Consider the following 72,089-nt stretch of genomic DNA (forward strand, 5'->3'; position numbering starts at 1 on the left):
TTTCAAATTATGTATATAGCCCTAATTAACAACCTTTGACGCAACTGTAGCGCAGCGTCCACGTGTTACATTTTTTGCTGCCAATAGAAAATGGCCCCTTTTAAAGATGCTTTTTCCCAATTATTCAGAATTCTGCATGTTCGTATTCTTCGTAGTAGTATGATTCGTGGTGTTTATTTTGAAGCCTTTTTGCTTACCAAAAATGAATAAATAAATAATATGATACAAATTGTCTCAGTGTCATGTGCTTTGAATAACATTTCTAGATTTTTTGGTAAAATTATTATTTCAGAGAAACTTATCAATACATGCAAACTACAGGACTTCCCTTCGATATTCCATAGAGGTCGCGACTTCAATCTCGGTCCAGAGTCTCAGTCCAAAAGGTGTTTATAAGTAATCACTAAATCATACATACAGTATCTGAAAACCTTGGTTTATTTGGTCGTGTTATTTGTTAGTTTAAGCCTACTGTACTTTAGAGATCATTTGGAACACAAATCAGAATACCCTTCGGTTATGAAAGACCAGAGATCCCTTAATGGAACCATAACTTCCAAGTGTTACTATTAAAAAAGGGTGATTAAACTGACATTAAGAGACTAACTGTGGTGGTGCTCTCAAGGACCAGTAATGGAGACCTTTTTTCGTTTATGAAAAATAACCTTAAGGTAGCATAACAACCAGTTAAAACAATTACTTGTTAACAGAGCTAAAACAGAGCTATTCTACTGTAATCGTTACAATCTGAACCGCAGCAGTTGCCATATATCATAAGTAGTCTTTCGTTGAAAATAAAAGGTAATCCCTTTTGTACGCAGGCGTCATGAATTAAGTTACTCGTCCATCACTTGGAGGAGGGGTTTTCTGCTTATAAAGTACGAAGAAAAAATTAGTTTAACCTAATCCGTTGGATAGGTGTCGGTAACCACATCTCTTTTATCCTTAGTATCTAAAACAACGGTCTCTCTCTTAAAGTTCAGTGTTTTATATACTTGTTGATTTCCTTTCCGAGTTTTTTTTTTCAACTTTTGTAATCACCATGGACAGCACCTTTGATAACCTGGACGCAGTTGGTTTTCTGAAAATCTGGCAGCACTTTGACGCTGATGGTAAGGTCTTGTTTTATTAGAAATCATTTTCAGAAAGTAACCATTTATGGATATTGAGTTTATCCGTATTTTTTATTCGTTTTTAGACAAAGACGTCCATACAATGTTTTGTGTTTAGGTCAAATAACAGATACAGCTTTAGAAACTAATGCATGTGAAGTGAATGTACAGTATATATTTATTTAAAAATCTCTGGTACAAAACGCTCCAAACCTTGACGTATCTCAAACGTTATTTATGCTTACAAACACTACTTATCATAACAGAAGTAGTTGTTCTGTTTAGCATGTCTGCTTTTAAATGAAACCCAATTTATAGCATATTTTTTCATGTTATTTTAATTGATCCGAAACACTACTTTTCAAAAGTCATATTTAAACGCATCACTGCTTGTACTGATTTCGTTCGTGTAAAAATACTAACTGCTGTTTGTTACGTTCATAGATAACGGCTATATTGAGGGAAAAGAACTCGATGAATTTTTTCGCTATATGATGAAACAACTAGGTGCCGGGGTAAGTTCCGTAACTTCAGTCGTTTGATCCTCAACACTTTTTTGAGTCAAAGAATCAAATAGTTCCAGAAAAGGCGTTTCATTGATGTCCCCTTGGTTATAAGTGTGAAGAGCGAGTGGGATGTCATTTTTCAGACAACAAATCAGGATAAAGTGTAATAATTGTTTTGAGGCAAGGATGGGAGAGCGATTTCCTTCACCTTAGTCAAGCTAATGCCTAAACTATAATTCTTGTTACATTTCGTCTTTTATGATTTATGATTTTAATTTTAACTGAGTAGAAAATATATATTTTGCAATAAGCAAACTGTTCTTCTCAAAACACTGTGATGTGTCTTATTTATAGTGTCCAATGGTTGAGCTCTATAGTTCAAGCACTGAAAATGTTCAACAGAATAGAAAAAAATTAAATAGTACAATACTGAGCTAGTATATTGTCTTTATGATTCTAGCAATCATAATCCATACAATTAGAACTATTTTGATCTTGGTTGTGAACTAATCAGAAAAGGTCATTTTCATGCTTTTTTAGTTTGCAAATTTGACCACTTTTGCAAACAAAGCTGTAACCTTTGCAAAAGAGTTTACATTCCCTTCTCAGAATGGCTGCAGATAGCTTTCAAACCTTAAGGCAACAGAGCATAGCTTCAGAAAGTTCTTCTCTTGGCAGTACCCCAGCATTTGTGATTTTCACTTTTAATGTCCCAACTGATTTTAAAATGGGATTTGCAAGGACCAACATATATTTTGAAATGAATCATTTATTACAATTTTATGATTTAGAATGTGAAATGGGAGCTTGTCTCATCCAGCTAACTGTTTAATGCTTAGTTCAGTGCTAGAAAGAGCTATACAAAGCATGTGATCCACACTTTTTACAACACAATATCTTCATATTCCTTGGCACACCTGAGACCTTTCCACATTGCTGCCTCACAGCACTGGGACCCTGGGTTTGATTCCTGGAGTGCTATCTTCTTGGGGTTTCTATGTTCTCCAGGGTTCTGTTTAAATAGTTTTACTGTGGGTGCTCCAGTTTCCTCCACAGTCAAAGACATATTGGTAGGTAAATTGGAGTTTGGGATAGCTTGCGCTGATGTGAGTGTGTGAATGTGTGTGTTCGTCTGTCCCCTGCAATTGATTGGCATCCCGTCCAAGGTGTGTCCTGCCTTGCGCCCTTTGCTTGCCAGGATAGGCTCCAGCTCCCCTGTGACCTTGAATTGGATAAAGCAGTTAGGAAATGGATGGATATTAATTCTCTTAAGTCTAAAGTAAAATATATATATATATATTTTAGTTTCCTATAGTATTAAAGGCCACCAATATTTTGTATCCTTATCATTTTTCATCTCTTGTATGGGCTAAAAGCAATGGATCATTCAAAAGTGGGGGAGTATGACAACAAAAACCCAGAGCAGTAGCAAAAGATGTAAATGTGAGAGTTCTGGACCCCATTTAAATGCCAGTTCCAATTCTGTCATGCAATACAGGATTGTAGTGCCCTTTGAAGCCAGAGAGCAAACATCTGTAAACACAAACACCTGCAGCTCACTTACTTCTTCTACTTTATATTTCAGCCTAAACCTACTGTAGACACATTTCTTCTGATAGTAACAACATTTCGCATATTGACAAATGGGGAGATTCTAAGATCATCATAAAGGGCTCTTATAGAGTGTACACTTTTTTTTACAGCCCCCTTTCTGATTTGAAAGCACATATTTTCCAAGAGGAGAGAAGAAGGCTGTATTTTCAGCTGCAGGGAACATGATAATGCATTTCACAATTCAATTATGTTGTTCTGGTGTGTTCCAAATTAAGGATTTCCTGTTTTCCTGCTGAATTTATCACACACCAAAGATTCACAGAACTGTTTGAACATTTCTATGAAATGTTAAATACAATTTATATGTAATATTCAAATAAAATTCATGTCACAGTTTTCCATTTTTATAAAAGAAAACTCTCCAGCTGATTTAGATAATACATTCAAGTATCACCAGTGAAGCTCTTTTCATGAATAGTGCTTCACTGTACTTAACTACAGCATAAGAGAGCCAATTTAATGGCTGCTAAAAATAGCTGCAATTGTGTTATACACAATGTGTCTAAATAATGCATTTAAAAAGTGTGTAAGGTTTGCTATGCTTGCAGACGTTTGCTTCAACAGCATCCCTTTCATTGCCTGTTAAAGTTCTCACTATGAGAAGATTATTCCTCAAGATTTCATCACCTTCATCTTGTTTCACAAATTTAAAATAAAATGCATTGCCCAATTTTTATTTTATATTGCATCACTGTAAAAACTAATCCTTCTTTACCTTCTCAACACTAACGTCTTATATAATAAAACCCATGCTCCTGGTATTTTGATTTACAGTGCATTTTAATCACTTATGAAGTCATAAATCCCCTCACAACAGTTTGCCACAGAGCACTTTACAGAATTATACTGCAGGCATATTCATAACAAAATGTCAGTCTTAATAAAACTTGTCTGGGGGATGTGGGATTTTGAGATTTAACAGTAAGTCTCACAAACCTGGAGCTGCATCAAGCTTGGTAGGAAATTCATTTATTTTATTATATTGCTGAGTAAACTGGTTAGTCTTCTACTTATTGACTTTTGCTTGTAATTATACCTTGTGTAGCCTAGTTAAAATGTGGATGTTTTAGACTGACAAGTGGGAATAGTGTAATTTAATAAATATGGCCTTTTGTCCATTGTCTGCCGGGTTAGACTTCCGGTCTACTGCAAATCCATGTAGTACTTAGCAATTATTGAAAACGGATAGATGGATATCAGCATACACAAAGGTTAATGCACTAAAATCAGGATGGAAGCTTAATGGTGCAGATTCCAGATGTGCTGTAAGTCTTTTATGTGTATGACACTATAATATGCAGTACAAGTGACCTAACCTATTAAGCCTATTTTAATCATTACATTTTTGGAACAAAAGTCTTCAAAACATCATGTGAAAATGTATTTCATAAAACTTTAAAACAAATTAATGTTCACATTCATATCACTTTCATAGCCACTTATCCAATTCAGGGTACGGTGGCCCAGAGTCTATCTTAGGAAACATTAGACACAAGGTGGGATACACCCTGAACCCTAGTCCACTGCAGAATGCTCATATTAATCTTTCAAATACAATTCTAAAGCTGAACACCATGTTTCTAAGTGTTTCACATACCGTTCAAAATGGAGCAGGATTTCACTGAGACTGTCTGCATTATTCCTATTGTTTTTCCTGAAAATAAACAATGAAAAAGCCTGTGTTTTCCCCCATGCAGTATTAACGAGAAGGCAGAGTAGCCTATTGCCATAATGCATTTCTGAGAAATGTAGCATTGTCATGCCAACAGGAAATTGATTAGTTGATAAAGCTCATTAGGACAATTCTTACTTTAATAAAAAATATGTAGTTAGTAATGAGTGTCCAACACAAATGTTATCTTTGATGTCTTGTACAGAATGTATTCTAAAACTATACAACATCTGTTAAAAACGTTGTTCCATGCTGATTACACAAAGCATTTTTTGGAAAAATGCAGTCACACCTGTTAAAACATGGATGTTGCTCTTTTTATTCCCTTCTTTTAAGGCACACTTGTAGCTTTAGTGTTATATACAGTATTTAGTAGCTTATTTTCTTATTGAAGCTAAAGACCTTCTAGAGCACTGTTTTTTGAAGGAGTCAGTCGATTATTCATTAAGAGTATATTCATTAGGAAGTGAAACATGATGGCCTAATTCTATGGATAGAGACCATATCACACAACAATGTTGTGTATTTTTACATATAATTTCCATTTCAGTTTATCAAACAATAAATTAATGAAAGATGTGGAACAGTAATGCATGTTCCTGAGGATATTAATGCAGGCATTACCCTTTTTGGCCTTTCTCAGGAATTGTAACCTGTTTTTTACCTCTTAGTTTTTTTTATTTTGAAAACTTACTTGCAAACTGCACAAGGTTTGTCAAGGAGCAGTCCAAAGGAAGTTCATATCATACTGGAATATAGCACCTTGCAAATTCAGATGATTCCTATGGGTTTCCCATTTCATGAAAGTACAAAATAATACATGCCACTTTTTTAAACAATATTTTTTTCAATACATTAATGTTGAAACTGATGACTTCTAAGGGTAATATAGATTTCAGTAAATATCAGCAAAACTCAGATAAAAAAACAAAATGTTGTATGTGTATGCAGAAGTATTAACACCCATGAACCCAATGTGTGGTGGAAGTACTTTTGACAGCAGTTGCTGTTAATTGTTTTTAGAAAGTCTATCAAATGTGCAAACATATACGGTGCACTGTCTGCCTATTTGTTTTGGCAGATGTGCTGAAGCTCTTTCAGGTTGCTTGGGGATCCCTTATGCACAGCAGTTTTCAAATCTTTCCACGGTATCAATAGGATGTAAGGCAATAGGATTTAACTGGGATTCTCAAGGACATTCAATTTCTAATTCTTACGTCACTAATATTGTGTTGGCCTTGTGCTTCGGGTCATTGTCCTGCTGAAAAGTGAATTTTTGTTCTAGTTGTAGGCCTTTTATCTAGGTCCTCATAAACTTCTCAGTCCGTGCTAATGAGAAGCAGAAATACAGCATACCATAATGCTGTTACCACCATGTTTGACAGTATGGATGGCTTCAGATGTAATACTTTGTATTTACACCAAAATGTTAGGATTTTGTCTTTCCTGACCACAAAGCTTTTTGGCAGGTTGGTAGTAAGTGCTTTGTGAAATGTTTGTGTTGTTCCATTCAAACCCCTTTTCTGCAGTGAGCATGATGTTGTTGACCCGTGGACATATTCTCCCATTCAGCCACTGTGCTCTGTAACTCTTGACCTACTCTGAAAAATTTGTGGCTTTTGAAGGTAATTGTGTGCACTTAATTTAGATTTGTCACAGCAAAGGGTATGAATATTTATGTAATTATGACTTTTCAATTCTTTTGTTTTTCACTGAATGTGTGGAGTAGATTGTGTTCATAACAAATATTGCACTTTTTAAAGCAACAAAATATGAAAACTGTGTAAGGGTCTGAATGTGGATGGTCTACTTTGTCAAAGTACTCAATGTAAACACTCTTCACTTTGGCATTTTGAAAACATACAGAACTTCATATGGTTGATCAACATAAGCCTCAGGAGTTACACAGATTTTTAATGAAATAGCTGAACAAAATCCCAGATTTTCCCAATTGTGTAAATGACATTATAAAATTTGGAAACATTTTAAAAAGAGAATCTATTTATGAATAAAATGTACTGTATATCCCATTTAAATAGCTTAAGGAACAGGTAGGCTCATGAACAGAATCACGTAGCTGACGAAAAAAAGTAGACATGATTGAAATCTGGTTCATATGAAGCAATAATTTTTCATCACAAAATAGTAATATGACATTATTGAAGGTTGTGTTCTTCAGTTTCCAACAGGGAATAATAGAATAATTGTGTTGGCAGCATCTTGATTAGGGTTCTGATGTGAACGAAATTTGGTTTTAAAGATTCACCTTCTGTTCTCTATAATGAAAATAAACCATAAATGTGGCTTGTTTTTAGCATTTATTCCGCAGCATCGTCCTTATGGTCTTGAGTCTTTCTTATTACAGAATAACATGGATATTGACCAAATAAATAATCATTCATTAGCATCTGCTACACTACACTACACTACACTACACTTGAAAGCAAAAAGATCCATTTTTATTGGATTTAAGATAATACATGTGTGTCAATATTTGTAATGTCTTTATACTGTAGAACCATCACGAGAATAGTGGCTTAGGAGAGATCCTTGGGTTGCCATTAACAGGGGTAATCAGAAGCACAGTGTCATGAATGGTATAGAGGAGAATGACAATATGGAGATAACACAGATAATCTTTCCATTCAATTAAAACATTATGATATGAGCAGCACATCCATCCATCCATTACCTAACCACTTTATTCAATACTGGGTTGCTCACCTAACCACTTTATTCAATACTGGGTTGCAGGGGAGCCTGAGCCTATCTCAGCAAGAAACAAGCACAAGGCAGGATACACGCTATACAGGATGCCAGTCCATCTCCAGGCACACACAGATACAAACATCCACACACTCACACCAGGGCAAATTTTTACTGAAAGCTAATGAACTTACCAGTATGTCTTGGGACTGTAGAGGAAACTGGGGTACCCAGAGGAAACCCACTCAAACACAGGAAGAACATACAAACTCCATGCTGATATCACCTCAGGTCTGGAATTGAGCCCAGGGCCACAAACAACGATGCTAAACCATTATGCCACCGTAAGATAATCTGTAAAATAAAAAAAAAAACTGAAAATTGATTTCATGCCTGATTTATTAACTGCACATTTTATTTCAAACAACAAGTTAAAAAATCCTTTGTGCTGACGTTTTCTTATTCTGGTTAAAACCTAAGTAAATAAGAACAAGAGTGTAAAATTATATTCAAGTGTTACTTAAGAATAAGTATTTTGTGTAGTGCTATTTAAAATTGAATATACTGTACAGTACAAGGTCTATTATGTGCTTGGTAAATAACCAGACTGAAGATACTTAAGCTATTTTTCAAAGCTACTGTATAAGCTGCTTATCAAAGGTTTTATATGCACAGTTAGTCAAAATACTTCTTGAACTAAAATTTTGTTTTTCACTATTTGAGTATGAATGTATTGTACATCTGCCCCTTTAAATTTTTATAGCTAGTGGTATACATTCAAACATTTTCTGTACAACAGCATACAAACAAGTTATAAGAGTGGCTATTTGTTTTTCAATAATAATAAGTTCATTAATAATAGTTTATTTACATTGTCATCAGGAACCATTGTTAAATAAGTCTTTGAACTTTTTTCATAGATTAGTCTATGAACTTTTACATAGTTGCTTAAGATTTAAATTGTCAACAGAAGCAAACAAAAACATCAGTCAATTACAGGTTTACATGGAAGTGGTTTGTAGTTGTCCTTTGGTTGGGCCAGAAAATAGTATATTTTCAAGTGGTAATCACATTTTGAGTACCTAGTTCTTGTCAAAAACAGAATCAGAATAAATAAAATAACAGACATAGTAAAGCCAGTAGTATGGATTGAAACAACAATTGAAAACAACAGACTCTTCTCAATGTCCTTGTGTACTTGTTTAGCTGATTTCTTTCTTTCTGCTCTTTTGAAGAATAAAATAACAGAAGAGAAGGTCCAGCGATTAAAAGAGAGATTTATGTCAGCCTATGATGCTACTGCTGATGGACGCCTACAGATCCAAGAGGTATAGTTGATTGCATTCATTCCTGAGACTTTTTGAGTTTGCATGATATACAATATACTGTAGTTACTTCGCATGGCATCAATCATACTGTAAATACACTGTAATACTGTTCATGCAAGAGCTGTAGTGTTACTTAGACATCTTTTTAAGGATCTGCTTAAAATTGAAAGCAAAATTTCAGCATCATAATGTAACTATTTATAATAAAGAACAGATAGAGGCTGAAAAGTACAAAAAAATTGTCTTCCATCAAGTGTGATGCCTCCAAAGGAAAATGTTTATTCTTTCTACTTTACTTTTCAATATGAAATTAATCTCTACATATTTTTACTTATGAAAAATACTTTGGTGATTATGTTGACACGTCTTCTACATCTTCAAATCATTGTGAGGAAGCAATTAAAAAGGCAGCAAAATGCTAGAATATATTGATAAAAACATAAAATTGAAATCTAGGCATTTTTGTATAATGCACTCTTTTAGAATGCTCTGGAATCAGTCAAAATATACAGTAACTAGCAACCCGGTTCATTATAGGTCTTTAGACAATATCTTAAATTGATAGGCTTTTTAGTCTTGAACATAGAAGATTAGGAGGAGCCTTAATACAAGTATTTAAAATCCTCAAGAGCATTGACAACTCAGTTCAAAGCTCTTGAGGCCAGCAGAAGTCTTCATAATGAACCGTCAAATATAAACAAGAGGGCACAAGTGAAATCTATGTTGGAGGTGTATTTAAAACTAAGAACAGGGGGTGATCTTCCCCAAGACATGCGAGAATATGGACCAAACTTTCCAGATATGTTGTTGAAGCCAATAACCTGACTTCTTTCAAAAAATGGTTGGATAAGACTTTGGGATCAATTAACTACTAACTAACAATGAGCTACAGTACATGAGTCAAATATCCTCCTCTTGTTTGTACAGTAACTTTTTGTGTGCATAATTCCCAAATTTCAACCTCTAAAGGGATTAACTGACAAGGTGAAGTACAGAAGGTCTCTTTCAAGTGCTGGAAACACTTTGGTTACAATGAAGGCCAGCTAGGATTCCTGCATCCTATACATTCTACAGACATATCATGAATGGCACAACAGACAGACGATGTACTGTACCACCAGGAATATCTGTGGCTGTGCTGGTGGATTAAGGATGCAGCACAAAGAGACCTCTAATCTTTCTCTAAACATCATCAGCATCAAACATTTTCATAATGATATGCCTGCAGTGATCCTCAATAATAGATCCATTATGGAGATTTTTAAAATTTGGACAGGAGTCATACATGGTTGTGTCATCACTCACATTGTATTGTATTTTCAGTATTTCCGAGCTCTATGCTTCATTTGATAAAGTTGGATTAAGTAAATAAATATAGACTCAAATAATTAACATTTCTTTTTGTGGTATGTATTCCTGGATTAAATTGAATTCTACTTAGTCTCTATAGAGTAGTAGATAAGTGTTGTTTACACCAGTGGTACACCAGTAGGCCACTGATGAGAGGGGGAACATGTATCTTCCAGTGAAGGGAAGACTGTCTTAAGGCAATATTTTAAATTGATAGGCTTTTTAGTATTGAACAGATTCCCTGTCAGTTGAAGGGTGAGCCCAGTTGAGTGTGTCAGGTGTGCCAGGGGTTCCAGGGAATGAAAGGAAGAAAAATGGAGAACTAAGAAGAGTTTGACAGGAATTTGTCTGTATGTCCCGTGGATTAAAGGATTGAAGAACTGTTCCACAGGAGAAGGAGAACTGAAGATCTTTAGCTAGATCTAAAGACCACCCAAACACGCACATGTAACCTGATGACATACTGGCACATGTGGCACATGTTTGTGGTCTGGGAGTCGACATTCCCACAGACTGTATGTACCTTGACAGAAATGAATCTTTAAGTAATGGTCAACTTATTTACAGATGCACATGAGAAGATGAGAGCAGAAGATTCTTCCAGTAACCACCAAAAGCACATTAGAACCATTGGTTTGGATCGGATAAAGCTTTGTTTTTTGCTTTATTACTGCATAAAATAAAATTCATAGAATATATTTACAGTATAAAATAGTTGTTTTTTGTGGCACATTTGGAAGATTTTAGAAAGTTTACAATAGAAAAGTTTAGAATATGCTATCATAATGCATTCCTTATTCATAACAGAAAATCAAGAAAGAAATCTGTTGGTTCAGAATATTTATGTGATTATGTCAGGAGAATGTTTGTCAAAAGACACAACCTATAAGCAAGGGAGAGTCCTTGAGGCCTTTTGTTCCCTCTGGTTGTTGAATTTTATTTGAAGTAAAGAGCAACACTGTTTTGTGTAAGAGGAGACCTATGTGTAGGAGTTTAGAATTGATCAAACAAGTTCATGTGTAAGCTAATGATCTTGACTGAAGCAAAATAATGGAGCACCTCACATAGTTATGAGTATCTTGAGATGATTTTTGAAAAATGTATAGAAGTGCACAAATTTCAAAGCACAAATCCCTGAATCACAGCAAGACAAGGTTTAAATGGTCGTTACATTCTAAGACTATTAAATTTTAGTTGTTCTATTCTTAAAACCTTTGTTAATTTTATCAATTGTTCATGTTTGTGCATGAATGAGGAAGCAAGCAAAGTTTGAAAACGCATATTGATCTCAATTGCTGTTACTCAAACAGATTATGTTGTGTATCTTTCTGTTTGATTGAGCCTGTGTTTTTATTTAATGCTTCTAACACATTACTTATTTCATACAGTGCCTTGCGAAAGTATTCGGCCCCCTTGAACTTTTCAACCTTTTGCCACATTTCAGGCTTCAAACATAAAGATATAAATTTTTTATTTTATGTGAAGAATCACCAACAAGTGGGACACAATTGTGAAGTGGAACGAAATCTATTGGATTTTTGAAACTTTTTTAACTAATAAAAAAAATGAAAAGTGGGGCGTGCAAAATTATTCGGCCCCCTTGCGTTAATACTTTGTAGAGCCACCTTTTGCTGCGATTACAGCTGCAAGTCGCTTGGGGTATGTCTCTATCAGTTTTGCACATCGAGAGACTGAAATTCTTGCCCATTCTTCCTTGCAAAACAGCTCGAGCTCAGTGAGGTTGGATGGAGAGCGTTTGTGAACAGCAGTTTTCAGCTCTTTCCACAGATTCTCGATTGGATTCAGGTCTGGACTTTGACTTGGCCATTCAAACACCTGGATACGTTTATTTGTGAACCATTCCTTTGTAGATTTTGCTGTATGTTTGGGATCATTGTCTTGTTGGAAGATAAATCTCCGTCCCAGTTTCAGGTCTTTTGCAGACTCCAACAGGTTTTCATCCAGAATGGTCCTGTATTTGGCTGCATCCATCTTCCCCTCAATTTTAACCATCTTCCCTGTCCCTGCTGAAGAAAAGCAGGCCCAAACCATGATGCTGCCACCACCATGTTTGACAGTGGGGATGGTGTGTTGAGGGTGATGAGCTGTGTTGCTTTTACGCCAAACATATCGTTTTGCATTGTGGCCAAAAAGTTCGATTTTGGTTTCATCTGACCAGAGCACCTTCTTCCACATGTTTGGGGTGTCTCCCAGGTGGCTTGTGGCAAACTTTAGACGAGACTTTTTATGGATATCTTTGAGAAATGGCTTTCTTCTTGCCACTCTTCCATAAAGGCCAGATTTGTGCAGTGTAAGACTGATTGTTGTCCTATGGACAGACTCTCCCACCTCAGCTGTAGTTCTCTGCAGTTCATCCAGAGTGATCATGGGCCTCTTGGCTGCATCTCTGATCAGTCTTCTCCTTGTCTGAGCTGAAAGTTTAGAGGGACGGCCAGGTCTTGGTAGATTTGCAGTGGTCTGATACTCCTTCCATTTCAAGATGATCGCTTGCACAGTGCTCCTTGGGATGTTTGAAGCTTGGGAAATCTTTTTGTATCCAAATCCGGCTTTAAACTTCTCCACAACAGTATTACGGACCTGCCTGGTGTGTTCCTTGGTCTTCATGATGCTCTCTGCGCTTTCAACAGAACCTTGAGACTATCACAGAGCAGGTGCATTTATACAGAGACTTGATTACACACAGGTGGATTCTATTTATCACCATCAGTCATTTAGGACAACATTGGATCATTCAGAGATCCTCGCTGAACTTCTGGAGTGAGTTTGCTGCACTGAAAGTAAAGGGGCCGAATAATTTTGCACGCCCCACTTTTCATTTTTTTATTAGTTAAAAAAGTTTCAAAAATCCAATAGATTTCGTTCCACTTCACAATTGTGTCCCACTTGTTGGTGATTCTTCTCATAAAATAAAAAATTTATATCTTTATGTTTGAAGCCTGAAATGTGGCAAAAGGTTGAAAAGTTCAAGGGGGCCGAATACTTTCGCAAGGCACTGTATATTGAGTATTTTTCATGTGTTCACTAAGGATGAACAATTTCTTCCTTAGGTACTAGAAGAACAAAGTTCTGTATTTAAACATTAGTACCATAGAAGAGGCAGAAGTATTTTGGTGACTAGAAGCACTGAAGATTAATAAATCCTCAAGTCGTGATGGTATCTTAGCAGATGTACTCAAGGAAACAAAAGATGTTATTCAGACGCCATTGACACAACACTTCCATCAGTAACTCAAAACAAGAAAATCACTGGTGTAGTCCACATAATAATTCCTTTTACTTATATAGCGCTTTTCTGGACACTCCACTCAAAGCGCTATACAGGTAATGTGGACTCCCCTCCACAACCACCAATGTGCAGCATCCACCTGGCAGCCATAGTGCACCAGAACACTTACCACACATCAGCTATCAGTGGGGAGGAGAGCAGAGTAATGAAGCCAATTCATAGATGGGGATTAATAGGAGGCCATGATTGGTAAGGGCCACTGGGAAAGGACGCCGGGGTTACACCCCTACTCTTTTTGAGAAACACCCTGGGATTTTTAATGACCACAGAGAGTCAGGACCTCGGTTTTATGTCTTATCCGAAGGATGGTGCCCTTTTACAGTATAGTGTCCCCATCACTATACTGGGGCATTAGGGCCCACATAGACTGCAGGGTTAGCGCCCCCTGCTGGCCCCACTAACACCTCTTCCAGCAGCAACCTTAGTTTTTCCCAGAAGGACTCCCATCCAGGTACTGACCAGGCTCACACCTGCTTACCTTCAGTGAGTTACCAGTTGTGAGTTGCAGGGTGATATGGCTGCTGGCGATTCTACACATTTGTAGAATGGGTGACTAAAAATGAACCACGTGCAGTAAATGCAAACCAAAATGCTGGGCTTCTATTTCATGTAAAGTTATGGAAACAATTGTTAAAACTAAATTAAAGGATCATCTATATGGAATTGAGATACTAGTGAACAGTCAACATGAATTTAGAAAAGCTAGACCCTGCCAACATAAACCAACTTATTTATTGAACAAGCAACTACATAATGTATTCACAGAAAGCATATGATATGGTGTATTTAGATTTTCAGAAAGCCTTTGATTAAGGTTCTCATTAATGATACATTCTCAAATTACAGGCAGTAGATATCCAGGGAGACCTGTGTTTGGATTGAGAACTGATTAATAATACAAAGCAGAGTACAGATAAAGGATGAATGCTCAGATTATATTGAATGCTTATTGAGCTCAATTGCTGTTACTCAAATAGATTATGTTGTGTGGCTTTCTATTTGATTGAGCCTGTTTTTTTTTTTATTTAACACTTCTAATACAGTACTTATTTCATATATTGTGGAAAACAGCAGCAGAGTTGTGTTTGTGTTCTAGCCCATTGAGTGTAACAGAAACTGTCACTATTGAAAACCAAGGTTTTCTTTTGAATAATTTTCAATGCCAGTGATGTGACTTCTAATACACTTGCAAATAACCAGAAGAGAAAATACAGAATTCAGAGGCATTGGGAACTAATAACAGCAATGACCTAAGAATTAAAATACATAATCTCACTTTTACATGTGGCCCTTTTGAAGGTCTTTTAATTAAAAAGGATTTACTTTGTTGAACACTGACATATCTGTCTGTTGTACACTGTGTATATTAAATTTACTTTGAAATTAAATTTATATACATATCATACTCTACACATTCAAAGCAAAAAACAAAAATAGATAAAAGCTTTCAAAACAACTCAGATATAAAGTTGTATAAAGGCACAGATCAAAAGAATTGTTTTAAAAAAGTTGAAAATGCTTTGTGAACAGTGAAACTGAACATTAAGAATGGAAGGTGTATTGTACCACCCAGGAACTGACTAGATAAAAGTGTTCCTCCAAACTGAAGTGCTGGGCAAGGAGATAAATGTTGAGGGAAGATGCTTTAAAGATTAAGTGACTTAGTAAGAGCTACTGAGTTCAGTGCCTGAGATGGGAGAAAATGTCCAGCAATATTCCAGTCCCTCAACAAAGTAGATCTACAGTATATGGTCTTTCTCAGGGACCCAACAGAGTAGGATTCCTCTGCCAGCTGCAGGATTTGAACCAGCAACCTCCAAGCCACAAGTGCAGAGCCTTAGCCACAGAGCCACCGCTCCAGCCTTGGGTGAACTTCTTTCACCCATAAAAGTTTTCATTTGAGCATTCAAGCCTATACATTTTAATTAACATTCACTTTTAAAAATGTGCATATATATATTTTAATTCAATAAAATGGAAGGGATGAAAACGTTTAAAAGGCACTGTATTTATTGTTAGTTATGCCTTGTACTTTCAAACCACCAGCAAGCATTGTAAGGCTGTAAATCTCAGTTCCCATATTTTCACAGTTAAATCTAATAATGCACTTAGAATAATCAGTTCACAAAAGCACAGGCTGGGCTGTAATTTTGCAGTGTTGTTTTTCAGAATGCTAATAAAATTGTGGGTTAACATTATCATGGGCATACTCTTTGACAATGCACAATACCTTGAACTAACAGCAGAGCTGCACTTTGCTGAAACATAAATAAAGATACTTGTGGGCCAGAATTTAATTGTCTTGGCAGCCAAGGAAAGGTTAAAAGATAAAGTTAGCCCTTTATCTCTGTATTGGCGCCTTGATGCTGCTGTTGTGCCAGCTTGCTATTTTATTGCACTGCTGTCAAGTAAGACCCTACTGAGGCAGGTAGAGCATTTGAGCAACATTGATAAGTCATATACAGTATAACCACATCAAACACCATGAATCCGATCGTCACAGGGATCTCTGTCACTCCGATGAAGCAAGCTTTTAAGAATAACTGAACTAAAACGGGCTGAAAAACAGGTGCAGTATTTGGGGGATAGAGAGTATTTAAATCTAATAACTTTAGAACCTTCTAGGACAGCATGAAGAGAATGACAGGACTGTCCTCATGCAGGAATCCAATAGTGATTGATGAACTTCTGTTTTCAAATGGACTGAATGTGCTGTTCACCGGGTGTAATAATACAGATACCCCTGATAAATGCTTTAATATATTAAAGTTAGTTTCACTTAACAGTTCAGACAGGGTTATCATTAATGCAGACCAAGTTATGAATACCTTTCAGTGCACAAAAGTTTGCAAGGCAACTAGCTCTGATAATATAAAGGCATTTATTTTGAAATTAGCTGCAGTGTGGCAACCAACTTTCCAGATCTCAGTAGACACGCATACTATTCCTGTACTATGGAAAACCTCCCTTATTATACCCCTCCTAAAGAAAACCTGTCAAATAGAACAATTTTAGATGAACTGCTATTGCGTCAGTTACAGTATGAAGAAATAATGGGAGAGGATTTTGGTTTAGAATCTCAGTAAATGCTAAGCTAGATGCATTTCTGTTTGCTTATGTCACAGTACAGATACAGTAGTTACCCTCACTAACCTTATTTCAAAGCATACTGTATAAACAAATGAAAATCATATGCTAGAGTACTTTTCCATCAAAATCAGACCTGGTATTTTATTATAAAAAATCATCTAATTATAATTGCAGGTATAATTTGGTATAATTACAGCAGGTTAAAGGCAATAATATACCTTTACCAAAATAATAACTTACTGTGGAGTACCCCAGGGAAATAAGGTCACCAGCGCTCTTCATTGTCTATACCAATCATTTAGTTGCTTGTGGTCCAATCCAATTCCTAATCAAATTTTCTGATGATTCCACCTTAGTGATTAACAATAATCATTCAGTTCTGTCATGTAAAGTGTACTGCAGTATGACATACAGTAACCATCAGTCTTTCTGTACAACACAAATCTAAGATATCTATACTCTAACAAAATGATTAATTCTTTTAGCCCATATTCCATAAGTGAGTTTACAATGAAAGGGTAATGGTTCAAGGGTAAGTGCAATCAGTGGATTATGTTCAGAAGTGAAGGGGTAATGTGGAATTATATGGACTTAGTGTAATGCTACAGGGTTCTTGCATAGTTTAGTGGATTCCTGTAGGGGTGGTGTGAAATGAATATGTATGGATAGATGTCTGTTATTTAGTATTATATTTATGTGTAATGTTTACTTATATTTGTTGGTATGTTTTGTACATTTCTGTGTGTAAATCATAGCTGCTTTGATATAAGAATTTATGCAAAGCATCATATTGTAAGATAGGTTAGTAATGAGCAGGAAGGGGAGAATTCCAGCCTGCATTTGCTTGGTAGCAGCTGAGCGACTGATTGGTCTGATGGTCTCATCCAGCCACTTCTTTTGGGATTTGAGGTTACATGCTTCAGCAATATACTGTATGCCTGAGTAGCTTGTTATGGACTGCCACAGTCCTTTCTGTAGAGAAGTATCTCCTGTTTTCTCTTGGTCTTAAATGCACCCTAAATTTCCATTCACATTGTCTGGTTTGGGTTTTACTGAAGATCAACATCTCTGTTCAGATCAAACCAATCAGTGGAGGACATTTTTAAACCACAAATGTACAGTACTTTGTCAGTCTTTTCAGGCCGATTCCAAACAAGCACCATCTTTTCTAACAAGTCAACAATTGTTTGCAATAATTTTTAAAGGTTGATTTAAGATTGAGTTCTAATGGAATTGTCAGTTTTCAGTGTTTGCTCTCTGGTGATGATCATTGAGAGTACTGCATATTGCAAAAATCTAATAAGAGAAAAATAAGATACTAAGAAAAAATATTTAGTAACTTAATTACATATGTTCTGTAGAACTTTCACAGAACCATGAAGTTCTATGTGTCTTGTATGATGAACATTACCAATGTGATTTAAATGCATGCTTCCAAAAGAGAAAGGCAAAATGTTAGAATGCAGTTAATTCATTTAATAAGAATTTAAAATATTATTTGAAATACAGTATTACGAACTATAATTAGTATTTTTAATCTGGGAGACCCACTGGTTGTATAAAACAAACATGTAGTGATATCTGCATGGAAGCACAAACCTTTAATAGAGCCTTTCAAATGCAACAGTCACTGAAACGTCTTCTCTTTGTCATATTTAGTTGGCCAATATGATGCTCCCTGAAGATGAGAACTTCCTACTGCTCTTCCGCAGAGAGACTCCACTGGACAACAGCGTGGAGTTCATGCAGGTACTGTAGGAGCCTAGTACTTGTAAAGCAAAGATGCGTTCTCAGTGGTTAGATAACTGGGGACCCACATCTCTGTTAGCTATTAAAAGTGCCTGATATGCATCTCAGAGAAATACTGTAAGTTCTTTTGATTATAAAAAAATGCAGTATACTGTATGTAATCTTACTAGTTTGTGAGTATACTGTATCACTGTGAGTTGACTAACAAGGATGTTGAGAGAGACAAAACTGGATAATGTACAGAAGATTTGAATGAAGCCTTAGGATGCTGCTACACCTTTAAGAACAATGTTTTTTTTTACTGCAACATTTTCAGTATATATTTACCTCCTTTCTCCAGTATTGCCCTCAAAATGGACCACATCTGGGAAAATATATGGGCTATGCCCTGGGAAAAACTCAGATTGCTGCTGAAAGAGGTGTTAGTGGGGCGCTCACCCTGTGGTCTGTATGGGTCCTTATGCCCCAGTATAGTGATGGGGACACTATACTGTAAGAAGGCACCAGCCTTTGGATGAGATGTAAAACCGAGGTCCTGACTCTGTGGTTGTTAAAAATCCCAGGGCGTTTTTCCGATAAGAGTAGGGGTGTCCTGGCCAAAATTTCCATTGGCCCTTACCAATCATGGCCTCCTAATAATGATTTGGCTTCATTCCTCTGTTCTCCTCCTCTGTGGCTGCCATTGCATCATCCAAGTGGATGCTGCACATTGGTGGTGGTGGAGAGGAGTCCCATTGCCTATAAAGTGCTTTGAGTGGAGTGTCCAGAAAAGCACTATAATTGTAAGCAATTTATTATTCTCTTGTTCCGTTTAAATATAGTTATGTTTTTCCATGTTAAACTCTCTCCAGATCTGGCGCAAATATGATGCTGATAGCAGTGGATTTATTTCAGCCGTAGAGCTTAAGGTAGAGTATGAATTTATTCTTAATTTCGTTAGGTATGTTGAATTTTGAATGTGTCAGTTTCATTTTTTCAGTTGCGTGTATGTCAGTTTCATTTTTATAACTTTTCTTCAGATGTATTCAGATGTCTGATTGGATAGTTCAATACAGTACAATAAAGTTGTCTCATCAGAACAGACTAAAATTTTCAGCTTCTGATGTACTGTAACTGCTGTTGGCAATATATGCAGTACTTTTATATCTACTCATCCACCTCCTCAAAAAGACTGCTTTAAACAGAAGCACAGAATGAAGCACAATAAATAGACTAGAAATACTTCACATCTTTATGACTGAATGACAGTACCATTCAAAGTGAAGGTCAGATACATACAAAACTGCCATATTAATATGAGTTACATTTCAAGAATCCCACTTGTTTAAAATATGGTCAGACAAAGAAAATGACTAAAGTAGAAGAACAGACAACTGATAAAGATGTCATTCATTTGTGCTCTTAACCTTGTGGATTTTATGGAATGTCTATTATACAGTATATGTGTCCTTGCACCTGTTCCAAAACAGTACATACCATGATGCAGATTTTGGTATATGTGTTTAAATTAAACTAAAATCCATTCATAACTGCTGGAATGTAAAAATTGACATCCATCCAACACCTTATGGCAAGCTGGAATTCAAGCCTTGGTTGAATAAGTTGAGTGACTATTTTTTTAATGTAATTTGCATACACTATAAAAATTATAAGCAGTGATACAAAATGCAATTATGGAGGTATAAAAGATGTACTGAGCAAAGGCTTTTTAGCAGGGTATAACCAAATGATTAAATGAATGCAACCAGATGCAAAGTAACCAGTACAAGATATAGAAATTGCTACACACAAGGTTAACAATTATAATACAATGCACCTGCATAGCAAACATTTTGCAAAAACACAAAGTGAATAAAAGATTCTTCAGACCGTAGTGTAACCCCTGTGATTGTCACATGCTTTTCATCCATTACCTTTTATCCTTGAAAGCAGTCCAGCAGGCTCTTTAGATCTCTTTAAATCTCACGGTTTCAGGAACCACAAGATACAAGGCCTGGCCACTGGAAAGATATACATGTACTGTACTTAGATACTGTACACACAGTGGTTCTGCATGAACTCCTGAAAGAAAACTGTTGAACTGAACACTTGAAACGTACAGGATATAAAATGAAAGAGTCCAATTTCTCTCCTCCATTAAAGTTTTTTGCAGTGGATGAAGTATTCAGTATTTCAGCCTCATACCTCCATAGAAGGGAGCTTGTGTTATTGTGGCTGCATCAAGTCTGAGGCACTGTGTAAATTGCTGGCATCCAGCTCCAGTCCTGAAGGGCTGTAGTCCAGCAGGCTTTATATTTCTCTTTAAAACCACAGGTCCTGAGAGCAAGTAAAACCTTCAACTGCCACCTAAATGAACTAATTTTCTTCAAAAGTCCATTTAAACTAAAACCTGAAACAGGACTCAAGTTGGGAACACCGCGTTTAGGGGTGAACAAATGACATCTGTCATAGTAGGAATTGAGCAATTTTTTTCTTACCGTTTTTGTCTGTGTTTTGTAGATGGATTTAAGCACATCTTTTTTTTTAGTACTTCCAGGAGGCAAAAAGTTTACACACAAGCATTTTAGCACCTAGCTAAAGTACACAAAATCTAAACTGTTGAAAATGTCCTGTATTTTACTGCCTTCATCATTTTTTGCTGTCAAATTAGTGTCACGCTAAGAAATGGCTTGAACCAAACCTCAAAGGGGCTACAGTATGTAAACATTAGCTCAACGTTATTATACAGTATGTTTTCTAATTTACTTTATGTGCCACAGTATGTCGTAAACACTAAGGCCATTGAAGATTAAAAACAAAGCTTTGTTTTCTGTCAACATAATATTCTCATCCCTATTTAAAGACATCTATAAATCTATTATAAATAATTAATATAATATGACATAGACACATTATCCACAAGAATAAAATGTGACTGTTTAGATTCAGTATATGCAAAGATGTTCAGTATGTGCAAATACAGTACAATGAATGCAATATCTTCTGTACAGTATATAGAATAGTTCCTAGGGCCCAACCCATAGAGAAGAAATCTTTTGCCATGACCACAGGCCAGTTACTGTACACAGTATGTGCAATTAAATGCCACATCCGTAGCCAACTTGTTCTTCAGGACTGCTATGAGTTAAACGCTGCTGAGACATACTGTATGGTGGTACAATGTTTTTTTTCAGGATGGTAGTTGGTCCTTTTTTTCAGCCCAAATCATATAGATTTTAAGTAAAACTGTTACGCTAAAGCATGCAGCATACTTATTGGCCAAACCGCCACACTCATTTCACAGTGATCTGTTTGCATTAACCACTAACAAGGAGAAAAATATCTCCCTTGTTTTTTCTCTCCACAACAGAGCTTCCTGAAGGACCTGTTTCAGAAACACAAGAAGGTCATTTCCCCTGAGAAACTGGATGAATACACAGATGCAATGGTAATTGAGTCCTGTTATTATATCTCTGATTTATCTGTGAAACATTCTCTTTAATACTCTATATCAATCTGTTAAATGGCTGAAGTAATTTACTTAATGCAGATCTCACTCACCAACAGAGTAGTCTTTCTGTGCCATAAATTTAAAATGTTTTCATGGTACATTTTCAGACACTTGATTGACAGTAATTATGAGTGTTTGCTTCAGTGTTTACTTCTAAATTCAATTAAATGTACCAGAGAAAAAGTTGTATATTATTTTATTCAATGTATTGCTTTCAAATTCTTGTAATTAAAAATAGAAATTTGATTAAAAGTTTATAATAAACAAATCTGTAGTACACTGGCAGCATTAAAGAATGTTACCAACTTCTAGTGCGTTGTATTAGGGATTAGCACTGCTCTCTTGGAAGTGTGGATCTCTCCTTCTCTTTGGAAGCTGTGTTGATGGATCTGGCTCACAGAAATGCAATGTTTGCATTAATAATTTCCTTTCATCATTAATGGCAGGTAACATGGAGTTTACTTATCCCTGATAAGGACGACTACAATTATAAAATTATCATTTCAGAAGCTTGGTCAGAATGGGTTTTGAAACTTTGGCTTCAAATAGATTTTACATAATTCCACACAAATCTCTTTCGAAGTGTGCTGCTGCTGACATTTCTTGTCATTTAGTGCTCCATGCAATTAAGTATTTAGTGCCTCATGAAAATGACAGTCTAAAGATTTTCACCAACAGATACAATAATAGCAGTGTGGAATTGATCAGATAATTGCAATAATGAACTGATCTGTTTTTTTACCTATTTTATTTGCATTCAGGAACTGTATTTGTCCTCAGATGGAGTGTACATTTAAAGGGAAAATTAGTTCAAGTAGGTAGCCGTGTCAGCATGTGTAGGTTGCAAAGGTACAAGTAAAGGTTTATTCCATGTTGAAAAGAGAAGAAATAACGTTTCAGCTATGGAGCCTTCTTCGGGTGTGGGTTCTTCACACCTGAAGAAGGCTCCACAGCTAAAACGTTGTGGTTCTTTTCTACTCTTTTCAGCATGGAATAAACATTTACTTGTTCCTTTAAAGGGGAAATTGTTTTTTAAAATAAAAGCACTTTATTAAAATACACACTTCACAAAATAAAGCAATAACATCACTATCAAAATAGATGTACTGTACAGTATGGTTCCCTGACCTAGTCCTGTAATAATTACAGTACTGTTTATGCCACTACAGTGTCCTCTGACAATCTGTTCCAGTGCAGAAATATTCAGCATCACTTTGTTATTCCTGTGTATTCTGCACTTCAGCTTGCTTCTGCAATGTCAAACTGTACAGTAGGTCTTGGTTGTATGTATTGTGCACAGCATTTTTTCTATAGCAGAGATCTCAAGCCGGGAATGTGTAGAGCCCCAGTCCTGTTATTTCTATCAGCCTAAAGATGTTTCTAAAGATTGGGAACACCTGTAAATTAATGATCAATTTAGCACTTTCATTTAATCTGTTCAAAATGAGAACTGCATTTCATGAAGGATGAAAGGTGCACAGATTGTGATCCTAAATTATATCTAAATGACTTAATTTAACAAATCACTAACTTATTTGGTCATGGTGAAATCATTCCATGTCTTTAGACATGGGTAAATTAATGGTGAATTAATGGGTAAATTAATGGTAATGGAAATCTATAACAATAGATTTGGCTTCTCCAGAAACAAGATTGGAGAATGCTACTTAAAAAAACCCAATTGAAGTTGCCAAAGAAATGTTTCTTTATATGTGTTATGCATGATTCATAATGTGCCTTTTCACATGAGCTGGATAAGTAAATGTTATAGTAGTCTTGTGCTATCACTGATAATAACACCTCTTGCATCTTTAAAAATGCTGACTTTCATTACCCCACCTGTGAACTACAATTAGTGTCTCATCATTTAAAATAAAAGGTCAAACAGAATTGGATTCTTGTGGAACTCTATAAAATGAGTACATAGTATAACAGGCTTGAAGACAAAGTTACTGTGGTACACTACTGTATGTGAACAGATACACACTGCTCAATCATATCTCTGTACTACCGCATAAATAATCTCCAGCTTGAATTTCCTTGCAATTTTTAATATCAGAATGTGAAATCAGAAATTCTTTCCTTCAGAACAGAAATTAATAAAGCAGTAAAAAATCCCCTTTAATATTTGTTTTAAAAATATACACAAATATGTATATGAAGAATAGTATTTAGTGGTGTTTTTCACTTACATATAACTTGTTTTACAGCCGTCATATGCCATAGTCAGAATATGTACCATAGTGTGTAGTGTACGTTCCCAATAGGCAAAACCCTACTTTCTTCTACCATACTTTTAATAAATGCTTGAATCCTGTATGTTACTATCTTAGTTAAGCCATGAGAAGTACAGCTGTAACTAATTACAGTCAAATATTTATGACTTTACTAACCTTAGCCATTTCTTTTAAGAAGTGCAGTATAATTTTGGTCCTTGTTAATAACTTATTATATATTCTGATTTATACCATGATTCTATTTTCTGGTTCAAAGATTCCAAATATTTCTCATAGTTAAGTCTTTCTTCATCTTTTTTTATTTCAGATGAATATATTTGACAAAAATAAAGATGGACGTCTGGACTTAAATGATTTAGCAAGGTATTGACGAATTTCAAACATACAGTATAACATACATAAGCTATTAGTTTATCTCAAGTTAATATTGCTGTTCAGCTCAATCTTACTGTAGTTACTTTTTTTGCTGTCAAATCTGAGACTTAAGTGTTGTCTTCTACTGTTCTGTTGAAGAGACACATTAAGACCATTTGAATTTACTTATACAAAACTGTTTGGAAATAATATTCTAAGTATCTGTATTTTAGACTTGGATTCAAATTCAGCATTTTCCAAGAAATGCTGGTATTATGGTTTGCTTCGGTACAGTTCATATGAAAAACCCCTTAAGACATGGTTTTGTGAAATTGAACCCAAACCTGCTTATATTTTACTAGAAGATCCCAAAAGTCAAGTCAATTTTGTCTGTTTTTTTAATATTTCTGAATGGTCCTTGTGTTTAAACATATATTTAGAATTTACAAAATATGAAATATCATGTAAGTCTTCTAAACCAATTAACAGGAGATACAAAATTAGTAAATTGGCATCTGGTGTTTTCTAATCATTTATCTTTTCTATCTCCTTAAAGAATCCTGGCTCTGCAGGAAAACTTCCTCCTACAATTTAAGATGGATGTGAGTGTTCTCCTTCCTCCTCATCAGACCTTTATTATTGTTTTACTTCAATGTGCATTAAATATTTCCTTAACATTCCTTGCATTTACATTTCAGGCTTGCAGTCAGGAAGATAGAAAAAGGGATTTTGAAAAGATATTTGCTCACTATGATGTTGTAAGTATATATTATATTATGTAATGTCTCTATGTCATTTATACAACATTCCTAATAAAAAAGAACTTCCATTAAAAACCATTTTCAAATGATTAACAAATACAAGTCTATCTGAAACATTCTGTGATATGAAGAAAATTGGGATCTACCATAAGACAAGCTATCCAACCTTTAATTAAATCAGCTAGTTTATTATATACAGTATAAGACATCTATTCAGGCTATTTTTCCTGTTCATAAACATTGCACATCTAACTTAAACCTGTAATATATAATTTGGTAAAATTTAAGACCTGTTGTTCTAGTGTTGCACTTCAAGATACAAAGTGGATTTAATTTCACTTTATACATATAACCCATGTCATAAAGCACAACATTTGAATTGAGAATAAATATATATATTTTAAGTCAATAAATATAGTTATAGTCAGGTTTGGTATCTGTAGAATTTTAATATTTCAACATTAAATGTAGAGTTCTTCATTTACCTACTAAAACAATAATGTTCTCCTTTTTGAATAAGTATAAAATGAAACCTTGAATTAAAGTTCAGAAGACTAATTATACAAAATGTTGCCCAGTAATGTAATGGTTCTCTCAAACATATATTTTCAATCTGGGGTGCAATCATTTGTACCTAACCCGTACACTCTATCAGTGCTGAGTGCCCTTCAGTCACACAAATTATATTACTTTGAATAGTTGAACAATGTTAAATGCATTTGTTACCTTTTTACACATACTCAACTCCCTAAGCTGAATTTATTTGCCTTTTTAGCTTAATGAATTTATGACTAAATGGTTATATTCATTAAAATATTGCTTTAATAAAAAAAAACAATAAATAACTGTTCTTATTTGAATATCAAACCTACCTCAAAGTATGCATAGTTTTATTTTTTTTAATTGTGAATATTCATGAAGTGATATTGATAATAAATGTATATAAATGAATCAAGAAGGCAGAAAGTCATCTGTTTATTTCCCTAAAGGCCAAAAATCAACCGAATTGGTTATATTTTTGCAGAACCACTCTTTACTCAATGCAAATAAAGAGACAGACTTTGTCTTGATGAAGAAAGCATACAAAGCCAGCATGTGCACAATTTTTTTTCTTCTCAGGCTCAAACGTTTTTCATGCTCTTAAGGTAACGTTTTCCATTTTCAAATCTATTCAGTAATAAAGTAAAAGCCTAAATCGAAATACTTCCAATACGGTTTTGGGTTTTGTTTGCTTGAAAAACTGTCTTTGTGATTTTTTTATGCTTACAGGAATGCCCACAATTAAACATCACCATAATGATGCTTTATTTTAACTAAACACTTTTTAAAAACATACAGTACAAATTTCAATGCACTGATTTAGTATGGCACTTATTTGCGACAACCTTTATTACTCATAAAAGGCCCAGTTCTGTAGTTTAGAGGTTTTCACTTGTGTGCAAATGTTTTGCCACTGTTACACAAACCAGTTACCTGTATCAACACCTTTCCAATATCAATATTCCCTCTTATTGAGAATCACATTTAAGAAGCTCACAGCAGCTCACTTTGATAAGCTAAATCTGATAAAAATGATAAACAAAGTCATGAAAGGAAATCCCACATGCACTCCAGAAAGACAAATCCCCCATCACTATTATGTTTAATTGTTACATCTAGAAAAATAGGTACCTAAGCTGAAAAGACTGAAGACTTTAGTATTCCGGCATCTCAGTGTTTTAGCAAAATAACATTATATTAGCTTGTTTTATTTATTCATGTTCATTCACTAAGTGTTTGCGTGAAGTCTACATGCATTAGCAATCACAGCCCGCAATGTGGGCTCTTCTGATGAAAGTGATCTCCACTTTTACTCAATTCTTCCCTCTAAACAATTATGAATCTCACAATAATTGCTGTAATTATTCATTTCAATATTGTTTTTATCCAAAACCACAAACATTTTTTATCCATCTATATAGCTAGATATTTCACTGCAGCAATGTGAATCAATTACCTTTTGTAAGGATACAACAGCAGTGCCTCACCTGGGATACAAACTCAGAAGCTTTAAACTCTGTTGTAAGATTAGTTATAACCATCACCTAATGATACTGCTTCAGAATATTACTCAGAATATTTGCTTAATCTCAATGTAGCACTACCTTTTTATATTAACTAGTAGGGTAGGTAGATCCTGGAAGTAATTACTGTATATGACTGGTATGATTTCTTCATCACAAACTAAGTGATTTATTTTGTTACAGAGTAAGACAGGAGCATTAGAAGGGCCAGAAGTTGATGGTTTTGTCAAAGACATGATGGAATTAGTTAAGGTATGTTTAAAGATGTTAATTTCATTCTGTGTTTTGTTAATTTTACAATCAATAAAATATCATTGTTTCACATACAGTTGGTGTCTAAAGCCCTGATTAAATCAAAGTTCGAATGACCCTTCTAAAGCAAACAAAAAATATTCCTTTTGTTTAAAAAGAGGCTTCTTTCTTCTCACTTTAAATAATCCTTTCTTGGGTGACTTGAAGGTGGGTCAGAGTTTGATTTCATTCTGCCCTAAAATGTGAAACATTTCAGTTAATCATAAATGGAAAATTTGAATGTTTCAAAAATAAAATCAGTCTTTGTTATAAGTACTAGTTTATATTTTATACTCTGACTCTTATTTTATATTCTTTTCTTCACAGCCTAGCATCAGTGGTATTGACTTGGACAAGTTCCGCCAAATTCTGCTGCATCATTGTGATGTGAACAAAGATGGTAAAATTCAGAAGAACGAACTAGCGCTATGTCTGGGATTGAAAGTAAACCCCTAATTTACTAATGAGCAAGAAGCAATACTATTGTGATTAGCCTGCAAAGCAATGATAAGCTATAACATGAGCTTTGGACCTATTGGCATGATGTAGCTTTTAGATTCTGAAGAGTATTGCATTAGGAGTGGAAGCTGGAGTATGTGATGGTATATGAACAACCAGTATGCACTCTTCTATTCATTGCACAAATGCTTGTGGATTGTGTCATTGTGGGTATGTACTGTAATATTGTTGCTGATATTTATGTCTTGAATTCCCATAGTAGTAATTCAGTAGCAGAACAAAAGGATGCTTATATGGTCGGTACAGGTAAACCAATTGCTTCTATATTGTGGTTGGCAAAGTATTGTCAACAGTGAGAGAAAGGCAACACTGATTAAACGTGAACTTTCTTTTTTTAATACTACAAACATTAGATTTATGAATGTTGTGATATTTCTTGTGCTTTGCTTCTGCTTGATTGTAGCATTTTGCATGCAAAACCAACCAAGTGTTTTCTATCTTGACAATCAAATAAACCATATTAGTGATGAAACTTTGTGGATTCTATTTTGTTCTAGATCTTAAAAGCTTCCTAAAATTTTATAATTTTAATTCTAACAGAGGGGTATTTTTCAGTTCTCTTCATTTTGGAAGCCCTCAAGAGAGTGAAACGTGCTACAATCTGAATCCCTTTCCCCAAACATATGCTTTTGCAGAAAACATCACAATTCTTGCAAAAACTCATTTCCATATAATGTTGTTACGATTAATGAGCATTTTCAGTGCTCGATTGCTAAAGGATAAAGATGTTTAATGACAAGAAGGTTTTGGTGACTAATTTGGAAATAACTTTTTAGTATGGCCATTACAATTCTAACAGCTCGTTGGCAGTCCTTGCTTTACTTATACTGTAGCAACTTGTACAGTACAATAACATCTAATTTTCCTCCTCAGTGGCCCGCAAAGGGACAAATGTTTACATTTATTACTAAATCACTTTGCTGTAGCTTCCATTCTTATTTTTTGTTATATCTGTAATGAAGAAAAATAAATCTTCATCTCATGAACTCTAGCACAGTCTGCACGCATTGTTACCCACATACTGTACATATTTATACAGTACTTAACTGTTCCGCATCATCACTACTAATTATTGTATTTTTATAGACATTTCATGTCTTCTATTTACTGTATGTCATTGTAGTGTTATCCATATATTATTTTCACCATTTGAAAACACTGAAAACACTGTCTCTCAATCATGGAAGACATGATGATTCCCTTATCTTTAGGGGGACACACTAAAGGTTAAGATTAAAAACTGTGCCCCCCAGTTCTATGAAACTAAAATAAACATCTCCTGCAGACACTGTGATTCTAATAAATATGATCCAACAGTGCACACTAAACAATCTATTGTTTGGAATTAATTAAAATTTATATCAAACCTAGAGACAGTGCTACAGTGTTTCTCAGAGTTACACCAGATGACCAGTGGGTTAGCATTTCTCTTGACGTCTAAAGTCTAGGATTTGAACTTGGTTACAAGTATTAATATAAGACCTTTCTCTTACAGAGATAAAAAAAGTAAAAAAGTAAAAAAGTTCCTGCCAGCTAAATTTAAATGCAATCTTTCATTCAAGCCTGTCACTTGTTTTTGTAACTGAATACTATTTAATTGATTGACGGCATTCCTCAAAATCCCTGTGGCAGTCAAATTATCACCTAAGCTACTATTTAGGTGGAGGTAAAATCTCAGATAATGAACCAATATGAAAGTTAAACCTCATCCACTTAAGACAACAGTGCCAAGGCAATGATGTATTCATCATGCAAGTAAATGCACAGAAAAACAGTAGTTTCATACAGAAATATTGCCTAAAAAATATAAAGTTTCACTGTTAAAAGTTGAAAGACACTGTTCTACTATGCAACAATTATAATACAGTGAAACAATTGAATGTTTATGCAAGTTGTACAAGGGAGGCGCTGGTTATGATAAGAAACCGCTGTGTTTGGAGTCTGTTCAATATTGAGGGATATTCGTAGTCACTTTACATATTTAGGATTCATGCTAGTTGTAAACATGGTTTACATACAATGAATCTTTAATTTTGCTAGCTCATTATGCACTACTTCAGGAAGAATAGCTTTTGTAGTGATGCACTATGAGCTTTTTTTATTTCCTTTATGAAAACAAAACGTTGTGGGCACACCCATCTAGCCACATAAGGACAAATGCCAGCTGGCACAGGAGAAAAAAAGCTGTGAATTCCAAATCATGGACGTTTTCATCAGAGACATTGGGATTCTGCAAGGCAGCATCATGAACAAAAAAGTGTGTTTCATTACTGTATTGCCTGGAAACCTTACGCACTAAGTGCATAACTGAGTCAACAAGGTAAAGGAAATGAGTTGTCAGAAATACTTGCCCTGTAAAATCTACTGTACAATGAGCAAAGGCAAACATTACTAATAGGTAAGCAAAGTGTTTGGGAGTATTTTTAGAGTCATTATGATGTTCCATTTTCTAAGCACTTTATATAGGCTGCATCCTGTTGCCCTCTTTAAAAGAGTTGAGTTTTGCTGTGTGTTTTTTATCCTCTGTGTTCTTCATGTAATCAGTGTACTCTATTTAAGCAGCTGCTAACAGGCAAACAGCGACAAAAAGCTACAGTGAAGAGGCTTACATCACATAAGCATCTGACTTTACCTGTCCTGTGTTTATTAACTAAGCCGGCTGTTTTAGACAACAATGTGTGAAAATACTATATGCCTATGGGTGGCACTCTTGGGATAAGGGTTATGAATTTAGAGGCCCCTGCCTGCTTTTTTTGGACTATTAGATTTATTTCAAGTGCAGCAATACTCAGGAGGGTTTCGCTGCTGCCCTTTAGAAAGGGAACACCATACGGCCAGGTCTACTTTTCACAAAAGCTTCCAAATGTTTGGATTTTCCTCAATTTCCCTTCCAGACTCTTGCAAAAGCAGCCTTTTGATTGTCAGTCAGCAAGCCGTGGATTTGATTTCTTATTTCCATCTTTCTATAGCAGCACCTGCCTGAAAATGGATCAAAAGATAACTGGGAAAACTTCATTTTAGTTCTCAATTCTGAAAGGAACTATTCAATGTATATCACTTTCTCTGCTACTGTGATAACGATTCCTGAGTAGTCTGTCTTCATTTAGAGAATAAACATAAAAGGTTAAACATTTCCAGAAACATGGGATTGCACATAATGCAGGAAAGCACAGAATACCTCCAAGGACACAACACAGCCAGAGAATGAATACAAGGAATGAATAGAAGAAATAAATGTAATATATAAAAACAAAACATTAAGTGGACGTTAATCTTAAATGTTTGTTTCCAAGGAAATTTGGCCAGTTCATTACAAAACAGACCTTCATCTGATTCTATCTTTTATTGTAAATTACACAGTTGGACAATAAGTAGCAATGTTACCTAAATTATAAAACATACAAAGGAAATTGCCAAATGGGTAAGGCAATATTTTACTCTTTTCAGATTCATTTTAAATTATGCATTCTGTAATACTATGCCCGGGCAAGTATTTTTTTGACAAATGTTAACAAATAAATTTATATTTAAATAAATCATTTTTAAAAAGCCTTTTAAATCTGTAATTCACTATGTCAGTATACTGTATCTATTTTGTTTATGGTACATATCTAGTTGATTACAGTACCTTATAATAGGAGATCTGAAGACATACTGTAGATTCAAAACATTTAGATTTACATTGCCTCCTATGGGGATTTTAACAAAAGTGTTTTGAATATAGTACCTTGAGATGAATTATCCAGCCAATCATTACCTTAATCCAGACTGTATTAATGACCTGTGCAAAAAGTGTTTAACTTTATACAATTAAAAACACCCTTGTGTGAAACAGGGTAATCATATCTAGACAGATCTAGAGAGAAAGAGAGAATGCTAGATATACTTTAGTTTTTTTATGTTTAAATCCACTTCTCTTTATTTGCTGACTCATTCTGGAAATGACACCATGACATATGGCCAGGGGCTTTTTGTAACTGAGGTAAGTGCTGTTTTACAACAAAGATCATTATATTCCTATGAAACGTTACTCTAATAAACAAGGCATATCTGTGTAAGAGTTCTTCACTTTTATCCATCCCTTCCACATGGAACAATGAATATTTGCATCATAATGAGGACAGATGGTATTAGCTACAGAGGAGCAAACATTTTTTCTTGATGGATTACGTTGCTACCTGTTGGTAGGAAGCTCTAGCTTTCAGTGGAGTGACAAATGTACTGGTTAGTAAATGTCTTGTAAGAATCTAAGGAAACTTAGGAACATTCATATTCTCAGCCTCTTTTTAAACTTAAAATTGTTTGCAAATTGTACTTTTCAAAAGCTCCGTGTACTGAATTGGTCTGGTTTATCATCTTCATACATTAAATTTGTTTGTTTGAATGTTACTGTGCTTATTCTGTACAGCCATGCTAATTTGATATTTGTCCCATTTATAATTCACGAGGAATGACAACTCCCCAAAATCAAAGCGTGGCGAACTATTTTAGAGTGAATATTTGGCTTAACCCGCTTGGCTGAGGGCCGACCTCCTGGCCATAAGACGAGGAGTCCAGGACCTCCATGCAAGGTAACCAAGGGGCAGCTGCAGAGGTGGAGTTGGGGTGGAAGTGGGATGCAAAAGTCGCATGTGAGGGAGAGGAAGATATCGCATTTGGTATTTATAGCATTCGGTGGAGGAAGGATGAAGGGAGTGATTGCTAATCGCTGAAAGCTGGGGATGAATGAGCCTGCTTGTTGTCATCCCTCCCGAACTTTAGTTAAATAAACTCCATTTCACGAGGAATGACGACGCCCCAAAATCAAAGCATGGCAAACTATTGTGGAGTGAATATTTGGCTTAACCCACTTGACTGAGGGCCGACCTCCTGGCCATAGGATGAGGAGGCCAGGACCCCCAAAAGAACCAAGTGGGACCCCAAACCACCAATGCAGAATTTGGAAGAGCTTGAAGAAGGAAAGAAGGCATGATCTGTGGCGTGTGGATTGTGCAGCGGTTGGGCAGTCGGAGTGCCTGTCTGTATTCTGTATAGGTTTGCTGTAGGGAAGTCGCTTCTGTTGGCCTGGCAAGTCACTTATTATGGATACATGTTGAGGCGTTGACGGAAGGGAATAAGAACGGACGCGAGGTCTAAGTGATGAGGAACCATGTAGGCTCTTCGTGGATGGGAAAGGAAAATCGCTACTATTATTAGAATGGGTTAGTGGTGTCGGCGTTATCTGGATGGGTACGGGCCCGTGTTTGTGATTGTGTCCCCCAAAAGCAGCAGTGGAAATTGGAGACTACTGCGCTTGATTTGCACGTTGATCAGGAGGAGGAATGGAAGTAGACAGTAGTGACTTGGCCTTTTATAGCCATTAACTTGGATGAGGGTTTTCCGAAAGGACAGAGTGGCAGGCTCGAAGAAAGTGTGGAGGCTTGTAAACCTTATGGCTAGTGACACCTTGCTATCGGACGGTAAATTGGGTATAAGGAGCTGGCTGCTGGGACTCGTGTACTCTGGAACTGGATGGCGAGCATTGATGGCCTTATGACAGATCCATATGGGCGCTGTGGAGAGGAAAACAAAAACTCCCGTTGGGAGAAAATAAACCTCTTGGTGTCCCGGCCCAATGGATGCCCCCCCCTCCGGGCAGCTAGGCATGTTTTGGATAGCTCCGGGCTCCAGCTGTGGTACTGTAGCTCATGGAATTTACATGAAGTGAGAGCAGTACTGGATCGGAGAAGTAGCGGTGCGAAGTGGGAGAGATGATCCCTGGTGCTGGATTGGACATCAGGGGGCGGTTGATGAGCAGGCAGGGGTAGGAGGCTGGGTGGACCCAGGGCCAGGAGGTGGTGGTGACAGCCAGGGAGGATGAGAAAGAGAAATGGGCCTGGGGTCGGATCGGACGCCGGGGATAAAACGCGCATGAGATGAGGGAATGAGGTGAGGTACTTACATGTGCGGATGTTGAGGGGGGTGGCTTTGGCACGAACAGAGGACAGAAGGGATGAGACTGAGGCTGGATAGGGGGAAAAGAGGCAACGAGAGAGGGATGCTAACCTAGGGCGACTGGCAAGAGAAATGAACTTGGAGCCTGAACTGGGTGCCAGAGATGGGGAAGCGAGCGAAGGAGGAGTGGATTAGACATGTGGAGTGGGGGGACAGGGATGAAACGGGGGCATGGGATGAAGGACAGGGACACGGTTCTGAATTGAACACCGGGGATTTGCCAACATGGCGGTGAGCATGCATTTGCCGAGTGCAGCCCCTTTTGTTTTAACGGGAGAAGTATCTGGATGTTCGGATGCTAGGTGTTTCGAATGGATGGGTTGGGAACGGCGGGTTCTGGTCTTGGGAAAGGCATGGCTGTTTTATGCAGGGCCTGCGAGGGCATGCGAGGACGGCGGGAGGGGGACGGCGGGGCATGCGGGGACAGCGGGGGGCTGCGAGGGCCTGCAGGGACGGTGGGGGGGAGACAGTGGGAGTGTGCAAGGCCTGCGAGGATGGCGGAGGGCTGCGAAGGATGGCGGAGACGTGGCGTGGCGGCACCCGAGTTTAGAGAGGAAGCTGGGTAAGAGCGGGGTGCGGGCCCGACCAGCACGCTCCCAGTGTTTGCCCTGGGGGAGGAGGCAGTGGTGGCTATCGTTAGTGACGAGGAGGGCTCCCTGGAGCTGTGCAAGATGGAGGCCGAGGGCGACGGCCGGGGAGAAGACAATGAGCTGGAGCGCCTCTCCCTGGATTCGGATGCTTCCGACGAGTGATCCAAAGAGGATGGGTACCCGACGGTGTGCTTGGGCTTGGACACCGTTGACAGCAGGTTTGCAGGATTGGACTGCCGTTGCCCGGTGAAGGCGGGATGCAGATGGATGTGTAGCGGGACGAGACGACGGAAGACAAGGGGCGGATGCATGGGCAGCTTAACTTTTTTTTGCGTATTCACGTTTCGTTCTCTTTCCTCACCCTTTTTATTGTGAGAGCTGGCGTTTTTAAATGGCTGCGAACCCTTTCATTGATGAACCCATGTAAAACTGGGTTAAAAGCTGTTTAATATCCCAGAAGTGAGAAGCCGACTAGCTGTCTCCGGTCTGGGCTGGAGAACGGTTGCGTGGACGACGTCAGCAGGGGGCGCCGGAAAATTTGGAAGCGTTTTTTTTTAACTGGACTGTCGCAAACCATTAGATCGCGGCGTCAGGTCTGTAATTGCGGGAGAAACCGGAGAAAAGGAGGAGCGGATATGCGCGTCTGCGGTGGTAACGTTTACGTATGAGGCAGGGGCTGCTTGGAGAATTCGCTGCGGAGGAAGGAGAGCTGGATCCGTGGCGAGGCGGGGTCGATAATTGCAGAATGTGAACTTGAGCGAGGAGTTGAATCTTGAGAGAGCTGGCCGGAGATGAGCGCTGCTGGTAGGAAGGCAGGCAGGCTGGTCGAAGAGTGTAGGGGAATCCTCTGTGCTGCCAGAGGTTCTTCGTCGTAGCAGAAAATAAACGGGACTGAGGGCGATCGGAACGCAAGAGAAAAAGCATGGGCTTGTGCAACGCGAAAGACGAACCCGAATATACAAAAGTCTCACGCGAGGGAGAGAGAGATATCGCATTTGGTATTTATAGCATTTGGTGGAGGAAGGACAAAGGGAGTGATTGCTTATCGCTGACAGCTGGGGATGATTGAGCGTGGTTGTTGTCATCCCTCCCGAACTTTAGTTAAATAAACTCAATTGAAATAGCGATCACATTGTTCTGCTAGAACATACTGTATAGACCTGCTATTAGCTCTTACTTCATAGATCCATTTTTTTCTAAAATCATGATTGGTTCTCCTACTGTATGTTCTCTGTTGAGTGCCCATGTAAATCTCCTTCTGGTTCATTAAATATTTTTGAAAAAATAACCTTACATACAAATATTATTTCAGCACATTAGAATTAGGTCAAGTTCCCACTTTCTGTAGTATGTTTTCTTTTCACTTATTTGTAGGATTTTGAGAGAAAAATGGTCTTCTCAAGGTGGTACCAAAAGCTAAAAAATTAGTGTGAGGAAATTAGAAAAACGTCATCCGGCATTTGAGACTGCATTTACTCAGACATTGAGCTTTAGACAATGCATGTTGAAAAGCATGGTGTAGCCAGGTGTGTTGAGCCAGACAAGAACTTTTGAAAGACTACAAATGAGAAGGCCATTAAGGCTGTCTATCTTGTGTGGTTGTTGGTAGCTAAAAGAACCAAGGATATCATCCAACCTTTTCTTAAAAAAAGCAACCATCTTCAGCCTGGCTGGGTATATTATACTAGATTCCCATATCCTTTTGTATAAAAACATGCCCCCCATACAGTTTTTCAAAAAGACTTCCCAGTACTGTACTTTGCACTTATCTGCAAAAGGTTTGTGTCTCACTGTTGATTCTGAAGAAATCCATTGGTTTGACAGTGCCTTCCAATATTTGACTCAGGTTGCATTATAGTCTGCTCTGATCAATATTTAAAAGATTCATTTTTTTAGGGCTGCCAGTGTGGGACGTTCCTTTACTGCATGCCTGGGAATGTGACTGGCTGCTCTCCTGGAGATTGATATTGATACTGTAACTTTTATGCAATATTCTATTAGGGGTATTACTAACATTACACAATTTTAGTGTATCATTCTCTGCTTTTGCATATATACTGTATGTCAATGCTGTTTGCTGTTTTTAATTGCTTCCCCACATTGGCTAAAGGAATTGTTTTCATAAGCAGTTTCTTCAGGCTTGTTTCCTTTTCAGCTTCTGTAGTGTTTGCTAAGCCTAACACTTTTAGTGCGTATACCAAAATCAAAATAATTTACATACACTTGGACAAATGTTGGACACATTTGCATACATTTGGACAAACAGTGGGCCTAATTCAGATCACTATGGTAATGTGATACCAGAAGCAACATAAAAGTAGCCGAGATGCACATGAGCAGGTGCCATGATAGCAACACCAGTTACATCACATCGGTAAACAGAGAGTAGCATAGGTGCCAAAACAAGGGGAAAGTGGTTGCTAAGAGTTACATGATCCTTATTGTATTTGGTATAATTAAGATAAAAAATAGTAAATAGTCCTGAACATTTAAGCATTCACAGCTCATGCAACAAACATTGATTGCACATGAACTCTTCCTTTACTCTTTTTTCTATTGAGAAACATCCTGCATCTTCACACATGTTCAGAATATGTGTAGCAAAGGCCATTGTGTAGATAGGGTGACCAGACGTGCTCTTTTTCCTGGACATGTCCTCTTTTTGACACCTAAAATATCGGGCCGTCCGGGATTTGTAAAATTCCAAAAATTGTATGGGATTTTGTTTTGCTCGTTACTCAGACTGTGTAAACATAGATCTACATATTTTCATTTGTTCCATGTATTACCGGTAGATGTGTTGAACTTACCTGCAGCGTACGCAGCATACTGTAGCTTGGTACTGTGTGTATGCGTGGAAGACGTTGCTAGGAAACGCATAGGGGTTTGTTTAAAGAAAAGCATGCATTACAGTTTGACCCAGTTGACAGCTAGGAGGAGGGTGCAGAGCTGCGTTTCGATTGAACACCAGATCATAAGTACAAAAGGTGCCCAAACGAAAGTGTGAATTTACAGACGCGTTAAAAAATAAATAACTGTGTTTTCGACCTGGGCGTGAAGAGTGGGAAGCCGAATGTATTATCTGTAGAGCTGGCACATACTGTACGAGTCAGTAGCAAATAAAGGCGCTAGCGACTTAGAAACTGACGTTCACTCTATAAAGCACAAAACTGCTGTTAAGGGTGAGAGCTCGTCAGCAAAAGTGACAGACTATTTTGCAAGACCAGGTAAAACAGAGGATGCTGTAACTGGAGCTAAGGGTGTTTTGGCATTTTACACAGTTAAGCATCACAATAGTTACAGAACAATGGATTGTACACCTGCTTTGATAAAGAAGGCATTCCCAGATTCCGACACTGCCCCAAAATTGTCATATGCTCACACCAAGACAGAAGCAATCATTAATGCTGAATTGCACCGCACTCTGTTGAAGCAGCTCTAAAAGCACTTGAAGAAATTCTTTGTGGCATTGCAACTGATGGCAGCAATCATGGTGCAGTCAAAATATTCCCAGTCATAGTTCAGTATTTTGATTGGAAGAAAGATGGTGCGCAAACTAAATTAATCGAAGTCAAAAGCACATCCAATGAGACAGCTGAGATGATTGTTCAACATTGGAAAACAAAGGACAGTCAAAGAAATGTATTGCATTTACTGATGACAACTGCAATACAATGTTTGGAGGGGTCGGGTGTGATGAAGGGGGAAGCAATGTATTTGCTAATATAAAGAATTTGTTGCAGAACAAAACTTTGATTGGTGTTGGTTGCCCAGCACATGTCTTGAACAACTGTGTTCATCATGGAGTACATATTGGATGTTGACATTGAGAGCATCTTCACAACTTACCAATACTTTCACATCTACAGTGTGCGCACAGAGAATTTCAAGGAGTAATGTGAGTTTGTTGATATTGAATACAGCAAGACGTGATGGCTGTCATTGTTCCCAGGTATTGAGAGGCTGCTACAAATGTTTCCAGCACTGAAGGCATTTTTTCAGTCACAAGAAAAGCACCATCTGTGATAAGATTTTTTTTAAATGACTTCAGTGAGATTAACATCTGGCACATATACAGTATTCATTCATGTGTGTATTCCAATCACACATTCAAGAGATGGAAAGGGATGACAATTCAGTTGTTGAAGTGAAGAAAATCTTGAACCAAGTGCACAACATGTTTCCTGAATGCAAGAAACAAAATGTCATATCTCTTAAAGTGAAGGGATTTTGGGCACAAATGCACAAGGATAGACATGATAAAGAGTATGACCATTTCTGTGATCAGGTTCAACGTCTGTATAGTTCAGGCCTGGAATATCTGGACAAGTGGATGAGCCCCATGGAGGAGTTTTCTTCTTTCATGTGGATGGATCTGTGTCAGGCACCAGATTGGAAAGACTTGGACGCCTGTATCAAATACCTGGGAGACAAAGGTGTGCCGATTGATGATGCAAAGTGCTTTGATCAGATCAGCAATCTAAGAAAATTCATAGAAATTCATAGAAAACTAACAATGAGGAAGAATTCAAAGATCTGCAAGCACACCAGAAGTGGAATAAATATGTGGAGAGGTCTAAAAGGATTAAGTGTCATTCAGAGCTGCTGAAGATTGCACAGTTTTAACCATTTCCTCCCACAATGCAAATGTAGAATGTCTGCTCACTGTTGCAAAGCAAGTGGACAAAAGAAAGGAATCAACATTCTGTTGAGTCACTAAAGGGAATTCTATGTGTGCAATACAATTTCAGACATATGTCTTGCAACGATTTTCATACTTGACTTGCTACTTGCTACTAATACTAATATACAGTACAGCTTATTCAATATAAAGTGAATCACAGAGTACATTTCACCCAGCACAGGATGTATAAAATGGGTTTAATAAATTCAGATACTATACATGCTCACACTGTACACTAGCCACTCCAGATAACTACTTCCATTCTAATTGGCTCTGCCCTACAACACAACGTTTTTGGCAGGCGGTTATTGATAGAATGTCCCTCCTTATGAGCTGCAGCATTCCTTAATCTGCATCTCTTTGTTTACTGGGAGATCTCTCAGTAATTAATCCACCGATTCTATATCCCCAAACAATACTCATCACCTAAACAATTGCCAAGAACTGCACTGGACTTTTTGAACTGGAAAACCAGAAATACACTTAATGCCACACAATGGTTAAATCTTCTTATAGAACATTTATCAATGGAGGAAATGAAAGCCTCTATTAAAATTCAAATTACACATTTTGAAGAAACTTGGGCTTCATTTATTGAAAATCTAAATCTACAGTCCACACTCGCATATACTGAGTACAAAGAGACACTTACATATAAGAGTGCATGTACACTTTTAGATTATGCACCATGTATCACCATTATATGCCACAATTTCCTTTTTTTCTCAAGGGTCCATTATCATACTTATCATCCCATGATATTGTTATTATCCCTCCTTTATATGTAATAAGTAACCGGTACTAAATGTAACCAGTGCCATGATAGCTTAGACGGCAAGGGCATCTAGCACCTGACTTGAAGGTCCTGGGTTCAATCCCAGGTAGGGGCAAGTGATGTATCTTGCTCTAATTCCTACCAGATGGCTCCCAGGTCCACTCAGCCTGCTTTCCAAATGCGTACTGGGGGTTAATCCTTCTGGGGGTAATAGGCTGGCTGGAGTGTGATGTTGACCACATCACCTCCACCTCCAGTGTTGGGTGTTTGAGAAAAAATGGTGGCCCTCCTCCCCCATTCCCCTCCATGGGGCTTTATGGCCTGAAAAGAGACCTACCTACTTAATGTAACCATACATTTTCCCTTTTATACCTCACATTTACATTCTGTCCTGTTCCTTCTTGTCATGTATTTCAAATGTGTTTTATCATATGTGTCTGTCTGTTACGGTTTTTTCTTTTTTTCCTATTCTTGTTGAATTTGCAGAATCAAAATAAGTTGTAATGAGGTTTCTTAACCACTCCAGCATTGGATCAGTGACTGTCCACAGATGGGATAGCAAAGCTATCTTTTTTTAAAGAAATATATTTTGCTGAGGCGTTTGAGTCTGACCTGGGTAATTTTCCCTATGGGATGAGATGGGTGACTGGTACTGTGTCCTGCTTTGTGGCACTTGCCCCTACAAAGCTGATCCCCAAAAAGCCAAATCTACTGCAGTGAGGTGTGCATGACTGCGACCCTGCCTGCTGGCCCCCTGGAAGAGATCAAAGTTCAGGGTGCCTCTGGCAGCTTGGTGTCTGTGCTAGATCCTGTTGATACTCTGTGACTGAAGGACAGCACCTGAACACCCTGTCTATCCTGTACACTAACAGTCATGTTTGGCTTGTGGACTTGGAGTACACGGTCAGGGTGGTGTATGTTCCCAGTGATGGCCCAAGAATTGAGTTGGTGATGTCCTGAAGAGCACCTTACTGCCCTCTGCTGTGTTGTCACAGGGAGTGCAGCTCCATATTTCTACAGATGAGAGCTACTCCAGCTTCTACCCTCAATAGCACTGGCCCCTCCCCAACCTGGTACTGCTGGTGCACCACTGCATTGCCTATCTCTGCTCTGATGATGATGACTGCTCCAATCCTTTGGACTATGGCTACACTTCCACCCTGCACATCCACTCCAAGCTGCCTCTGCTCAAGCACCACCGTCACTTCCACTACACCCTCCAGGTCCTGGACATCACTTCCTACACCTACACAATGAGGAAATCTACTTCATGTGCTCCACAGAGCTGTGCCTACCATCTGAGTGGTAGCGTGTGGAGGGTTGCTTTGATAGCTGCAAATTTCCAGTGCTAGAAAACCCAGATGTTGACAAGTGCTGTTGGAACACCCAGTCTTACAAGAGATGTGGCCCCTAGAGACTGAGGGACAGGTTAAGCCAGGACCCGGCAGTATCTCTTGGGGATGTCCTGATTGTTAATATTGGGGAAAGTCAATCCTAATAAAGATGGTGCTCAAATGGGAAAAAAAATTGAATTTGAATACTTGGCAACGGTCTGGGGTTCTCTTGTTAAGTCAAGATGCACACCTTGTTTGTAGATATTGCAACTTGTATGTTGTATGGTTATGTTGTGTGCTGCTTACTGTGAGTGCTGCATTATTCATAAAAAAACTGGAAAAAGTACAATTGCAATATATAAGAAACGTTACAAACAAGAGGAGGCAAAGAAGATATTCCTCCTGTCAAAAATGTTTGCTCGTGGTTAGTTTTGATGTTTGTGTTTACTCTGCTTGTTTCACAGGTGTTTGATCGGTTTATGATTCAGAAATATAGCAGGCACGTGCATGATGCTGAGCCCAGATTAATGAAGAAAGATTAAGTGAACACGTCTTGCAAGGATAAACATTATTAAAGTTGATTGTTCTTATAACCATGAGTGAAATGTAATTTTTATAATGTGCAGAACATATTGTTGGTGCGACTGACTTCCAAAACCACTACTTTGCAACTATTAACATAATGCATTTCCTATTCACAGGAAAACCTTTTTTGGTGTATTTATTATTGTTCATGTTGTTGTTCAGTGATACAACTCTACAATACTGAGCACATGGTGACTTTGATTTAATTTATGAGCCTTCCATGTTGCAAAAAGGGGAACAGGTTAAACATTTCATACATGCATGTAACAACTTATACAGTGTGTCATATTCAATCAAGTTAATCTGTTAACATTGCATAATTAGAACATATGGTTTTATCAAAAATATATTTTTGCCTTTAATTTTCATAAGCAATAACTTTAAATATTTTTCTAGAAAACATTTAAAATATTTTTTAAAGCTGGTATTGTTACTGTAATTTATACCTCCCAATCTTAAATGCTCTATGATAACATTTGTCTCATGTCCATAGTTGTTTACCTCACTTAACCTTCACATGACTCTTTTAGAAACAAATATTTACAGTAGGTATATCACTCTGTAAAAATTCTAAACTGTTATCCTTTTACAGATATGTCAAATATTTTCCCAGGCTTGCGTAGACATGTAATATATGTATAAATCCTATACTGGTAAATCTCCCTGTGGCCCATTTCCACATGGAATATGGGTTCAGAATAGTTTTTTTTTAATTAGTTCTAAAAATAATTCAATGTCTGTACATTTTCCTTTTTGACTCATTTACAAATACACTTCTGTAGGCAGCATTGCAATTGCTGTAATTTCCTCAAGCTGTACAACATAGCTAATAACATTGTGGTACATAGTCATTATGTGTGCACTGTGTTTTGGGTGCCATTAAGGGATTCTTGGCATTGTGGTGCCCCATATTAAGCAGATAATTTCCAGGGTCTTGCTTCTTAGCACAATGGGAGCTGTCATGGAATTAGGAAACCCAGACAGGTGGTAATTAGATCCCAGCACAGAGGAAAAGCAGAGATTTCATCAGGCTTGGGGGTATCCATGGACAACATCCAAATCACTGAAACACAGTGACCTTCCACAGCTGAACTTTTCCCAATATAAGGTTTTTGAGTTTGACAACAAAATTAAGGACTGGCCACAGATTGCTTGACTGTAATACTCCCCTTTCTCTTGCGCAGATTTAAAACAAGCCATTATCCTGCTATATATTGTGCATTTTGTGACACATGTGTGTTTTATATGCTAAAAGTGGAAAAAACTATTGACTCTACATCTCTCATTTTAACTTTCACGGCTTAGAAGACTCCTCCTACTGGTCAGATAACTTTGGGACTTGGTAGAGAGCGAACATCTGACTAATGTAAGTTAAATTGAAACCTCAATGAAAGGCAGCAAATGGAAATTTTGTTAGGCTGTTATATCCAGTTGTATATAGAGGATACAGCCTGTGCTGTAAGATAGAATAAAGATAGAATAAGATAGAAGCACGGAGGTGCTTCACTAAAAGCTTTAGAAATACTGTAGAGAGAATTACTATTATCCCCAAGAGCTCATTTGGTTCACAGCAGCAGATAGTATAAAGAAAATTCACAGACACAAAATACACATATACTGTACATGCACAAGAGAATCATCTGTTGTACAAGGTGATGGTCATAGGTATAAATGGGAACTAAACCTCTTTATTTTTAAATTGAGAAATCTGCATCTGCATTCTGAGGGAAGTAACTGGAATTCATTTAACAAGTGATGTGATCCACTAGGATAGAACAGGCTTTATTGTATGTAAGATAGGGTAGAAAGACCAGCACCATTTAATTTTTTGACAATACTCCCAAGTTCAGACTCTTACTCTTACTCTTCAGATTCATATTCTCAAACCACAGTTCAGGGCAAAAGTTGAAGCAGACTCAATAAAAGTCTTATAAAACATTATAAACAATTAATTATTAACCTTAAATACTTACGCTTTCTTAAGATAAATGGATTACATTGCTCTTCTTTGAAAATAGAATTGACATTTGCCTAAAACATTTAACTTGCAGTCCAGAACAGTCTCTACATATTCATATTTATGAACCATTTCAACTGATTCACCCCTGATGCAGGTTGGAGTGGGGGTCTGAGGGTTCTTCCAGGAATTAATTGCCATGTCTTTGGTTGTAAAGCCATTCAGCTACAAAACATTTTGTTCACACCCAGTCACAAACTCACCTACAACTGCCCCATGGTCCATGATGGACTGTTACTGCAGAAAAATTGAGGCATAGACAAGGTCCAAACTGAGCCAAAGACCAAAATGAACTGGAGCAAGAAAGCAAGAACATATCCTTCTTACATTTCACTTTCTCTAGCTTCTCATTTGAAATTGAAAGCACAAAGCTGAAAGCAATACAAATTGTATCACTGGGACAGAGTAGCCTGTCACAAGGTACAGGTAGCACAGAAAATACATTATTCATACACCCTCCATTGAGCAGTTGTTAGATAGGTTCCTGAGGGTGCACACAATGGTCTTGCTACCATTATTTCATAAACATAAAACATACACTTACATATGGATATGAGTGAGTATTGTGATGTAAATGGTAAGTGCTCACAAAACAGAATGAATAATACTCACTGTTTGTTTGGTGTTGGTACGTTTAGGTTGGGTCAGCCTATGGTGGCCTCAGACCAAACCTTAGCCCAGTTCTAAAGGTTTATTTATGGAGATGTTAAAACCACATGAATGTGAAGAGGGGAAAAAGTCATTGTTTGTATGTTATTGATGTTTATTTGAACTGGGATAAACAAAAATGTAAACTGTGTGTTATTAAGGTATATTTGATGACCCCAATATGCCACAAATCATGCTTATTTCACGCAGAATTCCATCTGCAGTTGACCCAACGAGAAATACTGGAAATGTCAAGCAGATTCAGTGCAGATGCACTGAAGGTGCTTTAAAGCATTACATTAAATGTTTCTGATGAGTTTGGAGTCATTTGGGTAACCTTTGGAACACAGCACGTGAAGGCAAGGTTTTTGATGGGTTTAATACAAGTGCCCGAGCTAGGGTTAGGGTTAGGGCTTGAATGAGAAGCAGACATTTTCTGATGCCTTTGCTGTGCTTTTGGAGGCAGTTGAAATGCAGGAAAAGTGTTGTTTTGTTGTTTACTTGACGACAACTTTTGGCCCACATTTGCGATTTTTGCTAAGCCGCGCGGCTGTCGCTCAAAAATAGTTAAAAATGCAAATATTTTCAAATACCCTTTTTACGTGCTAAACTCTTTCGTTTTTTGTATTGGAATCCAAATAAAGTGATACTTTTAGCCAAACTTTAGTGGAAATTGTGATGCTGACCCCAATATGCCACATTGATGGGTTTAATACAAGTGCCCGAGGTAGGGTTAGGGTTAGGGCTTGAATGAGAAGCAGACATATTCTGATGCATTTGCTGTGCTTTTGGAGGCAGTTGAAATGCAGGAAAAGTGTTGTTTTGTTGTTTCCATGACGACAACTTTTGGCGCACATTTGCTATTTTTGCAAAGCCGCGCGGCTGTCGCTCAAAAATGGTTAAAAATGCAAAAATTTTCAAATGCCCTTTTTACGTGCTGAACTCTTTCGTTTTTTGTATTGGAATCCAAATAAAGTGATACTTTTAGCCACACTTTAGTGGAAATTGTGATGCTGACCCCAATATGCCACAAATCATGCTTATTTCATGCAGAATTCCAGCTGCAGTTGACCCAACGAGAAATGTTGGAAATGTCAAGCAGATTCAGTGCAGATACACTGAAGATGCTTTAAAGCATTACATTAAATGATGTTTCTGATGAGTTTGGAGTCATTTGGGTAAATTTTGGAACACAGCACGTGAAGGCAAAGTTTTTGATGGGTTTAATACAAGTGCCCGAGCTAGGGTTAGGGTTAGGGCTTGAATGAGAAGAAGACATTTTCTGATGCATTTGCTGTGCTTTTGGAGGCAGTTGAAATGCAGGAAAAGTGTTGTTTTGTTGTTTCCTTGACGACAACTTTTGGCCCACATTTTTGATTTTTGCTAAGCCGCGCGGCTGTCGCTCAAAAATGGTTAAAAATGCAAAAATTTTCAAATACCCTTTTTACGTGCTAAACTCTTTCGTTTTTTGTATTGGAATCCAAATAAAGTGATACTTTTAGCCAAACTTTAGTGGAAATTGTGGTGCTGACCCCAATATGCCACATTGATGGGTTTAATACAAGTGCCCGAGCTAGGGTTAGGGTTAGGGCTTGAATGAGAAGCAGACATATTCTGATGCATTTGCTGTGCTTTTGGAGGCAGTTGAAATGCAGGAAACGTGTTGTTTTGTTGTTTCCTTGACGTCAACTTTTGGCCCACATTTGCCATTTTTGCTAAGCCGCGCTCGCGGCTGTCGCTCAAAAATGGTTAAAAATGCAAAAATTTTCAAATGCCCTTTTTACGTGCTGAACTCCTTCGTTTTTTGTATTGGAATCCAAATAAAGTGATACTTTTATCCAAATTTTAGTGGAAATTGTGATGCTGACCCCAATATGCCACAAATCATGCTTATTTCACGCAGAATTCCAGCTGCAGTTGACCCAACGAGAAATACTGGAAATGTCAAGCAGATTCAGTGCAGATGCACTGAAGATGCTTTAAAGCATTACATTAAATGTTTCTGATGAGTTTGGAGTCATTTGGGTAACTTTTGGAACACAGCACGTGAAGGCAAGGTTTTTTATGGGTTTAATACAAGTGCCCGAGCTAGGGTTAGGGTTAGGGCTTGAATGAGAAGCAGACATTTTCTGATGCCTTTGCTGTGCTTTTGGAGGCAGTTGAAATGCAGGAAAAGTGTTGTTTTGTTGTTTCCATGACGACAACTTTTGGCCCACATTTGTGATTTTTGCTAAGCCGCGCGGCTGTCGCTCAAAAATGGTTAAAAATGCAAAAATTTTCAAATACACTTTTTACGTGCTAAACTCTTTCGTTTTTTGTATTGGAATCCAAATAAAGTGATACTTTTAGCCAAACATTAGTGGAAATTGTGATGCTGACCCCAATATGCCACAAATCATGCTTATTTCACGCAGAATTCCAGCTGCAGTTGACCCAACGAGAAATAGTGGAAATGTCAAGCAGATTCAGTGCAGATGCACTGAAGATGCTTTAAAGCATTACATTAAATGTTTCTGATGAGTTTGGAGTCATTTTGGTAACTTTTGGAACACAGCACCTGAAGGCAAGGTTTGTGATGGGTTTAATACAAGTGCCCGAGCTAGGGTTAGGGTTAGGGCTTGAATGAGAAGCAGACATTTTCTGATGCCTTTGCTGTGCTTTTGGAGGCAGTTGAAATGCAGGAAAAGTGTTGTTTTGTTGTTTCCATGACGACAACTTTTGGCCCACATTTGCGATTTTTGCTAAGCCGCGCGGCTGTCACTCAAAAATGGTTTAAAATGCAAAAATTTTCAAATACCCTTTTTACATGCTAAACTCTTTCGTTTTTTGTATTGGAATCCAAATAAAGTGATACTTTTAGCCAAACTTTAGTGGAAATTGTGATGCTGACCCCAATATGCCACATTGATGGGTTAATACAAGTGCCCGAGCTAGGGTTAGGGTTAGGGCTTGAATGAGAAGCAGACATTTTCTGATACCTTTGCTGTGCTTTTGGAGGCAGTTGAAATGCAGGAAAAGTGTTGTTTTGTTGTTTCCTTGACGACAACTTTTGGCCCACATTTGCGATTTTTGCTAAGCCGCGCGGCTGTCGCTCAAAAATGGTTAAAAATGCAAAAATTTTCAAATGCCCTTTTTACGTGCTGAACTCTTTCGTTTTTTGTATTGGAATCCAAATAAAGTGATACTTTTAGCCAAACTTTAGTGGAAATTGTGATGCTGACCCCAATATGCCACAAATCATGCTTATTTCATGCAGAATTCCAGCTGCAGTTGACCCAACGAGAAATACTGGAAATGTCAAGCGGATTCAGTGCAGATGCACTGAAGATGCTTTAAAGCATTACATTAAATGTTTCTTATGAGTTTGGAGTCATTTGGGTAACTTTTGGAACACAGCACGTGAAGGCAAGGTTTTTGATGGGTTTAATACAAGTGCCCGAGCTAGGGTTAGGGTTAGGGCTTGAATGAGAAGCAGACATTTTCTGATGCCTTTGCTGTGCTTTTGGAGGCAGTTGAAATGCAGGAAAAGTGTTGTTTTGTTGTTTACATGACGACAACTTTTGGCCCACATTTGTGATTTTTGCTAAGCCGCGCGGCTGTCGCTCAAAAATGGTTAAAAATGCAAAAATTTTCAAATGCCCTTTTTACGTGCTGAACTCTTTCGTTTTTTGTATTGGAATCCAAATAAAGTGATACTTTTAGCCAAACTTTAGTGGAAATTGTGATGCTGACCCCAATATGCCACATTGATGGGTTTAATACAAGTGCCCGAGCTAGGGTTAGGGTTAGGGCTTGAATGAGAAGCAGACATTTTCTGATGCCTTTGCTGTGCTTTTTTAGGCAGTTGAAATGCAGGAAAAGTGTTGTTTTGTTGTTTCCTTGACGACAAATTTTGGCCCACATTTTCGATTTTTGCTAAGCCGCGCGGCTGTCGCTCAAAAATGGTTAAAAATGCAAAAATTTTCAAATCCCCTTTTTACGTGCTGAACTCTTTCGTTTTTTGTATTGGAATCCAAATAAAGTGATACTTTTAGCCAAACTTTAGTGGAAATTGTGATGCTGACCCCAATATGCCACAAATCATGCTTATTTCACGCAGAATTCCAGCTGCAATTGACCCAACGAGAAATACTGGAAATGTCAAGCAGATTCAGTGCAGATGCACTGAAGATGCTTTAAAGCATTACATTTAATGTTTCTGATGAGTTTGGAGTCATTTGAGTAACTTTTGGAACACAGCACATGAAGGCAAGGTTTTTGATTAGTTTAATACAAGTGCCTGAGCTAGGGTTAGGGTTAGAGCTTGAATGAGAAGCAGACATTTTCTGATGCCTTTGCTGTGCTTTTGGAGGCAGTTGAAATGCAGGAAAAGTGTTGTTTTGTTGTTTCCATGACGACAACTTTTGGCCCACATTTGTGATTTTTGCTAAGCCGCGCGGCTGTCGCTCAAAAATGGTTAAAAATGCAAAAATTTTCAAATGCCCTTTTTACGTGCTGAACTCTTTCGTTTTTTGTATTGGAATCCAAATAAAGTGATACTTTTAGCCAAACTTTAGTGGAAATTGTGATGCTGACCCCAATATGCCACATTGATGGGTTTAATACAAGTGCCCGAGCTAGGGTTAGGGTTAGGGCTTGAATGAGAAGCAGACATTTTCTGATGCCTTTGCTGTGCTTTTGGAGGCAGTTGAAATGCAGGAAAAGTGTTGTTTTGTTGTTTCCATGACGACAACTTTTGGCCCACATTTGCGATTTTTGCTAAGCCGCGCGGCTGTCACTCAAAAATGGTTTAAAATGCAAAAATTTTCAAATACCCTTTTTACATGCTAAACTCTTTCGTTTCTTGTATTGGAATCCAAATAAAGTGATACTTTTAGCCAAACTTTAGTGGAAATTGTGATGCTGACCCCAATATGCCACATTGATGGGTTTAATACAAGTGCCTGAGCTAGGGTTAGGGTTAGGGCTTGAATGAGAAGCAGACATTTTCTGATGCCTTTGCTGTGCTTTTGGAGGCAGTTGAAATGCAGGAAAAGTGTTGTTTTGTTGTTTACATGACGACAACTTTTGGCCCACATTTGTGATTTTTGCTAAGCCGCGCGGCTGTCGCTCAGAAATGGTTAAAAATGCAAACATTTTCAAATACCTTTTTTACGTGCTAAACTCTTTTGTTTTTTGTATTGGAATCCAAATAAAGTGATACTTTTAGCCAAACTTTAGTGGAAATTGTGATGCTGACCCCAGTATGCCACATTGATGGGTTTAATACAAGTGCCCGAGCTAGGGTTAGGGTTAGGGCTTGAATGAGAAGCAGACATTTTCTGATGCCTTTGCTGTGCTTTTGGAGGCAGTTGAAATGCAGGAAAAGTGTTGTTTTGTTGTTTCCTTGACGACAACTTTTGGCCCACATTTTCGATTTTTGCTAAGCCGTGCGGCTGTCGCTCAACAATGGTTAAAAATGCAAAAATTTTCAAATGCCCTTTTTACGTGCTGAAGTCTTTCGTTTTTTGTATTGGAATCCAAATAAAGTGATATTTTTAGACAAACTTTAGTGGAAATTGTGATGCTGACCCCAATATGCCACAAATCATGCTTATTTCATGCAGAATTCCAGCTGCAGTTGACCCAACGAGAAATACTGGAAATGTCAAGCGGATTCAGTGCAGATGCACTGAAGATGCTTTAAAGCATTACATTAAATGTTTCTGATGAGTTTGGAGTCATTTGGGTATCTTTTGGAACACAGCACGTGAAGGCAAGGTTTTTGATGGGTTTAATACAAGTGCCCGAGCTAGGGTTAGGGTTAGGCCTTGAATGAGAAGCAGACATTTTCTGATGCCTTTGCTGTGCTTTTGGAGGCAGTTGAAATGCAGGAAAAGTGTTGTTTTGTTGTTTACATTACGACAACTTTTGGCCCACATTTGTGATTTTTGCTAAGCCGCGCGGCTGTCTCTCAGAAATGGTTAAAAATGCAAACATTTTCAAATACCCTTTTTACGTGCTAAACTCTTTTGTTTTTTGTATTGGAATCCAAATAAAGTGATACTTTTAGCCAAACTTTAGTGGAAATTGTGATGCTGACCCCATTATGCCACATTGATGGGTTTAATACAAGTGCCCGAGCTAGGGTTAGGGTTAGGGCTTGAATGAGAAGCAGACATTTTCTGATACCTTTGCTGTGCTTTTGGAGGCAGTTGAAATGCAGGAAAAGTGTTGTTTTGTTGTTTCCTTGACGACAACTTTTGGCCCACATTTGCGATTTTTGCTAAGCCGCGCGGCTGTCGCTCATAAATGGTTAAAAATGCAAAAATTTTCATATGCCCTTTTTACGTGCTGAACTCTTTCGTTTTTTGTATTGGAATCCAAATAAAGTGATACTTTTAGCCAAACTTTAGTGGAAATTGTGATGCTGACCCCAATATGCCACATTGATGGGTTTAATACAAGTGCCCGAGCTAGGGTTAGGGTTAGGTCTTGAATGAGAAGCAGACATTTTCTGATGCCTTTGCTGTGCTTTTGGAGGCAGTTGAAATGCAGGAAAGGTGTTGTTTTGTTGTTTCCTTGACGACAACTTTTGGCCCACATTTTCGATTTTTGCTAAGCCGCGCGGCTGTCGCTCAAAAATGGTTAAAAATGCAAAAATTTTCAAATGCCCTTTTTACGTGCTGAACTCTTTCGTTTTTTGTATTGGAATCCAAATAAAGTGATACTTTTAGCCAAACTTTAGTGGAAATTGTGATGCTGACCCCAATATGCCACAAATCATGCTTATTTCACGCAGAATTCCAGCTGCAGTTGACCCAACGAGAAATACTGGAAATGTCAAGCAGATTCAGTGCAGATGCACTGAAGATGCTTTAAAGCATTACATTAAATGTTTCTGATGAGTTTGGAGTCATTTGGGTAACTTTTGGAACACAGCACGTGAAGGCAAGGTTTTTGATGGGTTTAATACAACTGCCCGAGCTAGGGTTAGGGTTAGGGCTTGAATGAGAAGCAGACATTTTCTGATGCCTTTGCTGTGCTTTTGGAGGCAGTTGAAATGCAGGAAAAGTGTTGTTTTGTTGTTTCCTTGACGACAACTTTTGGCCCACATTTGTGATTTTTGCTAAGCCGCGCGGCTGTCACTCAGAAATGGTTAAAAATGCAAACATTTTCAAATACCCTTTTTACGTGCTAAACTCTTTTGTTTTTTGTATTGGAATCCAAATAAAGTGATACTTTTAGCCAAACTTTAGTGGAAATTGTGATGCTGACCCCAATATGCCACATTGATGGGTTTAATACAAGTGCCCGAGCTAGGGTTAGGGTTAGGTCTTGAATGAGAAGCAGACATTTTCTGATACCTTTGCTGTGCTTTTGGAGGCAGTTGAAATGCAGGAAAAGTGTTGTTTTGTTGTTTCCTTGACGACAACTTTTGGCCCACATTTTCGATTTTTGCTAAGCCGCGCGGCTGTCGCTCAACAATGGTTAAAAATGCAAAAATTTTCAACTGCCCTTTTTACGTGCTGAAGTCTTTCGTTTTTTGTATTGGAATCCAAATAAAGTGATACTTTTAGCCAAACTTTAGTGGAAATTGTGATGCTGACCCCAATATGCCACATTGATGGGTTTAATTCAAGTGCCCGAGCTAGGGTTAGGGTTAGGGCTTGAATGAGAAGCAGACATTTTCTGATGCCTTTGCTGTGCTTTTGGAGGCAGTTGAAATGCAGGAAAAGTGTTGTTTTGTTGTTTCCATGACGACAACTTTTGGCCCACATTTGCGATTTTTGCTAAGCCGCGCGGCTGTCACTCAAAAATGGTTTAAAATGCAAAAATTTTCAAATACCCTTTTTACATGCTAAACTCTTTCGTTTCTTGTATTGGAATCCAAATAAAGTGATACTTTTAGCCAAACTTTAGTGGAAATTGTGATGCTGACCCCAATATGCCACATTGATGGGTTTAATACAAGTGCCCGAGCTAGGGTTAGGGTTAGGGCTTGAATGAGAAGCAGACATTTTCTGATGCCTTTGCTGTGCTTTTGGAGGCAGTTGAAATGCAGGAAAAGTGTTGTTTTGTTGTTTCCTTGACGACAACTTTTGGCCCACATTTTCGATTTTTGCTAAGCCGCGCGGCTGTCGCTCAAAAATGGTTAAAAATGCAAAAAGTTTCAAATGCCCTTTTTACGTGCTGAACTCTTTCGTTTTTTGTATTGGAATCCAAATAAAGTGATACTTTTAGCCAAACTTTAGTGGAAATTGTGATGCTGAGCCCAATATGCCACATTGATGGGTTTAATACAAGTGCCCGAGCTAGGGTTAGGGTTAGGGCTTGAATGAGAAGCAGACATTTTCTGATGCCTTTGCTGTGCTTTTTTAGGCAGTTGAAATGCAGGAAAAGTGTTGTTTTGTTGTTTCCTGGACGACAACTTTTGACCCACATTTTCGATTTTTGCTAAGCCGCGCGGCTGTCGCTCAAAAATGGTTAAAAATGCAAAAATTTTCAAATGCCCTTTTTACGTGCTGAACTCTTTCGTTTTTTTGTATTGGAATCCAAATAAAGTGATACTTTTAGCCAAACTTTAGTGGAAATTGTGATGCTGACCCCAATATGCCACATTGATGGGTTTAATACAAGTGCCCGAGCTAGGGTTAGGGTTAGGGCTTGAATGAGAAGCAGACATTTTCTGATGCCTTTGCTGTGCTTTTGGAGGCAGTTGAAATGCAGGAAAAGTGTTGTTTTGTTGTTTCCATGACGACAACTTTTGGCCCACATTTGCGATTTTTGCTAAGCCGCGCGGCTGTCACTCAAAAATGGTTTAAAATGCAAAAATTTTCAAATACCCTTTTTACATGCTAAACTCTTTCGTTTTTTGTATTGGAATCCAAATAAAGTGATACTTTTAGCCAAACTTTAGTGGAAATTGTGATGCTGACCCCAATATGCCACATTGATGGGTTTAATACAAGTGCCCGAGCTAGGGTTAGGGTTAGGGCTTGAATGCGAAGCAGACATTTTCTGATGCCTTTGCTGTGCTTTTGGAGGCAGTTGAAATGCAGGAAAAGTGTTGTTTTGTTGTTTCCTTGACGACAACTTTTGGCCCACATTTTCGATTTTTTCTAAGCCGCGCGGCTGTCGCTCAAAAATGGTTAAAAATGCAAAAAGTTTCAAATGCCCTTTTTACGTGCTGAACTCTTTCGTTTTTTGTATTGGAATCCAAATAAAGTGATACTTTTAGCCAAACTTTAGTGGAAATTGTGATGCTGAGCCCAATATGCCACATTGATGGGTTTAATACAAGTGCCCGAGCTAGGGTTAGGGTTAGGGCTTGAATGAGAAGCAGACATTTTCTGATGCCTTTGCTGTGCTTTTTTAGGCAGTTGAAATGCAGGAAAAGTGTTGTTTTGTTGTTTCCTGGACGACAACTTTTGGCCCACATTTTCGATTTTTGCTAAGCCGCGCGGCTGTCGCTCAAAAATGGTTAAAAATGCAAAAATTTTCAAATGCCCTTTTTACGTGCTGAACTCTTTCGTTTTTTTGTATTGGAATCCAAATAAAGTGATACTTTTAGCCAAACTTTAGTGGAAATTGTGATGCTGACCCCAATATGCCACATTGATGGGTTTAATACAAGTGCCCGAGCTAGGGTTAGGGTTAGGGCTTGAATGAGAAGCAGACATTTTCTGATGCCTTTGCTGTGCTTTTGGAGGCAGTTGAAATGCAGGAAAAGTGTTGTTTTGTTGTTTCCATGACGACAACTTTTGGCCCACATTTGCGATTTTTGCTAAGCCGCGCGGCTGTCACTCAAAAATGGTTTAAAATGCAAAAATTTTCAAATACCCTTTTTACATGCTAAACTCTTTCGTTTTTTGTATTGGAATCCAAATAAAGTGATACTTTTAGCCAAACTTTAGTGGAAATTGTGATGCTGACCCCAATATGCCACATTGATGGGTTTAATACAAGTGCCCGAGCTAGGGTTAGGGTTAGGGCTTGAATGAGAAGCAGACATTTTCTGATGCCTTTGCTGTGCTTTTGGAGGCAGTTGAAATGCAGGAAAAGTGTTGTTTTGTTGTTTCCTTGACGACAACTTTTGGCCCACATTTTCGATTTTTGCTAAGCCGCGCGGCTGTCGCTCAAAAATGGTTAAAAATGCAAAAATTTTCAAATGCCCTTTTTACGTGCTGAACTCTTTCGTTTTTTGTATTGGAATCCAAATAAAGTGATACTTTTAGCCAAACTTTAGTGGAAATTGTGATGCTGACCCCAATATGCCAGAAATCATGCTTATTTCACGCAGAATTCCAGCTGCAGTTGACCCAACGAGAAATACTGGAAATGTCAAGCAGATTCAGTGCAGATGCACTGAAGATGCTTTAAAGCATTACATTAAATGTTTCTGATGAGTTTGGAGTCATTTGAGTAACTTTTGGAACACAGCACATGAAGGAAAGGTTTTAGATGGGTTTAATACAAGTGCCTGAGCTAGGGTTAGGGTTAGGGCTTGAATGAGAAGCAGACATTTTCTGATGCCTTTGCTGTGCTTTTGGAGGCAGTTGAAATGCAGGAAAAGTGTTGTTTTGTTGTTTACATGACGACAACTTTTGGCCCACATTTGTGATTTTTGCTAAGCCGCGCGGCTGTCGCTCAGAAATGGTTAAAAATGCAAACATTTTCAAATACCTTTTTTACGTGCTAAACTCTTTTGTTTTTTGTATTGGAATCCAAATAAAGTGATACTTTTAGCCAAACTTTAGTGGAAATTGTGATGCTGACCCCAGTATGCCACATTGATGGGTTTAATACAAGTGCCCGAGCTAGGGTTAGGGTTAGGGCTTGAATGAGAAGCAGACATTTTCTGATGCCTTTGCTGTGCTTTTGGAGGCAGTTGAAATGCAGGAAAAGTGTTGTTTTGTTGTTTCCTTGACGACAACTTTTGGCCCACATTTTCGATTTTTGCTAAGCCGCGCGGCTGTCGCTCAACAATGGTTAAAAATGCAAAAATTTTCAAATGCCCTTTTTACGTGCTGAAGTCTTTCGTTTTTTGTATTGGAATCCAAATAAAGTGATATTTTTAGACAAACTTTAGTGGAAATTGTGATGCTGACCCCAATATGCCACAAATCATGCTTATTTCATGCAGAATTCCAGCTGCAGTTGACCCAACGAGAAATACTGGAAATGTCAAGCGGATTCAGTGCAGATGCACTGAAGATGCTTTAAAGCATTACATTAAATGTTTCTGATGAGTTTGGAGTCATTTGGGTATCTTTTGGAACACAGCACGTGAAGGCAAGGTTTTTGATGGGTTTAATACAAGTGCCCGAGCTAGGGTTAGGGTTAGGCCTTGAATGAGAAGCAGACATTTTCTGATGCCTTTGCTGTGCTTTTGGAGGCAGTTGAAATGCAGGAAAAGTGTTGTTTTGTTGTTTACATTACGACAACTTTTGGCCCACATTTGTGATTTTTGCTAAGCCGCGCGGCTGTCTCTCAGAAATGGTTAAAAATTCAAACATTTTCAAATACCCTTTTTACGTGCTAAACTCTTTTGTTTTTTGTATTGGAATCCAAATAAAGTGATACTTTTAGCCAAACTTTAGTGGAAATTGTGATGCTGACCCCATTATGCCACATTGATGGGTTTAATACAAGTGCCCGAGCTAGGGTTAGGGTTAGGGCTTGAATGAGAAGCAGACATTTTCTGATACCTTTGCTGTGCTTTTTGAGGCAGTTGAAATGCAGGAAAAGTGTTGTTTTGTTGTTTCCTTGACGACAACTTTTGGCCCACATTTGCGATTTTTGCTAAGCCGCGCGGCTGTCGCTCATAAATGGTTAAAAATGCAAAAATTTTCAAATGCCCTTTTTACGTGCTGACCTCTTTCGTTTTTTGTATTGGAATCCAAATAAAGTGATACTTTTAGCCAAACTTTAGTGGAAATTGTGATGCTGACCCCAATATGCCACATTGATGGGTTTAATACAAGTGCCCGAGCTAGGGTTAGGGTTAGGTCTTGAATGAGAAGCAGACATTTTCTGATGCCTTTGCTGTGCTTTTGGAGGCAGTTGAAATGCAGGAAAGGTGTTGTTTTGTTGTTTCCTTGACGACAACTTTTGGCCCACATTTTCGATTTTTGCTAAGCCGCGCGGCTGTCGCTCAAAAATGGTTAAAAATGCAAAAATTTTCAAATGCCCTTTTTACGTGCTGAACTCTTTCGTTTTTTGTATTGGAATCCAAATAAAGTGATACTTTTAGCCAAACTTTAGTGGAAATTGTGATGCTGACCCCAATATGCCACATTGATGGGTTTAATACAAGTGCCCGAGCTAGGGTTAGGGTTAGGGCTTGAATGAGAAGCAGACATTTTCTGATGCCTTTGCTGTGCTTTTGGAGGCAGTTGAAATGCAGGAAAAGTGTTGTTTTGTTGTTTCCTTGACGACAACTTTTGGCCCACATTTTCGATTTTTGCTAAGCCGCGCGGCTGTCGCTCAAAAATGGTTAAAAATGCAAAAAATTTCAAATGCCCTTTTTACGTGCTGAACTCTTTCGTTTTTTGTATTGGAATCCAAATAAAGTGATACTTTTAGCCAAACTTTAGTGGAAATTGTGATGCTGACCCCAATATGCCACAAATCATGCTTATTTCACGCAGAATTCCAGCTGCAGTTGACCCAACGAGAAATACTGGAAATGTCAAGCAGATTCAGTGCAGATGCACTGAAGATGCTTTAAAGCATTACATTAAATGTTTCTGATGAGTTTGGAGTCATTTGGGTAACTTTTGGAACACAGCACGTGAAGGCAAGGTTTTTGATGGGTTTAATACAACTGCCCGAGCTAGGGTTAGGGTTAGGGCTTGAATGAGAAGCAGACATTTTCTGATGCCTTTGCTGTGCTTTTGGAGGCAGTTGAAATGCAGGAAAAGTGTTGTTTTGTTGTTTCCTTGACGACAACTTTTGGCCCACATTTGTGATTTTTGCTAAGCCGCGCGGCTGTCACTCAGAAATGGTTAAAAATGCAAACATTTTCAAATACCCTTTTTACGTGCTAAACTCTTTTGTTTTTTGTATTGGAATCCAAATAAAGTGATACTTTTAGCCAAACTTTAGTGGAAATTGTGATGCTGACCCCAATATGCCACATTGATGGGTTTAATACAAGTGCCCGAGCTAGGGTTAGGGTTAGCGCTTGAATGAGAAGCAGACATTTTCTGATACCTTTGCTGTGCTTTTGGAGGCAGTTGAAATGCAGGAAAAGTGTTGTTTTGTTGTTTCCTTGACGACAACTTTTGGCCCACATTTTCGATTTTTGCTAAGCCGCGCGGCTGTCGCTCAACAATGGTTAAAAATGCAAAAATTTTCAACTGCCCTTTTTACGTGCTGAAGTCTTTCGTTTTTTGTATTGGAATCCAAATAAAGTGATACTTTTAGCCAAACTTTAGTGGAAATTGTGATGCTGACCCCAATATGCCACATTGATGGGTTTAATACAAGTGCCCGAGCTAGGGTTAGGGTTAGGGCTTGAATGAGAAGCAGACATTTTCTGATGCCTTTGCTGTGCTTTTGGAGGCAGTTGAAATGCAGGAAAAGTGTTGTTTTGTTGTTTCCATGACGACAACTTTTGGCCCACATTTGCGATTTTTGCTAAGCCGCGCGGCTGTCACTCAAAAATGGTTTAAAATGCAAAAATTTTCAAATACCCTTTTTACATGCTAAACTCTTTCGTTTCTTGTATTGGAATCCAAATAAAGTGATACTTTTAGCCAAACTTTAGTGGAAATTGTGATGCTGACCCCAATATGCCACATTGATGGGTTTAATACAAGTGCCCGAGCTAGGGTTAGGGTTAGGGCTTGAATGAGAAGCAGACATTTTCTGATGCCTTTGCTGTGCTTTTGGAGGCAGTTGAAATGCAGGAAAAGTGTTGTTTTGTTGTTTCCTTGACGACAACTTTTGGCCCACATTTTCGATTTTTGCTAAGCCGCGCGGCTGTCGCTCAAAAATGGTTAAAAATGCAAAAAGTTTCAAATGCCCTTTTTACGTGCTGAACTCTTTCGTTTTTTGTATTGGAATCCAAATAAAGTGATACTTTTAGCCAAACTTTAGTGGAAATTGTGATGCTGAGCCCAATATGCCACATTGATGGGTTTAATACAAGTGCCCGAGCTAGGGTTAGGGTTAGGGCTTGAATGAGAAGCAGACATTTTCTGATGCCTTTGCTGTGCTTTTTTAGGCAGTTGAAATGCAGGAAAAGTGTTGTTTTGTTGTTTCCTGGACGACAACTTTTGGCCCACATTTTCGATTTTTGCTAAGCCGCGCGGCTGTCGCTCAACAATGGTTAAAAATGCAAAAATTTTCAAATGCCCTTTTTACGTGCTGAAGTCTTTCGTTTTTTGTATTGGAATCCAAATAAAGTGATATTTTTAGACAAACTTTAGTGGAAATTGTGATGCTGACCCCAATATGCCACAAATCATGCTTATTTCATGCAGAATTCCAGCTGCAGTTGACCCAACGAGAAATACTGGAAATGTCAAGCGGATTCAGTGCAGATGCACTGAAGATGCTTTAAAGCATTACATTAAATGTTTCTGATGAGTTTGGAGTCATTTGGGTATCTTTTGGAACACAGCACGTGAAGGCAAGGTTTTTGATGGGTTTAATACAAGTGCCCGAGCTAGGGTTAGGGTTAGGCCTTGAATGAGAAGCAGACATTTTCTGATGCCTTTGCTGTGCTTTTGGAGGCAGTTGAAATGCAGGAAAAGTGTTGTTTTGTTGTTTACATTACGACAACTTTTGGCCCACATTTGTGATTTTTGCTAAGCCGCGCGGCTGTCTCTCAGAAATGGTTAAAAATGCAAACATTTTCAAATACCCTTTTTACGTGCTAAACTCTTTTGTTTTTTGTATTGGAATCCAAATAAAGTGATACTTTTAGCCAAACTTTAGTGGAAATTGTGATGCTGACCCCATTATGCCACATTGATGGGTTTAATACAAGTGCCCGAGCTAGGGTTAGGGTTAGGGCTTGAATGAGAAGCAGACATTTTCTGATACCTTTGCTGTGCTTTTGGAGGCAGTTGAAATGCAGGAAAAGTGTTGTTTTGTTGTTTCCTTGACGACAACTTTTGGCCCACATTTGCGATTTTTGCTAAGCCGCGCGGCTGTCGCTCATAAATGGTTAAAAATGCAAAAATTTTCAAATGCCCTTTTTACGTGCTGACCTCTTTCGTTTTTTGTATTGGAATCCAAATAAAGTGATACTTTTAGCCAAACTTTAGTGGAAATTGTGATGCTGACCCCAATATGCCACATTGATGGGTTTAATACAAGTGCCCGAGCTAGGGTTAGGGTTAGGTCTTGAATGAGAAGCAGACATTTTCTGATGCCTTTGCTGTGCTTTTGGAGGCAGTTGAAATGCAGGAAAGGTGTTGTTTTGTTGTTTCCTTGACGACAACTTTTGGCCCACATTTTCGATTTTTGCTAAGCCGCGCGGCTGTCGCTCAAAAATGGTTAAAAATGCAAAAATTTTCAAATGCCCTTTTTACGTGCTGAACTCTTTCGTTTTTTGTATTGGAATCCAAATAAAGTGATACTTTTAGCCAAACTTTAGTGGAAATTGTGATGCTGACCCCAATATGCCACATTGATGGGTTTAATACAAGTGCCCGAGCTAGGGTTAGGGTTAGGGCTTGAATGAGAAGCAGACATTTTCTGATGCCTTTGCTGTGCTTTTGGAGGCAGTTGAAATGCAGGAAAAGTGTTGTTTTGTTGTTTCCTTGACGACAACTTTTGGCCCACATTTTCGATTTTTGCTAAGCCGCGCGGCTGTCGCTCAACAATGGTTAAAAATGCAAAAATTTTCAACTGCCCTTTTTACGTGCTGAAGTCTTTCGTTTTTTGTATTGGAATCCAAATAAAGTGATACTTTTAGCCAAACTTTAGTGGAAATTGTGATGCTGACCCCAATATGCCACATTGATGGGTTTAATTCAAGTGCCCGAGCTAGGGTTAGGGTTAGGGCTTGAATGAGAAGCAGACATTTTCTGATGCCTTTGCTGTGCTTTTGGAGGCAGTTGAAATGCAGGAAAAGTGTTGTTTTGTTGTTTCCATGACGACAACTTTTGGCCCACATTTGCGATTTTTGCTAAGCCGCGCGGCTGTCACTCAAAAATGGTTTAAAATGCAAAAATTTTCAAATACCCTTTTTACATGCTAAACTCTTTCGTTTCTTGTATTGGAATCCAAATAAAGTGATACTTTTAGCCAAACTTTAGTGGAAATTGTGATGCTGACCCCAATATGCCACATTGATGGGTTTAATACAAGTGCCCGAGCTAGGGTTAGGGTTAGGGCTTGAATGAGAAGCAGACATTTTCTGATGCCTTTGCTGTGCTTTTGGAGGCAGTTGAAATGCAGGAAAAGTGTTGTTTTGTTGTTTCCTTGACGACAACTTTTGGCCCACATTTTCGATTTTTGCTAAGCCGCGCGGCTGTCGCTCAAAAATGGTTAAAAATGCAAAAAGTTTCAAATGCCCTTTTTACGTGCTGAACTCTTTCGTTTTTTGTATTGGAATCCAAATAAAGTGATACTTTTAGCCAAACTTTAGTGGAAATTGTGATGCTGAGCCCAATATGCCACATTGATGGGTTTAATACAAGTGCCCGAGCTAGGGTTAGGGTTAGGGCTTGAATGAGAAGCAGACATTTTCTGATGCCTTTGCTGTGCTTTTTTAGGCAGTTGAAATGCAGGAAAAGTGTTGTTTTGTTGTTTCCTTGACGACAACTTTTGGCCCACATTTTCGATTTTTGCTAAGCCGCGCGGCTGTCGCTCAAAAATGGTTAAAAATGCAAAAAATTTCAAATGCCCTTTTTACGTGCTGAACTCTTTCGTTTTTTGTATTGGAATCCAAATAAAGTGATACTTTTAGCCAAACTTTAGTGGAAATTGTGATGCTGACCCCAATATGCCACAAATCATGCTTATTTCACGCAGAATTCCAGCTGCAGTTGACCCAACGAGAAATACTGGAAATGTCAAGCAGATTCAGTGCAGATGCACTGAAGATGCTTTAAAGCATTACATTAAATGTTTCTGATGAGTTTGGAGTCATTTGGGTAACTTTTGGAACACAGCACGTGAAGGCAAGGTTTTTGATGGGTTTAATACAACTGCCCGAGCTAGGGTTAGGGTTAGGGCTTGAATGAGAAGCAGACATTTTCTGATGCCTTTGCTGTGCTTTTGGAGGCAGTTGAAATGCAGGAAAAGTGTTGTTTTGTTGTTTCCTTGACGACAACTTTTGGCCCACATTTGTGATTTTTGCTAAGCCGCGCGGCTGTCGCTCAGAAATGGTTAAAAATGCAAACATTTTCAAATACCCTTTTTACGTGCTAAACTCTTTTGTTTTTTGTATTGGAATCCAAATAAAGTGATACTTTTAGCCAAACTTTAGTGGAAATTGTGATGCTGACCCCAATATGCCACATTGATGGGTTTAATACAAGTGCCCGAGCTAGGGTTAGGGTTAGGTCTTGAATGAGAAGCAGACATTTTCTGATACCTTTGCTGTGCTTTTGGAGGCAGTTGAAATGCAGGAAAAGTGTTGTTTTGTTGTTTCCTTGACGACAACTTTTGGCCCACATTTTCGATTTTTGCTAAGCCGCGCGGCTGTCGCTCAACAATGGTTAAAAATGCAAAAATTTTCAACTGCCCTTTTTACGTGCTGAAGTCTTTCGTTTTTTGTATTGGAATCCAAATAAAGTGATACTTTTAGCCAAACTTTAGTGGAAATTGTGATGCTGACCCCAATATGCCACATTGATGGGTTTAATTCAAGTGCCCGAGCTAGGGTTAGGGTTAGGGCTTGAATGAGAAGCAGACATTTTCTGATGCCTTTGCTGTGCTTTTGGAGGCAGTTGAAATGCAGGAAAAGTGTTGTTTTGTTGTTTCCATGACGACAACTTTTGGCCCACATTTGCGATTTTTGCTAAGCCGCGCGGCTGTCACTCAAAAATGGTTTAAAATGCAAAAATTTTCAAATACCCTTTTTACATGCTAAACTCTTTCGTTTCTTGTATTGGAATCCAAATAAAGTGATACTTTTAGCCAAACTTTAGTGGAAATTGTGATGCTGACCCCAATATGCCACATTGATGGGTTTAATACAAGTGCCCGAGCTAGGGTTAGGGTTAGGTCTTGAATGAGAAGCAGACATTTTCTGATGCCTTTGCTGTGCTTTTGGAGGCAGTTGAAATGCAGGAAAAGTGTTGTTTTGTTGTTTCCTTGACGACAACTTTTGGCCCACATTTTCGATTTTTGCTAAGCCGCGCGGCTGTCGCTCAAAAATGGTTAAAAATGCAAAAAGTTTCAAATGCCCTTTTTACGTGCTGAACTCTTTCGTTTTTTGTATTGGAATCCAAATAAAGTGATACTTTTAGCCAAACTTTAGTGGAAATTGTGATGCTGAGCCCAATATGCCACATTGATGGGTTTAATACAAGTGCCCGAGCTAGGGTTAGGGTTAGGGCTTGAATGAGAAGCAGACATTTTCTGATGCCTTTGCTGTGCTTTTTTAGGCAGTTGAAATGCAGGAAAAGTGTTGTTTTGTTGTTTCCTGGACGACAACTTTTGACCCACATTTTCGATTTTTGCTAAGCCGCGCGGCTGTCGCTCAAAAATGGTTAAAAATGCAAAAATTTTCAAATGCCCTTTTTACGTGCCTAACTCTTTCGTTTTTTTGTATTGGAATCCAAATAAAGTGATACTTTTAGCCAAACTTTAGTGGAAATTGTGATGCTGACCCCAATATGCCACATTGATGGGTTTAATACAAGTGCCCGAGCTAGGGTTAGGGTTAGGGCTTGAATGAGAAGCAGACATTTTCTGATGCCTTTGCTGTGCTTTTGGAGGCAGTTGAAATGCAGGAAAAGTGTTGTTTTGTTGTTTCCATGACGACAACTTTTGGCCCACATTTGCGATTTTTGCTAAGCCGCGCGGCTGTCACTCAAAAATGGTTTAAAATGCAAAAATTTTCAAATACCCTTTTTACATGCTAAACTCTTTCGTTTTTTGTATTGGAATCCAAATAAAGTGATACTTTTAGCCAAACTTTAGTGGAAATTGTGATGCTGACCCCAATATGCCACATTGATGGGTTTAATACAAGTGCCCGAGCTAGGGTTAGGGTTAGGGCTTGAATGCGAAGCAGACATTTTCTGATGCCTTTGCTGTGCTTTTGGAGGCAGTTGAAATGCAGGAAAAGTGTTGTTTTGTTGTTTCCTTGACGACAACTTTTGGCCCACATTTTCGATTTTTTCTAAGCCGCGCGGCTGTCGCTCAAAAATGGTTAAAAATGCAAAAAGTTTCAAATGCCCTTTTTACGTGCTGAACTCTTTCGTTTTTTGTATTGGAATCCAAATAAAGTGATACTTTTAGCCAAACTTTAGTGGAAATTGTGATGCTGAGCCCAATATGCCACATTGATGGGTTTAATACAAGTGCCCGAGCTAGGGTTAGGGTTAGGGCTTGAATGAGAAGCAGACATTTTCTGATGCCTTTGCTGTGCTTTTTTAGGCAGTTGAAATGCAGGAAAAGTGTTGTTTTGTTGTTTCCTGGACGACAACTTTTGGCCCACATTTTCGATTTTTGCTAAGCCGCGCGGCTGTCGCTCAAAAATGGTTAAAAATGCAAAAATTTTCAAATGCCCTTTTTACGTGCTGAACTCTTTCGTTTTTTTGTATTGGAATCCAAATAAAGTGATACTTTTAGCCAAACTTTAGTGGAAATTGTGATGCTGACCCCAATATGCCACATTGATGGGTTTAATACAAGTGCCCGAGCTAGGGTTAGGGTTAGGGCTTGAATGAGAAGCAGACATTTTCTGATGCCTTTGCTGTGCTTTTGGAGGCAGTTGAAATGCAGGAAAAGTGTTGTTTTGTTGTTTCCATGACGACAACTTTTGGCCCACATTTGCGATTTTTGCTAAGCCGCGCGGCTGTCACTCAAAAATGGTTTAAAATGCAAAAATTTTCAAATACCCTTTTTACATGCTAAACTCTTTCGTTTTTTGTATTGGAATCCAAATAAAGTGATACTTTTAGCCAAACTTTAGTGGAAATTGTGATGCTGACCCCAATATGCCACATTGATGGGTTTAATACAAGTGCCCGAGCTAGGGTTAGGGTTAGGGCTTGAATGAGAAGCAGACATTTTCTGATGCCTTTGCTGTGCTTTTGGAGGCAGTTGAAATGCAGGAAAAGTGTTGTTTTGTTGTTTCCTTGACGACAACTTTTGGCCCACATTTTCGATTTTTGCTAAGCCACGCGGCTGTCGCTCAACAATGGTTAAAAATGCAAAAATTTTCAACTGCCCTTTTTACGTGCTGAAGTCTTTCGTTTTTTGTATTGGAATCCAAATAAAGTGATACTTTTAGCCAAACTTTAGTGGAAATTGTGATGCTGACCCCAATATGCCACATTGATGGGTTTAATACAAGTGCCCGAGCTAGGGTTAGGGTTAGGGCTTGAATGAGAAGCAGACATTTTCTGATGCCTTTGCTGTGCTTTTGGAGGCAGTTGAAATGCAGGAAAAGTGTTGTTTTGTTGTTTCCATGACGACAACTTTTGGCCCACATTTGCGATTTTTGCTAAGCCGCGCGGCTGTCACTCAAAAATGGTTTAAAATGCAAAAATTTTCAAATACCCTTTTTACATGCTAAACTCTTTCGTTTCTTGTATTGGAATCCAAATAAAGTGATACTTTTAGCCAAACTTTAGTGGAAATTGTGATGCTGACCCCAATATGCCACATTGATGGGTTTAATACAAGTGCCCGAGCTAGGGTTAGGGTTAGGGCTTGAATGAGAAGCAGACATTTTCTGATGCCTTTGCTGTGCTTTTGGAGGCAGTTGAAATGCAGGAAAAGTGTTGTTTTGTTGTTTCCTTGACGACAACTTTTGGCCCACATTTTCGATTTTTGCTAAGCCGCGCGGCTGTCGCTCAAAAATGGTTAAAAATGCAAAAAGTTTCAAATGCCCTTTTTACGTGCTGAACTCTTTCGTTTTTTGTATTGGAATCCAAATAAAGTGATACTTTTAGCCAAACTTTAGTGGAAATTGTGATGCTGAGCCCAATATGCCACATTGATGGGTTTAATACAAGTGCCCGAGCTAGGGTTAGGGTTAGGGCTTGAATGAGAAGCAGACATTTTCTGATGCCTTTGCTGTGCTTTTTTAGGCAGTTGAAATGCAGGAAAAGTGTTGTTTTGTTGTTTCCTGGACGACAACTTTTGGCCCACATTTTCGATTTTTGCTAAGCCGCGCGGCTGTCGCTCAACAATGGTTAAAAATGCAAAAATTTTCAAATGCCCTTTTTACGTGCTGAAGTCTTTCGTTTTTTGTATTGGAATCCAAATAAAGTGATATTTTTAGACAAACTTTAGTGGAAATTGTGATGCTGACCCCAATATGCCACAAATCATGCTTATTTCATGCAGAATTCCAGCTGCAGTTGACCCAACGAGAAATACTGGAAATGTCAAGCGGATTCAGTGCAGATGCACTGAAGATGCTTTAAAGCATTACATTAAATGTTTCTGATGAGTTTGGAGTCATTTGGGTATCTTTTGGAACACAGCACGTGAAGGCAAGGTTTTTGATGGGTTTAATACAAGTGCCCGAGCTAGGGTTAGGGTTAGGCCTTGAATGAGAAGCAGACATTTTCTGATGCCTTTGCTGTGCTTTTGGAGGCAGTTGAAATGCAGGAAAAGTGTTGTTTTGTTGTTTACATTACGACAACTTTTGGCCCACATTTGTGATTTTTGCTAAGCCGCGCGGCTGTCTCTCAGAAATGGTTAAAAATGCAAACATTTTCAAATACCCTTTTTACGTGCTAAACTCTTTTGTTTTTTGTATTGGAATCCAAATAAAGTGATACTTTTAGCCAAACTTTAGTGGAAATTGTGATGCTGACCCCATTATGCCACATTGATGGGTTTAATACAAGTGCCCGAGCTAGGGTTAGGGTTAGGGCTTGAATGAGAAGCAGACATTTTCTGATACCTTTGCTGTGCTTTTGGAGGCAGTTGAAATGCAGGAAAAGTGTTGTTTTGTTGTTTCCTTGACGACAACTTTTGGCCCACATTTGCGATTTTTGCTAAGCCGCGCGGCTGTCGCTCATAAATGGTTAAAAATGCAAAAATTTTCAAATGCCCTTTTTACGTGCTGACCTCTTTCGTTTTTTGTATTGGAATCCAAATAAAGTGATACTTTTAGCCAAACTTTAGTGGAAATTGTGATGCTGACCCCAATATGCCACATTGATGGGTTTAATACAAGTGCCCGAGCTAGGGTTAGGGTTAGGTCTTGAATGAGAAGCAGACATTTTCTGATGCCTTTGCTGTGCTTTTGGAGGCAGTTGAAATGCAGGAAAGGTGTTGTTTTGTTGTTTCCTTGACGACAACTTTTGGCCCACATTTTCGATTTTTGCTAAGCCGCGCGGCTGTCGCTCAAAAATGGTTAAAAATGCAAAAATTTTCAAATGCCCTTTTTACGTGCTGAACTCTTTCGTTTTTTGTATTGGAATCCAAATAAAGTGATACTTTTAGCCAAACTTTAGTGGAAATTGTGATGCTGACCCCAATATGCCACATTGATGGGTTTAATACAAGTGCCCGAGCTAGGGTTAGGGTTAGGGCTTGAATGAGAAGCAGACATTTTCTGATGCCTTTGCTGTGCTTTTGGAGGCAGTTGAAATGCAGGAAAAGTGTTGTTTTGTTGTTTCCTTGACGACAACTTTTGGCCCACATTTTCGATTTTTGCTAAGCCGCGCGGCTGTCGCTCAAAAATGGTTAAAAATGCAAAAAATTTCAAATGCCCTTTTTACGTGCTGAACTCTTTCGTTTTTTGTATTGGAATCCAAATAAAGTGATACTTTTAGCCAAACTTTAGTGGAAATTGTGATGCTGACCCCAATATGCCACAAATCATGCTTATTTCACGCAGAATTCCAGCTGCAGTTGACCCAACGAGAAATACTGGAAATGTCAAGCAGATTCAGTGCAGATGCACTGAAGATGCTTTAAAGCATTACATTAAATGTTTCTGATGAGTTTGGAGTCATTTGGGTAACTTTTGGAACACAGCACGTGAAGGCAAGGTTTTTGATGGGTTTAATACAACTGCCCGAGCTAGGGTTAGGGTTAGGGCTTGAATGAGAAGCAGACATTTTCTGATGCCTTTGCTGTGCTTTTGGAGGCAGTTGAAATGCAGGAAAAGTGTTGTTTTGTTGTTTCCTTGACGACAACTTTTGGCCCACATTTGTGATTTTTGCTAAGCCGCGCGGCTGTCACTCAGAAATGGTTAAAAATGCAAACATTTTCAAATACCCTTTTTACGTGCTAAACTCTTTTGTTTTTTGTATTGGAATCCAAATAAAGTGATACTTTTAGCCAAACTTTAGTGGAAATTGTGATGCTGACCCCAATATGCCACATTGATGGGTTTAATACAAGTGCCCGAGCTAGGGTTAGGGTTAGCGCTTGAATGAGAAGCAGACATTTTCTGATACCTTTGCTGTGCTTTTGGAGGCAGTTGAAATGCAGGAAAAGTGTTGTTTTGTTGTTTCCTTGACGACAACTTTTGGCCCACATTTTCGATTTTTGCTAAGCCGCGCGGCTGTCGCTCAACAATGGTTAAAAATGCAAAAATTTTCAACTGCCCTTTTTACGTGCTGAAGTCTTTCGTTTTTTGTATTGGAATCCAAATAAAGTGATACTTTTAGCCAAACTTTAGTGGAAATTGTGATGCTGACCCCAATATGCCACATTGATGGGTTTAATACAAGTGCCCGAGCTAGGGTTAGGGTTAGGGCTTGAATGAGAAGCAGACAATTTCTGATGCCTTTGCTGTGCTTTTGGAGGCAGTTGAAATGCAGGAAAAGTGTTGTTTTGTTGTTTCCATGACGACAACTTTTGGCCCACATTTGCGATTTTTGCTAAGCCGCGCGGCTGTCGCTCAACAATGGTTAAAAATGCAAAAATTTTCAACTGCCCTTTTTACGTGCTGAAGTCTTTCGTTTTTTGTATTGGAATCCAAATAAAGTGATACTTTTAGCCAAACTTTAGTGGAAATTGTGATGCTGACCCCAATATGCCACATTGATGGGTTTAATACAAGTGCCCGAGCTAGGGTTAGGGTTAGGGCTTGAATGAGAAGCAGACATTTTCTGATGCCTTTGCTGTGCTTTTGGAGGCAGTTGAAATGCAGGAAAAGTGTTGTTTTGTTGTTTCCATGACGACAACTTTTGGCCCACATTTGCGATTTTTGCTAAGCCGCGCGGCTGTCACTCAAAAATGGTTTAAAATGCAAAAATTTTCAAATACCCTTTTTACATGCTAAACTCTTTCGTTTCTTGTATTGGAATCCAAATAAAGTGATACTTTTAGCCAAACTTTAGTGGAAATTGTGATGCTGACCCCAATATGCCACAAATCATGCTTATTTCACGCAGAATTCCAGCTGCAGTTGACCCAACGAGAAATACTGGAAATGTCAAGCAGATTCAGTGCAGATGCACTGAAGATGCTTTAAAGCATTACATTAAATGTTTCTGATGAGTTTGGAGTCATTTGGGTAACTTTTGGAACACAGCACGTGAAGGCAAGGTTTTTGATGGGTTTAATACAACTGCCCGAGCTAGGGTTAGGGTTAGGGCTTGAATGAGAAGCAGACATTTTCTGATGCCTTTGCTGTGCTTTTGGAGGCAGTTGAAATGCAGGAAAAGTGTTGTTTTGTTGTTTCCTTGACGACAACTTTTGGCCCACATTTGTGATTTTTGCTAAGCCGCGCGGCTGTCACTCAGAAATGGTTAAAAATGCAAACATTTTCAAATACCCTTTTTACGTGCTAAACTCTTTTGTTTTTTGTATTGGAATCCAAATAAAGTGATACTTTTAGCCAAACTTTAGTGGAAATTGTGATGCTGACCCCAATATGCCACATTGATGGGTTTAATACAAGTGCCCGAGCTAGGGTTAGGGTTAGCGCTTGAATGAGAAGCAGACATTTTCTGATACCTTTGCTGTGCTTTTGGAGGCAGTTGAAATGCAGGAAAAGTGTTGTTTTGTTGTTTCCTTGACGACAACTTTTGGCCCACATTTTCGATTTTTGCTAAGCCGCGCGGCTGTCGCTCAACAATGGTTAAAAATGCAAAAATTTTCAACTGCCCTTTTTACGTGCTGAAGTCTTTCGTTTTTTGTATTGGAATCCAAATAAAGTGATACTTTTAGCCAAACTTTAGTGGAAATTGTGATGCTGACCCCAATATGCCACATTGATGGGTTTAATACAAGTGCCCGAGCTAGGGTTAGGGTTAGGGCTTGAATGAGAAGCAGACAATTTCTGATGCCTTTGCTGTGCTTTTGGAGGCAGTTGAAATGCAGGAAAAGTGTTGTTTTGTTGTTTCCATGACGACAACTTTTGGCCCACATTTGCGATTTTTGCTAAGCCGCGCGGCTGTCGCTCAACAATGGTTAAAAATGCAAAAATTTTCAACTGCCCTTTTTACGTGCTGAAGTCTTTCGTTTTTTGTATTGGAATCCAAATAAAGTGATACTTTTAGCCAAACTTTAGTGGAAATTGTGATGCTGACCCCAATATGCCACATTGATGGGTTTAATACAAGTGCCCGAGCTAGGGTTAGGGTTAGGGCTTGAATGAGAAGCAGACATTTTCTGATGCCTTTGCTGTGCTTTTGGAGGCAGTTGAAATGCAGGAAAAGTGTTGTTTTGTTGTTTCCATGACGACAACTTTTGGCCCACATTTGCGATTTTTGCTAAGCCGCGCGGCTGTCACTCAAAAATGGTTTAAAATGCAAAAATTTTCAAATACCCTTTTTACATGCTAAACTCTTTCGTTTCTTGTATTGGAATCCAAATAAAGTGATACTTTTAGCCAAACTTTAGTGGAAATTGTGATGCTGACCCCAATATGCCACATTGATGGGTTTAATACAAGTGCCCGAGCTAGGGTTAGGGTTAGGGCTTGAATGAGAAGCAGACATTTTCTGATGCCTTTGCTGTGCTTTTGGAGGCAGTTGAAATGCAGGAAAAGTGTTGTTTTGTTGTTTCCTTGACGACAACTTTTGGCCCACATTTTCGATTTTTGCTAAGCCGCGCGGCTGTCGCTCAAAAATGGTTAAAAATGCAAAAAGTTTCAAATGCCCTTTTTACGTGCTGAACTCTTTCGTTTTTTGTATTGGAATCCAAATAAAGTGATACTTTTAGCCAAACTTTAGTGGAAATTGTGATGCTGAGCCCAATATGCCACATTGATGGGTTTAATACAAGTGCCCGAGCTAGGGTTAGGGTTAGGGCTTGAATGAGAAGCAGACATTTTCTGATGCCTTTGCTGTGCTTTTTTAGGCAGTTGAAATGCAGGAAAAGTGTTGTTTTGTTGTTTCCTGGACGACAACTTTTGGCCCACATTTTCGATTTTTGCTAAGCCGCGCGGCTGTCGCTCAACAATGGTTAAAAATGCAAAAATTTTCAAATGCCCTTTTTACGTGCTGAAGTCTTTCGTTTTTTGTATTGGAATCCAAATAAAGTGATATTTTTAGACAAACTTTAGTGGAAATTGTGATGCTGACCCCAATATGCCACAAATCATGCTTATTTCATGCAGAATTCCAGCTGCAGTTGACCCAACGAGAAATACTGGAAATGTCAAGCGGATTCAGTGCAGATGCACTGAAGATGCTTTAAAGCATTACATTAAATGTTTCTGATGAGTTTGGAGTCATTTGGGTATCTTTTGGAACACAGCACGTGAAGGCAAGGTTTTTGATGGGTTTAATACAAGTGCCCGAGCTAGGGTTAGGGTTAGGCCTTGAATGAGAAGCAGACATTTTCTGATGCCTTTGCTGTGCTTTTGGAGGCAGTTGAAATGCAGGAAAAGTGTTGTTTTGTTGTTTACATTACGACAACTTTTGGCCCACATTTGTGATTTTTGCTAAGCCGCGCGGCTGTCTCTCAGAAATGGTTAAAAATGCAAACATTTTCAAATACCCTTTTTACGTGCTAAACTCTTTTGTTTTTTGTATTGGAATCCAAATAAAGTGATACTTTTAGCCAAACTTTAGTGGAAATTGTGATGCTGACCCCATTATGCCACATTGATGGGTTTAATACAAGTGCCCGAGCTAGGGTTAGGGTTAGGGCTTGAATGAGAAGCAGACATTTTCTGATACCTTTGCTGTGCTTTTGGAGGCAGTTGAAATGCAGGAAAAGTGTTGTTTTGTTGTTTCCTTGACGACAACTTTTGGCCCACATTTGCGATTTT

At 38.3% G+C, this 72,089-nt stretch overlaps 1 protein-coding gene across 1 annotated transcript; it reads left to right on the forward strand.

The window, feature by feature from the left end:
* Positions 1-258: 258 nt before the first annotated feature.
* LOC148651111 (secretagogin-like) lies at positions 259-28,621 on the forward strand. The gene is made up of 11 exons (XM_088601004.1): positions 259-1,112; positions 1,557-1,627; positions 8,846-8,938; positions 18,345-18,434; positions 19,286-19,342; positions 21,784-21,861; positions 24,469-24,524; positions 25,072-25,117; positions 25,214-25,273; positions 27,523-27,591; positions 27,958-28,621. Exons 1-11 carry the CDS (start codon positions 1,043-1,045, stop codon positions 28,084-28,086), a joined length of 819 nt encoding a protein of 272 aa, XP_088457130.1. The 5' UTR covers positions 259-1,042; the 3' UTR covers positions 28,087-28,621.
* Positions 28,622-72,089: the final 43,468 nt, after the last annotated feature.

This window comes from Lepisosteus platostomus, chromosome 12 (assembly GCF_059453375.1).
Source record: "Lepisosteus platostomus isolate fLepPlt1 chromosome 12, fLepPlt1.hap1, whole genome shotgun sequence".
In the NCBI taxonomy this organism is placed as follows: domain Eukaryota; kingdom Metazoa; phylum Chordata; class Actinopteri; order Semionotiformes; family Lepisosteidae; genus Lepisosteus; species Lepisosteus platostomus.

Coding starts and splice junctions, on each gene's coding strand:
- LOC148651111 (XM_088601004.1), top strand. CDS start 1,043: ATGGACAGCACCTTTGATAACCTGGACGCAGTTGGTTTTCTGAAAATC. Junction 1,628..8,845: donor TGAAACAACTAGGTGCCGGG/GTAAGTTCCGTA, acceptor GCTCTTTTGAAG/AATAAAATAACAGAAGAGAA. Junction 21,862..24,468: donor ATGAATACACAGATGCAATG/GTAATTGAGTCC, acceptor TTTTTATTTCAG/ATGAATATATTTGACAAAAA.